The following is a 72,089-nucleotide window of genomic DNA, read 5'->3' on the forward strand; positions in this document are numbered from 1 at the left end:
CCCTCACCTACCAGTATGCCCACTGGTCTTCTGGCAGAGGCATGACTTCTTATCCCCAGATGGTACGCCCACCAGCATTCAGTGGTACAAAGCCTCAATGGTAGAGGTACTCTCGCCTACCAGCGCGTTCACTGGTCTCTTGGCAGAGACATGACTTCTCACCACAGACTTGCCTCTGCTGACCTCTACTAGGTCCCAATGGCCAAACAGTAGAGACAGAAAATTCCCAATTTACACAAAACAACAGAGTTTAAACAAAGTCTCTGTAAGATCAGAAAGTGAGAAACAAATCAAGCAAAGTATAATTGCACCTAAGAGCCGAGGTTTCCTTTCAGGTTTAAAAGTTTCAGAACATACTATATCCTCTACCACTTTCTACACACCTGCAACTTTTACAAACCTTCTATACACTTTTACTTGTTCAGAAATAACTGTAACTCACTTTCAATTCTTGTTTTTTATTCTCAGTGGGAAAGACCATACTCTCAGTATCTGGCAATTAAGTGTCCTTAGATTTGCAAGCACATAAATAAAGTAAAAGGAACATTGTTACTTTGCATTGGGAGTCACTGTCCTTTTCCAAAAAGAAAAATTTCAAATCTCCTTCTGGAGTGCAGGTCCAGCTTTCCCTTTCAGCATCAATCACAGCAGCAGGATTCAAGTCTTCCTCAAGCAGTGCCTGTTTTATCTGTGTGTGGTGGATCTAGGGCTTGATTCCCATCAGCTTTAGGGAGGTGTACATTGTCAACAGGACATCATAGGGACCGGTCCAGTGTTTGGCTAGCTTCTTTTTGGAACCTTGAGTCAGGAGAACAGCCAGAGGCTCCTCTTTCCAGGGGGAATCCAGTCAGGCTCCAGTGTAAATAGCCACCCATGCTGGAACTTGAAGAAACACCAAAGCAAGTGCAGCAGCAGTGGCAGCAGGCCACAGGCCATAACCATGTCCTGGCTATCATTTGAGGAAGCATGCCTCTTATTGACAGGCACCTTGCTCTTCTGCTTCCTGGCTGTGTGAACTTGGTCAAGTGATTCAGCCTCCTTAAGTTTAATTTCTGGATTTGTAAAATGGGAATGATAGCAGCATCTAGTTCCTATTATTGCTGTGAGGAGAAAATTAGCATTTTGCCTGGGTCATAAGGATACTCAATAACAATACTAATATTTATGCATTTATTCGTGCAAAAAGATCTTCAATCCACTTGGAACTGTGTTAGGTTATTTAATGGGGGAGTTGGGGTGAGTCAGAAGGAGGATGGGGACTGTGATATCCTTTCCCAGACTTCAGTCCCAGGCAGACAGTAAATGTTTTCTGTTAGGAAGTTATTACCTTCACTTCTCCCATCTCATGTCACCGGCCAGCTACACCGGGGCTCTGTGATCCGGTCCTCTAACACTGTCAAACATGATTGGGACAATGGTTGCTTCCTCTGCCTAGATCACCCTTCTTTCAGACACCCACATAGCTTGTTTTCTCACCTCCTTGGAGATTTTGTTCAAGTGTCACTTTAATGGCCACTTCCACAAAAGGTAACAAGCAGCAACTCCCCTCCAGACCATTCATGTTCACTACCACTCTGTGTTTTTTTTTGTTTTGGTTATTTATTCTCTGCAAACTCTACAAGGTCAGGGACTTAAAACTTGCAAGCCCCCTATAGTGTTTGGTGTACATATCTGTGGTACTTAGTGTTTGTTGAACAAATGCATGGGAAAGGGGTTAATGAAGCCTGGTTCTTAAAGAGTGAGCTCAGGGCGAAGGACATTTGGCGTGATCTGTAAGGAAAAGTTACTTTCATAGAAAGAATAAAGGGCCTCAAGGTGAGAAGCATAACTCGAGCTAAGTTAAAGAGGCAGGACACTGCTGGTTAAGAACAGTGGTTGCATCTCAAAACTTTGGAAACACCTGGAAAGACTCCCGGCAGCAGGCCTGCAAAGAGGATAGATAGCTTACAAGGGTCTCGGTCTCTCTCTCTCGGTCTCACGGTCTCTCTCTCTCTCTCTCTCTCTCTCTCTCTCTCTCTCTCTCTCTGTCTGTCTCTCTCGTCACCAGGCCCCGCCTCCTAGAATTGGGGCGGGGACGAAATGCGCAGGCGCAGTTGCACTCTGGCGGCACCCAGGCCTGTGGGTCCGGAGACCCTGTCTGGCAGTTTGAGTCGGCGGCAGCAGTAGCCGAGGCTGAGGTTCTACCCTTTCACTGCGGCCTGTCACCATTGCCCTGGAGCGGCTGCACGGAGGCAGAAATGCTGCTGCTGGACCCGGGCCTGCTCTGGCTAAGCCTGGTCCTGGGCTCCTGCGTTTTGGCGCAGGGCAACAATACCAAAGGTGATGCCTGTGCCTGTCCCTGTCCTGATTGTAGGACCCCCTTTTCCCCTCCCAGATCCCTTCCATTCTTCCCTCACTACCTCCATCCTTTCCTCCCTAGCTTCCTTCCTCATATTGTTCCTTTTTCATTTCTCCCACCAGTTCATCCTTACACCCATCCTTTCATCCCTCCCACCCACTGTATTTTCTTCCTTCCATCCACATTTCTGTCCCTCCCTAAATCCATCTTTCCTTTCCTCTGTACTTCCCTCCCTCTTTCTCTCTTGATCCCTTCCTCTTTCCCTCCCTCATTCAGGCCCGAGGCTATGGCTAAAGCCTCACCCTGCCACCTAAGACTGGGGCTTCTTCTGTTTACCCTCTCCCACCATCCCTGGCTTGGTTAGCTGGGTTGTCAGGGTGGAGGGTACAGCCTTGGCTCTTTCAGTACTCTAGCATCTACCGTGAGTGGAAGGTTCAGTGTCAGTGCAGGTCATCTCATTGAAGCCCCACCCTCCCATGCAGATACTCTGAATGTCCTTCTAATAATTGTGGATGACCTGCGCCTCTCCCTGGGCTGTTATGGGGACAAGCTCATAAAGTCCCCGAACATCGACCAACTGGCATCCCACAGTCTCCTCTTCCAGAATGCCTTTGCCCAGGTATGTCTGGAGTCCTTAGGTGTGGATGTGTGTCCTGTATGCTGAGGGGTGGGGGCTTGCCTCAGCAGTTGTTAGATGGCACTGATTGTGCTGAGCATCTCTATCAGAGAGAAGTGTCATCTGGAAAATGACATTGATATAACCTGGTTGTCCACTGACAAGGAAGACTGTGTTTTCAAGGGGTCCTCTCCTTAGGATGGTCCTGACCAGCTTCATTCTCCGAAGAATAGGTTGCCTGGGGCTGAGCAGGAAGGAGTACTGCAGAATGTCACCCTCAGACCTGCCAACTATCCTTGATAGTTGCCATGGCATCACTTCTTCCTGAACCCCTTCACGGGGCCACAGCCAGGACCATTACCCACTCTGTGCACCTGTGAGGGACAACCGTGTAGAAGGAGGACAAAATCATCTGCTGGTTTGAGGGGCTGAGTTCTTCCTCCCTCTTTCCTGGGAGACATTTTTGGTGACTGGGTAAGACCCAAATCCCGCTGTTTGGCTTTCAGATCTGCATGATTCAGCCAAGCTGTTTGCTAAGGACTCTGGAGGTTCTCTGATTACCATTTAGCTCCCAGACTATTTTTCTCTGATAGTGTTTCCCTCTGCTTCTTCTCCCTAACAGCAAGCAGTGTGTGCCCCAAGCCGAGTGTCGTTCCTCACCGGGAGGAGACCTGACACCACACGCCTATATGACTTCAATTCCTACTGGAGAGTACAGGCTGGAAACTTCTCCACCATCCCCCAGTACTTCAAGGAGAATGGCTATGTGACCATGTCGGTTGGAAAAGTCTTTCACCCTGGTACTGCTTGCTGTCCAAAGTCTGAGTTCTTTTTGTTTCATGCCCAAGCACAGGGGATCCTGTACTGGGGTTGGGGCTACCTCTGGAGAGGCTCTTGGGACTGGGTAGACACCTTATTATTCATTGCTTACTTTTTGCAAAGTCTTAACTTCTCAACCTGGCTTCATGTTCTCACCCAAAGTAAAAAGGGATAGAAGGAGTTTTTCTTACATTCAGAAGTTAGCCCTGGTACTGTTTGGTTCTGTCAGCTCATGGTGTAGAAGGGAGTGAACTGGGTGGGGAGGTGACAGTGTTGGGTGAGGTTCTAGCTCTATGCCTTTGTTCCCCAGGGTCCCTGTTAGTAAAGTTGGGAGTTTAAGGGTTACAATATCTGAGGATGTCCCATTTGGCCAGCTGTTGTTGCTGTCTTTCCCAAGAAAGGTGTTGCTGCTTAAGGTCTGTGAATTAGGTCAGTAAGAGCAGTGTAAGCTGGTATCCAGGACCTATAGGGTGTCAGGGGCTGTCAGTTTTGACTTTCAACATCCCCTGATGAACTGACTTTCTTTAATGCCAAAGTGAGAATGCTGAAGCACAGACTAACTCTGAGCCTTCTTTTTAACTTACAGAAGAATTGCATGATTACTTGACAAAAAGTTGGTAAAAAGGGAAAGTATAAACTAAATGTAAATCACTTGTAATCACAGCACCCTGCTGGGAGCTGTATTCGATGTCCACTATCTTCTGGGCACACTATTATTCTTATTGGAGATATTTCTGTACATATAATTTTGTGTTGTGATTTTTTTAAACAAAATTTTCCCCTTTAGTTACTCTTAATTGCAAAGTTTATTTTTTAAATGACAGTACAGAAGTCTAATATATACATGTACTGTACTTTAGTCCAAGTTGTTCTCAGGTCTTTGCTGTCTGTCACGCATTCAGCTGGGAAGAATATCTCTGGGGGCAGAGTGAACTGTTGATGGTAGTGCCACCAAGAATTTGGGCTCCTGGCTTCCAGTCCCAGCTCTGCCACTTCTTAGCTGTATAGTTGACCTTGAGCAAATAATTTACCCTCTGAGTCTCAGATTCCTTCTCTGGGAAGCTGGGATTGTAGCTGCCTTGATTACCTTCCAGCGGAGCACCTCAATGCTGGTAGTCCAAGAGTGTGAAAGTACATTGAAAACTCAAGCTCTGTATGGACCACATTGCTTATCATTAGGGGCTATAATTTGAACATTTTCAGTAGCTTTCTTTTTTCTCATTGCTTACATTGGCAGGACCAGCAGCCTTCTTATGGAACCCAGCTGACCAGTCTAGGTTGAAAGTAACTTATGGTTGGCCCAAAAGTGGTTGGGCTCACTTTTGAAGGTGAATCTGTCAAAAATCATGTTGTATAACCAAAAGCCCACCATTAAGAAAACTTTCTGTAATTAGTACTCATATTATAATAACCCCTGTCTCAGTGTAGCTGGAGGAAAAAGACAGTTTTGGGGAGAGAAAGAAATCCAGCAGGAGGGTGATCATGTTTCAAGAAGGTAAGCCAGACAAGGCCTGAATGGTATTGTTTGGCCTCCCATTGGATGGTTAGATTTTGGGATCAGGCTATAAGCACTGTGTGTTAGCCATAGAACAAAAACTTTGCCTGTAGTCCTTGTGGAAACATATTTTTCAATTGGGTCCTTTTTCTGTCAGGACAGAACCTGTCCAGGATGACAGCAGCTACCATTGATTGAATGTTAGGTATGTGCCACTTATTGTGCTGGCTTCTCCTTTAATCCTTTCAACACAATGCAAGGTAGATTTTTATCATAGTCATTATTTCCTGAGGAGGAAATTGAGGCTCACAGAGGTGAAGTGTCTTGCCCAAGACTACACAAATACTAAGGGGCAGTGCTGGGATTTGAATCCAAGTATGTCAGTGGCCTGTGCGGTATCCACTGGGCTTACTGTGCTGACGAGTCTTCCATCCACTGTCCCCCAGTGTGTCACTGCTGGTAATGCTCTTTCTCCCCTGACTGTTCTGACTGTACAACACTCTGCTCCTCCTGGCTTATCCCATAGGTAGAACTTCCCTTCAGACCCCTTACAAGCCTTGCTTACTCATTGCCAACCATCACTGGACCCACATCACCTCTGTGCCTTGGGCCTCCCACACTTAACACAGCACCTTTGCTCTCTATATAGCTGGCAGCCCCTCCTTGGTTTCACACATTATTATTTCGTCTTCCCAAATTGGATGTTAACTACTGAGCTTAGGAGTGGGTTTGTGCTTCATGAATGAGCACTGAACCTGGAGTTCTAAGGCATGGATTGAAGTCCACGCTCATTCAGCTGATATCTGGTTGGCACTGGGTAGAGCCCCAACCATCTCTGACCCTCCCCCTCCCCAGTTACCCATGATGGTGCCGATGCCTCTGCTATCTCCTTCTTAGGGCTGGTGAGAGGCTCCAGCAAGGGCTCTGCATGTCTGTGTTGCTCTAGCAGGCTGGCTGATCTCAGTCACTCACCCTTTTAGGTTTCTTCCTCAGAGCCTATCATGAACTGCTAGGGCTTAAAAGAGTGGGAGGTCAGATGCTTAATACTAAAATAGAAACCTAGAGAGAGTTGGCTTTAAAGGGGCTTCTTATCATATGGCCTAAGCTCTTGATTTTATAGATAAAATAACTGAGACCCAAAGAGGGGAGATGATTCTTCCCCAATTGTTTACAAAGTTTTAACTTTGGGTGGGGAGGGCATTGAAAGATGGTCCATAGTTTATTTAATGACTTTCTTCTTTTCCCCCTCAAGGAATATCTTCTAATCATAGTGATGATTCTCCATATAGCTGGTCTGTTCCACCTTATCATCCCTCCTCTGAAAAGTATGAAAATACTAAGGTAAGGATGTGGAAGGGATACAGTTCTCAAAAGGAACCCCTTTTCCCCTGTATAGTAATTTAAGTCGAACTATCATGTATACTATACCTTCTTCCAAGCCAGTTATCCATTGAGGTTTGTGGGTTTTTTTGGTGATCAGGACTTGGCAGACAAGTGTTGTGATCTTTGGCATTAGGTCCAATGGAAAGGTGACTTTGTTTTAGAACCTGGTGGGCATGTCTTGTTCTAGAACCTTATGTTCAAGTGTCTAAAACTCATTTAATAGTTCCTTAGTGCTCATTCTGGATAAGACTCGGTGATGAGGGTTGTAGGAGAATGCAGAGACATGGAAATGAGAAGAGAGACCTGTGCTCCAGGAACGTCAACCAAGGTCCTAAGAAAGGCATACCATCTGTCTGTCTGTGTCAGGCCTAATGGCTATGTTCAGGTGCTTTGTTAGGGGTTTTACAATTTTAGGGCAATATAGAACAAAAAGGAATATACAAAGAAACTTAAACTTAATCTTGGCATCCCCAGTGTTTAAATGAAACTAAAGCCCATAATTTAAGAAATTCAGAAGACCAGCTGCAGGAATGAGAAATGACATGCTCCTTACAGGTTTTTAGAGATATTATGTGGAGAAGGCTATAGACTTGTGGGGGATGGTGTGGTGCAGAGGAGTATTATAAATTCTTGATAACTTTCTATTGCAAAATACAGTGAAAGCTAAGGACTCTGACATTTGACTTGTGCCTTGGATATTAATAGAATGAGATTAGAAGACCCCATCTCAATCCCTCTATTCCCATCTTGCTACTTTTTAGTGACTTCTCAAATGCCAGACCACTGTTTCCCACCCTGCACATTTGTTCTCAAAATGGTGGATCTGACTACAAAATCCCCCGTGAATGCTGTGGGTCATGTAGAGGGGCGTAGGTACTGAGAGTCAGGTGCTGGGCTGTCCATTCCTGGGGCAGGGTGAACAAAGTAGCCTGTGGAAGGACATCATTCCTTGAGATGGAGCAGTAGTTGCTACTTCCTCTGGGTCTTTGTGAGGTAGAAATCATAGTCAAAACTGACTTTGGCCTTTGGCCACCATGGCCACTTTGGGAAATAAAGCAGTAGATTCCATTCTGTGCATGATGTAGTTGAAAATTTTGGATTTTCATGGACTGTCACCTTATCTAGTTGACTGAGACCCTGTCATTTACAATCCTTAATCTTTCTTTGAAATTGAAGACAGATTTTTCCTTTTGTTAAAAATTTTTTAGATATAATTTATATACCATAAAAAATCACACGTTAGAGTGTACAATTCAATGATTTTTAGTATAATCATAGAGTTGTGCAACCATTATTAGAATCAATTTAAGACCATTTTCATTATCCTCCAAAATAGCCTTGTATCCATTATTATTCACTCCCAATTTCCTCTCAACCCCCAGCCTGTGGTAACAACTGATCTGCTTTCTTTCTCTTTGGATTTTCCTATTCTGGATATTTTGTATAAATGGAATCATATAGTATATGGCCTTTTGTGTCTGGCTTCTTTCACTTAGCATAGTGTTTTTGAGGTTCTTGTCATAGCGTGGATTAGAGCTTCATTACTGTTTATAGTCAAATAGTATTCCATTGTATGATTGAATACATTTTATTTATCCATTCATCAGTTAATGGACATTTGTGTTGTTTCCACTTTTTGGCTGCTGTGAATAAAGCTGCTATAACATTCATGCACAAACTTTTTTAAAAATATATTTTATTGATTATACCATTACAGTTGTTCTATTCCCCCCCTTCATTCCCCTCCACCTGCACCCTCCCTCCCCCACCCTTCTCCCCCTCTTAGTTTATAACCACGTGTCTCAAGTTCTTTAGATTCTATATTTCCCCCACTATTCTCGCCCTCCCCCCTATCTATTTTCTACCTACCATCTATGCTATTTTCTGTGCCTTCTCCCCCCTTCTCCCCCTCCCACCCCCCTATTTCTAACCCTCCATGTGTTCTTCATTTCTATGGTTCCACTCCTGATCTAGCTGTCCTCTTGGTTTGCTTTTGTTTTAGGTGTGGTTGTTAATAACTGTGAGTTTGCTGTCCTTTCACTGTTAATATTTTTCATCATCTTTTTCTTATATAAGTCCCTTTAGCATTTCATATAATAAGGGCTTAGTTGACCTGTTCTAGCAAACTTTTCTATGGACTTAAGTTTTCAGTTCTCTTGGGAAGAATTGCTGGGTCAAGAGTTTGTGTGGACTTAGGATTTTACTTTTTGGTATACACCTAGGAGCAGAATTGCTGAGTTATATAATAATTCTATATGTAATTGTTTAAAGAACTGCCAGAGTGTTTTTCAAAGGAGCTGCATCATTTTACATTCCAACCAACAATGAATGTATGAGGATTCCAATTTCTCCACATCCTTGGCAACACTTGTTATTTTCCATTTAAAGAAATTATAGCCATCCGCCCTCAATTGGTGTGGCTCAGTGGATTGAGCATTGGCCTGCAAACCAAAGGGTCGCCAGTTTGATTCCCAGTCAGAGCACATGCCTTGGTTATGTGGGCCAGTTCCCAAGTAGGAGGCATGCAAGAAGCAACCACACATTGATGTTTCTCTTCTTCTCTTTCTCCCTCCCTTCCCCTTTCTAAAAATAAATAAGTAAAATCTTTTAAAAAATTATAGCCATCCTAGTGGGTATGAGTGATTATCTTATTGCAGTTTTGATGTCCATTTCCATGGTGACTAAAGATATTAAGCATCTTTATGTGTGCTTATTGACCATTTGTATGTTTTCTTTGAAGAAATCTCTATCTATTGAAGTCCTTTTCCCATTTTTTAATTGGCTCATTTTTATTGTTGAGTTGAAGATGGATTTTTTCATTATTAGTTTACTTGGGTTTCTTTTAATTATGACCTAGAGACAAGTTTATAGCAAGGAGGTAAGTGCTGGTTGATTTCTGTCTCCTCCCTGGAAAAGAAGAAACACTTCTCTGTTTTAGTTCTTACTTGCTGTGTGCCTGTCCTGAATGACTAATACTTAATGGGCTGCTGGTATGAATGTTAAATACATTGTGTGTGTAACATTCATGACTTCTGTTTCTTGCATTTAAAAAGCTGATGTTTTATGTTTTGTTTTGAAAGACATGCAGGGGGCCGGATGGAAAACTCCATGCCAACCTGATTTGCCCTGTGGATATGGCAGATATACCCGAGGGTACCTTGCCTGACAAGCAGAGCACCAAGCAAGCCATAAAATTGTTGGAAAAAATGAAAACATCTGCTAGTCCTTTCTTCCTGGCTGTTGGGTATCACAAGCCACACATACCCTTCAGATACCCCAAGGTGAAAAACTGGCTGAGGGATTATCCAATACGGCTATGACATCTGTATCATTTGTTAAAGGAGGGGTATTTCTGTAGTCAAGGTGACCACATCCTGCCATCACTGGTCATCAGAGATGCCTGATGATACTAGTATACTCAATAGTGTGAAGATGGGGTTCAGAGGTCAAGGCTAAGTAGTAGACTTAGGACATACAAGAATCTTAGAAGTGCTTGGCTTTCTAATTTCCCTCACTGGAAGATTTTATTTTCTTTGCTTGAACTCACTGAGTAAATGCTGGGTTGGTTGGTGAGATCATCACAGAGAAGTGAATCAGAGCTGTCAAAGCCTGCAGTAGGGGATGGTCCATGGGACACAGTTCCAGGGAATGTGAATCCCTCTTTAGTAACTGACTTTCCTATAGAGCCTCTTGGGTCAGACCTCTTACACACAGGGCACTGCATTTCTAGTTGGAGACTCAAATCCTATGCTTGCATGTATATCATTGAAAGATTATAATCTGTTTTTTTTCCAGCTTTTCCCTATCATGTTTTTCCTGGGCTTAAGCAGCCCATTCTTTTGACTTTGAAAAGAATATCCCTTAGTTGTGATGAAAGTTGAGACCAGAAGACATGTTCTTTGATGCTGCTGGTATCTTGCTTTGATTGGCCCAGGGGATCTCACTTTCCTAGCAGGAGCTGTCAGCCCCTCAATGAAGTGAGTCTCACTTCTGTTGTGCAAAAAAGAGGTTGCACAAGTTCTTCTTTGGAAGTCCTGCTTATAAGCTTGACCCTTGGCGGGGAACTTGGGTCTCTGGTGTGCTCCTACCATTCCCAGAACTCATGAGTGGCTCACTATACCTAAACCATTTATGCAAAATCCTGCCTTCCTGCTTGGAGTCTAGAAGTTTTATATGCACAAGCAAAACAGCCCCAGTTAAAACTCTGGGTGCAAAAGCTTTAATGAGCTCCCCTGGTAGCAACACTTCATACATGTCATCACACAACTCATTGTTGGCGGAATTTAAGCACATTCTGTGTGACTTAACCAGGAGAGGACTCTGGAAGCTTGTGCCTGGTTTTCCCCAGACTTCATTCATGTGGCTCTTCTCTTTGCTGAATATGTTTGATCTCCTTTTCCTGTAACCAGTCATAGCCATGAATGTGACTGTGTGCTGAGGCCCAGTGAATTGCCAAACCTGAGGGTTGTTTGGGGACTGACAACATCTCTCCATAACTTTAGGTCAAGATAGGAACAAGAAGGCATGATTTGTATGAGAGAAGAGAGGTGTCACTACTCTGTAGAAAACAAGTTGCATTATTTTACTACTATTGACATCTTGTGATAGTGACTTAATATCTGACTTTAAGGTGAAGGAAATACCTCAGCAATGTTAGTGAGCCACCATGTAAATGCATCGCAGGCTTAGAGAAAAGGTAATATAAATGCCAATAGACTCTAAGCCTTGTACCTTTGCCAAAAGAGTGACAACTTGTTGGCTTTGTGTGCTTTCTCCCAAGGAGTTTCAGAAGTTGTACCCCTTGGAAAACATCACCCTGGCTCCTGATCCCCAAGTCCCTGCTGGCCTCCCTCCTGTGGCCTATAACCCTTGGATGGACATGAGGCTGCGGGAAGACATCCAAGCTTTAAACCTAAGTGTTCCCTATGGCCCAATTCCTGTGGACTTTCAGGTACCAAGGACATATTTTTGGGAAATATTGGGCACTTATGGCATGATGTCACTGGTTATGCCACTTTACTCAATGGATACTACTCCATCCATCATGTCTTATGAAGAAACTTCTCTGTGTAAAGTATCTTGCAAAGTGCTGGGGTCAGGGTGGTCTGGAGGCATTTAGGACATGGGGAGTGCTGGATGGATAGAGTCTCCCAGTTAGTGTCTCCACTTCTAAAGAAAAGGGCATAATTAGATTTGGTGACTCTCTGGATGTGGGCACAGGGGTGGGGACGAGTCCTGGATGTTCACTACTAACTCATGGAGGATGCTATTTAATCTAGGTGACAGTTCATCAGTTACTGGGTGGTGGGCAACTCCTGTGCAGCCCAGAACACTCAGTTTTCTGGTACTTGCAGGTCCCATCTGAGGAAATGCAACACAGGCACAACCACTCTCAAGGGGTAACTTGGTGAGCAGGATCTTGGTGCAGATGGAGGGGGGCACCAACGTAGCCAGTTCTATCCAGCTGCAATGTGTGGTTTCCCTTTGCCATGATGTGGGGGTTGAAGCAGACATGGAGTTAAAGTCTTCACATTGACTCATCAGTTACCTTCTCTCTGGATAGCAGAAGACATGCTGACCAATGACATAATGACATTTCTGGAATATTCCACATTACCACGTGAATATTCCAATAGGCAGTCTACAGTAGAAGGAAGAGGGCTTTGCTTTAAAAATGTTATTCCTGGCCCTGGCTGGTGTTGTTCAGTGGATTGAGCGTGGGCCTGCGAACTAGAGGATCGTGGTTCAATTCCCATTAGGGCACATGCCTGGGTTGCAGGCCAGTTCCCAGCGGGGGACCCATGAGAGGCAACCATACATTGATGCTTCTCTCCTCTCCTTCCCTTCCTCTCTAAAAGATAAATAAATAAAATATTTAAAAAATATTATTCCTGGACCACATGCATCAGAGTCACCATGAGGGTTCATTAGAAGTTCAGAGTCCTGACCTCATTTATACTTAGGGAACTTGAAGCTGGAGGTGGAGGTCAAGAACCTGCATTTCCATAAAAAGCACAGGGCTGACACTTATGTACACAAAAGTTTGAGAACCACTGCTATAGGGTATAGTTCACAACAAAACATAATGTACAGGTATCTCTTGCTGCTCACACACAGTTTGTTCCTGAGTTTGGGTGGTGAGGGATGTGTTTCTCACTCACATCTGATTCCTGAGTTTCAGATGGCAGTGGTGAGAGTTTGGAAAGCAGTGGATTCATCAATTTCTTTGGTTCCTAATTTCCATTTGTAGGGATTCTGATAGTGAGGTTACTTGAATTATAAGTCTGAGGCAGAAATTGACATCTTGTTAGTGATGGTCACCTAAAATGACTCTTTAAAATGGGCTGTATGCCAGGAAGGATGCTCAGCATTTTATGTGTGTTCTTTATTTTGGTCTCCATGGGAACCTAATGAGGTGTCGACTATCTCTGCTGTCTAGGTGAGGAAATTAAAGACAGGGAGGTGTGGTGACTTGCTTCAGATCACACAGCTAGTGAGAAGTGAGTGTGTAATGTCAAAATCCCATGGTTTATTTTGTTGGTTCCAAACAGTCTGGGTTCAAATTTCTGTTTTACCCCATACCAGCTGCATGACCTCTGTCAAGTCATTTTACCTATTGCAACGTTAGGTCTCTTATCTGTAAAATAGAAACTAGATGAAGAAAAGTTTTCTCTGAGAACACCTACTTTGGAGGTATTCAGTGGGAACTATAGTGAACATGTGAAAGCATCTAGGACAGTGTCAGCTGCCTGGTGAGGGCTCCTTCAAATTTTTCTTGTCCTCCATCCATTGGTGATGTTGCTGCCCAGTTGCACACAAAGTTGAAAGCATGGCCCAGAGGACCTCCCTGGAATGCTCATGTGCTGGTCCCTGTCCCACATTCACTTGAAATGGGGGCCCTGCTCACTGTCCTCTTGCAGTTTTGGCGTTCTCTGCCCAAACCCCATCTCATTCCTTTCCTGAGGGTCTCAGTCCTGTTCCCTCTTTAGTCCCCAGCCTTTTAACTGAGCTTTGTGTGAACCAGACATCTCAGGGCTACACCTGGAAGTTTGTCATCTCCCAGGTCTGCTCCTCCTTTGTCACTTCCTGACCACCGTCTCTCTTTTTGCAACTCCCTTACTCCATGCCCTCATTTGCCACACAGAGCTCTCTTGGATTGCCAATATGTGGATTCCTACTTTCCCACAGTGACTAGGTCCTTTTGGACTTCACTCTTTCCTTAAATAGCCCATACCCTGTGGCAGGTCACTTATTTTTCTTCTCAGCGCCTCAGTCCTTGTCTATTTATCCCTGTCCTACCTGCAGTACCCCGATCATGGGATAGTTCAGCCACCACCTCTGCTCTAAAGTCTAAATCTTGAGGGAATCCATGCAGCCATGAGGCAAAGACACCCATGCCCAGCTTCCAGTCCCAGCAGTCCTGTGTGGTAAAGGCTCAGCTCCCTTCAACCCCTCAGGCCCCTCTGCCCCGCATTCTCCTCTGCCTGGTCTCTCAGTGATTATTGCACTTCCTGTTTTAAAAATGGAGGCTGGTGAACAGTCTGAGAGAGGGGAATGCACAAGACAGATGTGAGTACACATCTAGGCTGTGCTCCTTGCCAGCTCTGTGTCTCTAGGCAAGTTAATCAACTTCTCTGAGCTTCTGAGTTCTCCTGTGTAATATGGGAATAGTAATGCTCACTTAAAGGGTGTTTGAGAGGATTAGATGGTACCCAGCAGATGTGTGGAAAATAGTGCTATTAATAGTCTCCCTCACCAGTAGCCAGAATCATGTGTACATGTGTGCTGGACTAGTGGCCTTCTCCCTAGTCTTATAAGAAAAGCAGCAAGGACTTGACTTCTCCCCAACACCTTTCCCCTTTATTCCAACATCTACAAGCCATGTCTCCTTTCCTCATCAGCTTCTACAGCTGCTTGTATCCATCCCATCTTCAAAAATCCTGCCTCCCTTGCTCTTGCCTGTTAGTTCTCCCTTCCTATTTTTTCACCTGCTCTTCAAGGGATAATGAGTGAAACATGGTCTGTTCTGGCTGTGTCTGTGCCCTCACTGTCTGTCCATTCTTGGTATGCCTTTATGGAGCCTTCTGCCTCTGCAACCCACTAAAGAGTTCTGTCATCTGAGTCAGCACTAACTTTCTTGGCAAATAAAATCTATCTTGTGGATGTGACCTTCCCTGAGTTTCTGCTGCTTCCTCACTTGTTGACCAGTGCCACCCTTTCTGGAAATGTCCACATCCTGGTGTACTTCAGTTCTCATGGCAAACCACTTTTCCTGCATCTGCCATTCAGGAGTGCTGCAACCCAAGATCAGCCCCAGGGACCCCACTGTCTACTTTCTGCCCCTCCTCCCCAGCTAGGCTTAGGTGAACCATGCTGAACTAATCCTCCAGCCCTGGTTTCGCTTCTGATTTTCAGACATGTCTGTCCTTTTGTCTACAAGAGTCACTGCCCATGGTGACCTCAGGGCCATAGGCCCCAAATGGCCACACTCTTGCTCTTGCTTTTCTCCCTCCTTTTGTGCTACCCCATGCCACTGAGTCATGCCACCAGCTGAATAAGAAACCTAGTCACCCCTGGAGTCCTCATCTCCTTCCCCTTGTTGCCCCCTCCCCTTCCCCACTCCTATTTGGTTTCCCCAATTCTTCTCAACTCTGTATTTGCCTCTTGCTTCTTCACCATGTCTTTCTTGACCAGTATAGTGGGTCTTGGTGTTATTTGTTTAACAAATATCTGTTGAGATCTTCTTGTGTGCCCAATACTAATACAGTGTCATTTTTCCTTGAGTCCCTGGAATCTGCTCTGGGCTATTGCCTGAGGACTCATGTTGATCTGCAGCCCTGACCATATTGGCTCCTCACCCTGAACAGCTTCAGTGCCTTCCTTTGTCTCCAGAATACGACTTTCACTCCTTGGATGGACCCACCAGGTCTGGATCATTTGGCCCTGACTTGCCTTTTCAGCATCCTCCCTGACCTGCTTGGCCCTCTTGTTTCATTCTCCAGCCACAGCAGCCAGCTCACTGACCCCAAACACACTCTGCTCTGGTGACTTTGTCCCATCCTATCCTTTGCTGCTCCTGTTTACAGTATCTTACCCTAAATTGTCTGACTGCCAGCACCCCTTTCAAATGCTTACTCCTCTGTGAAGCCTTCCTTGATTTCCCAAAGCTGACTTCAGGGCTCATTCTCATGTCATACCTGGGCCCCACTAGTAACATGCATTTTCTAGTCTCCAAGCTGTTATCTTTATTGGGCAGGTGACTTGTTAAGAGTAAGGACCACATCTGCTCCTTTCCCTATCTCCAGGGGCCAGTATAGGAAGGAGGGCATATTCTTGAATAGGACACAGCCATCCTCACAGGTGTCTTTGATCCCCAGGAGGATTAAAGTTCCCCAAGTTACAGACTGAAGGCCTTTATCTAGTAGAAAGTTGAAGTAGGCTGGAGTTCAGCATAATCCTCCTAGAAGGTTGTTGGATGAATATCTGTCATCTTTACCTTGTAGAGAGAATGGGTGAGTCTCATGTTTGTTCTCAGCTGGCAGTAAGAAAAGAAGCCAGGTGGTCCAGCTAATAAGATGGTGGAAGCTGTGGCTGCTCTGATATGTCAGTGACCCCCTTATATCTCACACTTGTTGGGGGAGGGAGGTTCATCTTTTTCTTTAATATTTGTGAACAAGGTTGGGAGGGGAGACATTCCAGAAGGGGCCATGGCTGTTTTACATCAGTGCTTGGCTTGGCTGCTCCCAAAGTTCCTCTTGCTTGGGTTTAGAGACCATGGAGGGTGTGCTGCTCTCTTGTCCCTCAATTGCTCTCTTGTCAGCTGTGGATTTGTTAGGAATGAGACTCACATGACAGCTGGAGTCCATGAGGATAAGCAGTTGCTGTCTTCTGCTGGGTTAGACAGTGGTCAGAGAAAAGGGCCACACACTGATGTTGTTGTAAGTTAAATTGTGTCCCTCAAGAAGACATGTTGAAGTCCTAACACCCAGTAGCTCAGAATATGGCCTTATTTGGAACTAGGGTTGTTATAGATGTAACAGTTAAGATGAGGTTCTACTGAAGTAGGGTGGGCCCTGATTCAATTTGACTGGTGTCTTTATGAGAAGAGGAGAGAAGGGAAGGATTGCATGTGAAGACAGAGGCAGGATTGGAGCACTACAGCTGCAATGCAAGGTTTGCCAGGGGCTGCTGTTACCACCAGAAGCTGGGAGAGGCAAGACCCTCCCCTTGAAATATCAGAGAGAGAATGGCCCGGTGGACACCCTGATTTCAGACTTCTGGCCTCCACAACTAGGAGAGGACACATTTCTGTTGTTTTATGCCCCCTACTCTGTCATCCTTTGTTATAGCAACAGAATTGGATACAGCTTTATGGTATCTTTCACATGACTTCAACAGAGTTTAGAGGAATTGATAGATAAGTTTCTGTGTATGGTCTTCTTCTGGGACCTATAAAAATATGTAAAGGAGACAGAAAAGAACAGTAAGTAGGACATCCATCAGCTGTTCCCTAAATGAAAGCTCATCCTCTTAAGAAAGAATCTTACTTATAGGCCTGAAGATTTTGCTTTGACTGTGGGGAGATGGGATGTAGATGGTAAAGAAATGAACATCATGTTGTGGCTGAGAGAATCAAGGGCATCAGCAGATGAGTGGTGTTTTGGTGGGATGTTCAGGTAAACACTGTGTATGCTACAGCAACTTAAATCGCAGTCACTCTCATTATTATTATTTTTAATTTGTAGCGGAAAATACGCCAGAGCTACTTTGCCTCTGTTTCCTACTTGGATACACAGGTTGGCCACCTTTTGAGTGCTTTGGATGATTTTCATCTGGCCAACAGTACTATTGTTGCATTTACCTCAGATCATGGTAAGTGTTCTGAAATGTCCTGGTGTCTCTGAACTTTTTTTGGTGAAATGTGCTTTTGTAGATTGCCTTAAACATAGGCATGTTCTTTTTTTGGAATCAGTAGTGCCCTGAGTGTGGGGTTTGGGGAGGAATTTATGCTCTCCTTCTTAGTCCTAGGACCTCTCTTCATGTCTCTGTGGGTCAGAGGAGAACTTTTCCACCTTTGTCTACCTTCGTAGAACATGCCTCACTCCCTCAGGCAATCCCCACACCATTGTTCATATCCATGGGTTGTACATATAAGTTCTTTGGTTACTGCATTCCCTATACTGTACTTTACATCCCCATGGCTATTCTGTAACTACCTATTCATACCTTCTTAATCCCCTCACCTCTTCATCTGTTCCCCCACACCCCCTTCCCATCTGGCAACCATCAAAATGCTCTCCATATCCATGATACTGTTTCTGTTCTTGTTTGCTTAGATTCAATTTTTTTAAGATACAATTGTTGATAGATATTTATTTATTGCCATTTTATTGTTTATAGTTTTGATCTTTTTCCTAAGGAAGTTCCTTTAACATTTCATATAATAATGGTTTGGTAATGAAGAACTCCTTCGGTTTTTTATTGTCTGGGTGGCTCTTTATCTGCCCTTTGATTCTAAATTATATCTTTGCTGGGTAAAGCAATCTTGGCTGTAGGTCCCTGCTTTGCATGACTCTGAATATTTCTTGCCAATCCCTTCTAGCCTGTGAAATTTCTTTGGAGAAATCAGCTGACAGTCTTATAAGAACTCCCTTGTAGGTAACTAACTTCTTTTTCCTTGCTTCTTTTAATATTCTTTCTTTGTCTTTAACCTTTGGCATTTTAATTATGATTTGTGTTGGAGTGGGCCTCTTTGTACCCATCTTGTTTTGGATTCTCTGTGCTTCCTTGACTTGCATGTGTATTTCCTTCACCAAACTAGGGAAGTTTTCTTTATTTTTTCGAGTAGATTTCCAATTTCTTGCTTTTTCTCTTTTCCTTCTGGCACCCCTTTGATGAGAATATTGGACCTCTTGAAGTTATCCCAGAGGTAGCTTATACTATCCTCATTTTTTGGATTATTTTTTCTTCTTGTTATTCTGGTTAGTTGTTTTTTGCTTCCTTATGTTCCAAATCATTGACTTGATTCTTAGTTTCATCCACTGTACTGTTGTTTCCCTGCAAAATGTTATTTCAATTAGTGTATTCTTCATTTCTGACTGGGTCTTTTTTATGCTGCTGAAGTCCTCACTTAGTTCCTTGAGCAACCTTATAACCATTGTTTTGAACTGCGCATGTAATAGATTTCTTATCTCCATTTTATGCAGTTCTCTTCTTGGCATGTTGATTTGTTCTTTCATTTAGGCCATGTTTCATTATCTCATCATTTCAGTAGCCCCCATGTGTTTGTTTCAGTGTATTAGGTAGAGTTGCTGTGACTCCCTGTCTTGGTAGCATGGCCTAATGTAGTAGATGTCCTATAGGGTCCAGTGGCACAGCCTACCCTATCACCCAAGCTGGGTACTTGAGGTTTGCCTTTCATGTGGGCTGAGTACACCCTCCTCTTGTAGTTGATCCTTGATTGCTGTTGGCAGATCAATGGGAGGGATTTACCCATTCCAGTTAGCTACAAGGATTAGCTATGACCACTGACCACCAAACTCTGCCCCCCATGGAGAATCAGCTATGCAGGGCAGGGTGGTAGTACTCCAGTGTGGTCTGTAGCTGCCACTGGGTGTACAGGCTCTGGGATTTCCTGTTTGGTGCAGGCCAAGGTCCATCCCTATCTGGGACACCCTGCCTGAGCTATAAAGCCATCTGAGATGGCTGCTGCTTGTGCTGGCCTTGGAGATTCCTAAGCAAAGCCAACCTGTGAATCTAGGCTGGCTGGTGCTAGTGCCAGGCCTAGGGCCATTTAGCAAGGGATATGGGCCTGGGGGCTTACTGAGGCCAGCTGTTGCTTGCTTGATAGAATTTAGGAAGCTGTGAAGCATGAGCTAAATCTAGCCATTCATATGGAAATGTCATGGTTAACATTGTGGGTGGGCCCATAAGTTGGGTGGGGTGGAGTCTCAGAGTATCTCTAGGGTGGGGCAAACAGTGTTAACTAGGTTGATGGCGTCTCAGATAAAGCACCCACTTGCCAGCTCTGTGGTTCTGTTGGAAGAGGGCTCAGAAAAGGGACAATAACCTTTGCCTACTTTTCTGTCTGGGAGAAAGCTATCCCCCAACTCCTGCCTGGATGCCAGTCACTTCAGTGCCTTCTTTTATGCCACTGGTGCCTTTCAAGATGCTACCCCAGTGCTGGAGCTCAGAGGGAGTGGGTCTAAGTCTGTATGTGGGATCTTTAAGGAGAAGTGCTTAGGACTCCAGAAGTTTCTTTAATCCCCGCTTTTTGGGGGGTTCCCAGAAATTATGGGGACTTATCTTCCTGGCAGTGGAACCTTGGGCTGCGGGGCCTGGTGTGGGGCTGGGACTTCTTGCTTCCAAGATATCCCTCCCTAATATTTATGCACCACACATGGATGTGGGAACAACCTGTTCCATGTCTGTGTGCCTCCTTCCAGTCTGGATGGATGTGGTTTCTTTAATTCTGCTATTGTCAGACTTCCATTAAACTGGATTTCTGATGGTTTTGAGTGATGGTTGTTCTATATTTTAGTTGTAATTTTTAAAAAATATTTTATTTATTTATTTTTAGAGAGAGAGGAAGGGAGGGTGAAAGAGAGGGAGAGAAACCTAAAGGTGTCCTTGCATCTCATGTGCCTCCAACTGGGAACCTGGTTCGCATCCCAGACATGTGCCCTGACTGGGAATTGAACTGACAACACTTTGGTTCATAGGCTGGCTCTCAATCTACTGAGCCACACAAGCCAGGGTTTAGTTATAATTTTGATGTGGTTGTGTTAAGAGGCAAGCCATGTCTGTCTATGCCACTACCTTGACTGGAAGTTGTAACCACCATTTCTAACGTAGAGGGTTGGATGATTTTTTTTTTTTTGGTCTTAGGAGGATCCAGAACATTCCTGATTGAACTCAATAAGGCCTTCAGATCTGACTTCACCCTTCCACCCTAGCCCTGCTGTCTTTTTGGCCAAGAGCCTGGGTTCACAACTCTCATCTCTCCTAAGGCAGTTTCCAACTTTTTTCAAAAGTGGAAATATTTTTTAAAAATTATTTTTAATTTGAAAAATTTTAAATGTGCCTAAGAGAAGAAGATAAGCAACTTCCTGGTCTTGCTCTTCCTGGCCCCATATATTTATTCATGGAAGTCTGGTTTATTTCATCCTCCTCCACACCCCCACTACCAAATTGTTTTGAAGCAAATTTAAGGTTCATTTTTCTGAACAGTATCATACAATTATCATACCTAGCACTGTGAAGACAATTGTGTAGTATCATATAACGTAAAACACAACAATATTAGAACATAACATATACTCATTGTAAAAACAAAAAAGGGATATGGAGTGTAATATATAGGGCCAGGGTGCTCTGACCTTTTATTCCTTTTCCCCAGAGCTAACTGGCACTGATGGATCATGGGGTATCTGCCAGCATTTATGCATATGCCTGTGGCTGTGGGTTATGTGTGCATGTGTACATAATACACTAGTAACGAACAAGGTAGGGTTGATTGTGCTATGTGTACTGTTTTGTTCCCTGGTTTGTTTTTTATGACTTAATAATGTCATAGACAGTTTTCTGTGTCATTTCTCACAGACATACCTTATGCCTTGTAAAGACCTGTTTTTATTATTTATGGAAGTGTCATAATTTTCACTGTTTACCTAGTGACCTGCCATCCACTTCTGACTTCTCTGTCAGTGCCCAGTTTTTTCTTATAGTGCTAACACAGCCTACTGCACCCCATGAGGATAAGGCCCACTTGTAAGCTCTCTTTGCTTGGCAGCTGCTGTTGATTACAAATGGCTCCTCTCAAAGAGCTCTCCCTGGATTTCCTACATCTGGGATCTAAAACCTCAAATCTATACATAGCAGCTTTTGTGGCTTTGTTGTGTTGCAACACAAAATACTTAATGTATGATTTTTGTCTTTTATATTCTTTCATATCAAAAAGAGTACTCAAACTTAAAAAGATTGAAAATTTCCAACTTGGGGATTTCAAATTATCTTTTGCAAGGCATGTTTTTAGTCAGGGTTAAGTGTAGTTTTTAATCAAGGTTGAGGATTTGGAATCAGAAGTTATATTTTTTAGGTCTATGGTATGTCTTAAAAGTTGGACAAGCTGCCCTTGCCTTTTTTCTTAATTTAAGTGATTATGCCACAGTTTTACAGCTTATTTCTTGGTGGTACACCCTCTGAAAAAAGTGAAGACTAAAGTTGTGAAACTTGAGTCCAGCTAGGTAGGCACAGGATAAGGCAGTGGTGACACTACAGTTATTGGGGTCCCTGTCCAGTCAAGAACAAGCCCAGATAAGCAGGGGAAGTTGGTGTGTGGGTTGGGGAGAGCAGTGGTCCTTTGGAGCCCTACCTAAATGTGTATTGCTAGTTGTTTCCTAAAGGAAGATATTTTAGTTTGGGAATTTAATATTTTTTTCCTTTTAAATGTTTCCTCATTCAAGATAAGTAACTTCAAATAAAGTAGAATATAGGTGAAATCACCAATTTGTGCTAATTGTGGAGGAAAATTTCTTGTTGGTGAAGAGGTTTTTGCTTCCTCTGAGTTTTAATAACAGGAATTAAAATGATATCTAAAATGAATAAGTTGCAATATGATTATTTTATTTTCTATCATGCTGTGCTTTTTCTGAACCAGGGTGGTCTCTAGGTGAACATGGAGAATGGGCCAAATACAGCAATTTTGATGTCGCTACTCATGTGCCCCTGATGTTCTACGTTCCTGGAAGGACAGCTCTGCTCCCAGAGGCAGGCAAGAAGCTTTTCCCTTACATCGACCCTTTTGATCCTGCCTCAGAATTGATGGAGCCAGGTATACAATATCCTAAAGTTATATTGCTTGACAGTAATAGCTTCTTTAGTTTATATAAGTCACTGAACCAAATAATAGCCTAGGGGCTTACCCAGTCCACCTTCCTGCCCAATGTTGGTATTCCTATATGTATTTCTTGGGTACTTTCTTTTTCTTTTTTTAAAGCATTTTTTGTATGTAATTACTGTTCGAGTACAGTTTTCTGTCTTATACTGCCATCCCAGTGCCCCCCAGTACTCCCCAGCTCCCTCCCATTTCCACCCCCCTTAGTTTTTGTCCATGTGTCCTTTATACTTGTTCCTGTGAATCCTTCTTCCCCCTTTCCCCTGAAATTCATTCCCCTCTTCCTTCTGGTCCCTGTCTGTCTGTTCTGTATTTCAGTGTCTTTGGTTATATTTTGCTTGCTTGTTTGTTTTGTTATTTAGCTTCCCATTAAAGGTGATATCATATGGTATTTGTCTTTCAGCACCTGGCTTATTTCACTCAGCATAATGCTTTCCAGTTCCATCCATGCTGTTGCAAAGGATAGGAGCTCCTGCTTTCTTTCTGCTGCATAGAATTCCATTCTGTAAATGTACCATAGGTTTTGGATCCATTCATTTACTGATGGGCATCTAGGTTGCTTCCAACTCTTGGCTATTGTAAATTGTGCTGCTATGAACATTGGGGTGCGTAGGTTCTCTTGGATTGGAGTTTTAGGGTTCTTAGGATATACTCTTAACAGTGGAGTTGCTCGGTCAAAAGGCATATTCATTTTTAGTTTTTTTAGAAAATTCCATACTGTTTTTCATAATGGTTGTACCAGTCTGTAATCCCACCAACAGTGAACTAGGGTCCCCTTTTCCCCACAACCTCTCCAACATTTGTTGTTTGTTCCTTTGTTTATGATGGCCATTCTCACCAGTGAAAGTGATATCTCATTGTGGTTTTAATTTGCATCTCTCTGATAGCTAGTGATATTGAGCATCTTTTCATGTGTCTCTGGATCCTCTGTATGTCCTCCTTGGAGAAATGTCTGTTTAAGTCATTTGCCTATTTTTTAATTGGGTTGCTTGTCTTCTTAGAGTGGAGTCATGTGAGTTCTTTGTATGTTTTGGAGATTAAGCATTTGTCTGAAGTATTATTGGCGAATATGTTTTCCCATACAGTTGGTTCTCTTTTTATCTTAATACTATTTTTTTTAGCCATGCAGAAGCTTTTTATTTTGATGAGATCCCATTTGTTTATTCTTTCCTTTATGTCCCTTGCTGTAGGGGACATATCAGTAAAAATGTTGTTGCATGAAATATTTGAGATTTTCCTGCCAATGTTCTCCTCTAGGATTTTAATGGTGTTTAAAAGTATTTTTGTACACTAACAATGAAACAGCAGAAGCAGAAATCAAGAAAAGAATCCCATTCAATATAGCAAAAAGAAAAATAAAATATCTGGGAATAAATCTAACGAAGGAGGTTAAAGACCTGTATGCAGAAAACTACACAACACTGAAGAAAATAATCAAGGACGACACAAACAAATGGAAACATATACCGTGTTCATGGATTGGAAGAATTGACATCATCAAAATGTCTATACTACCCAAAGCAATATACAGATTCAATGCAATACCTATTAAAGTACCAATGGCATATTTCACAGACATACAAACACTTCAAAAATTTATATGGAATCATAAACGACCCCGAATAGCAGCTGCAATGTTAAGAAAGAAGAACAAAGTAGGAGGGATCACAATACCTGATATCAAACTGTATTACAAGGCCACTGTAATCAAAACAGCCTGGTACTGGCATAAAAACAGGCACATAGACCAATGGAACAGAGTAGAGAACCCAGAAATAAACCCAACTCTCTACAGTCAATTAATATTCGACAAAGGGGGCAGTAACATAAAATGGGGTAAAGATAGCCTCTTCAACAAATGGTGTTGGGAGAACTGGACAGCTACATGCAAAAAAAATGAAACTTGAGCACCAACTTACATCATACACCAAAATAAATTCAAGGTGTATAAAAGACTTAAATAAAATATAAGTCTTGGGTACTTTCCATGCTCTGGGTCAGGGAGGAGTAGCAGCACTAGAGCTGACAATTATGGCCCCTGTTCTTGCGGAGCCATGGATGGCAGGGATGGTTGGAGACAAAGGAGCAGGAGGCATTCCCATATTGGGAGGGCTCTCAAAGAGGAGACAGACAACAACGGCCTACTCCAGAGCTCATATGAAGCAGGTAGCAGACTCGGCCAGGGAAGGGGCTGTCCCTACCAACCCCCAGTGATGAGGAGAAGTCTATTACCTACATACTTCTGGCAGAGAGTTGGCCCTTTGTGAGAGAGACAGACATTTGCCATGTCTGATGAGAGTCAGCTCATCATTCTAGTAAACCACTAGATCTGTAACATTACCAGGTGATTCTCCTTCTGCCTTCCCTAACAGTGGAGGTCAAGTTAACTTTGACTTCCAGCTTCTAGTCCTTCCAAGTTTTGAAAACAACATAATATTCTCTTCTCTAGGCCAAAATCCTCAATTCTTTATCTGTTCCTTTAGCTGTTCTTCTCAAGATAGTGTGATACCCATGGTTATCCTGGTCTTTCAAAATGTTCCAGATGGAGAAAGCACTTCCAGAAATGTCCTTTGGGTGTGATCCCCTCCCAGCTGTAAGGGTGACCCATATGGTTTTGTTGTTAGTTTTCTCCTGACTTGATCTGCTTAGTGCAGAAATGAGCAGATCACTTTAGACATTTTTCAATATCTAGTGCTTTTTTTCCTATGAAGTCTGCTAAAGCAGGTTGCCCTCTTTCTGGATTTCTGCATTTAATCCATCTTTAACATCTACATTGTGTACTTTACGTTGATTCCTCTTTAAAATTTTCCTGGTATTGGACCATCATTCTGTCTTTCTGGATCTTTCCAAGTTTGTTTTCTACTGCCCAGTTTCATTTTCTGTACATTTAATTTTTATGTGCTGTATGCTCTGTCTTATTTCATGTCATTGATAAAAAGTGTTAAAAGTTTAAAAGCATGATTATAGCCCTTTTTTTACTTGGAGAAGTCTTCCGAGAGGCTGAGAATCTTTGAAAATTTTGTTCAGAAGTGTTCGGCCACTCATAAATTCATAAATTCATACACTGTCATCCAGTTTATTCTCAAATTTCTCTCTAGTCTATATCTCTTCTCTAAACTTGGAACTTGGGTTTCCAGCTGCCTGTCTACCTAGACAGTCTTACATGTCTAAAGCTGAACTTCTGACCTTTCACCTCAAGCCTTTCCTTTAATAGTCTCCCTGTTCTCAGGAAATTGTAGTAGTCTCCCAGGCCAAAAATTGTAGAGTCATTTGTACCCATCTTTCTCTTATATTCCATATGCAATATTCAGTGCATCAACAAGCCTGTCACTCTCCATTCAGAATCTGTCGATAACATTTCTCACCACTTCACTGCTGCCACTGTGGATCACAGTGCCACCATTTCTTGCTGGATTACTACAGCAGCTTGCAAAGGTCTCCTGAGTGTGCCCTTGATTCCCTAGAGTTTTTCTTCCTCACAGTAGCCAAAGTAATCATTTTAAAATCCAAGTCATGTTGTGTTATAGCCCTGCTCTGGAGCCTCCTATACTCCCCTGTCTTATTTTGAGTAAAGGTCCTTACCATGGCCAACAAGACCTGATGAGATATGGGTCCTCATTATCCTTCTTTTTTTAAAAAAGTTATTGTTTATTCTGTTAACAGTTGTCCAATTTTTCCCGTTATCCCTCTACTTCCCAGCCTACAACCCCAATACCTGCAGTCAATCTCTACACAGTTGTCCATGTCATGGGTCGTTCATACAAGTTCTTTGACTAATCCCTTCCCCTTCTTTCTACCATTCCCCCTTTCCCCTCTTTCCTCCAGCAACTCTCAGTATCTTCCATGTTTCCATGCCTCTGGTTCTGTTTTGCTCACTAATTTATTGTGTTGATTAAATTCCTTTTAGAAGTGAGATCATGTGGTATTTGTCTTTCACCGACTGGCTTATTTCACTCAGCACAATAGTGTCCAGTTTCATCCATGCTGTCACACAGGGTAGGAATTCCTTCTTCTTTTTTAAAATATTTTTATTAATTATGCTGTTATAATTGTCCCATTTCTTTTTCCCCTTAATTCCCCTCTGCCCTGCAGCCCCTCTCCCACCAGCATTCCTGTCTTAGTTCATGTCCATGGGTCATATATCTAAGTTCTTTGGCTTCTCCATTTCCTACACTTAACCTCCCCCCTGTGTATTTTTTGCCTACCATTTATGTTTCTCATTCCCTCTACCTTTTCTCACATTCTCCTCACCCCTACTCCCCACTGACAAGCCTCCATGTGATCTCCATTTCTCTGTTTCTGTTCCTGTTCTAGTTGTTTGCTTAGTTTGTTATTGTTTTTGTTTGATTTACCTTCAATTGTTGATACTTGTGAATTTGTTTTCATTTTACTGTTCATAGTTTTGGTCTTCATATTTTTCTTAGATAAGTCCCTTTAACATTTCATATAATAAGGGGTTGGTGATGGTGAACCCCTTTCACTTGACCTTATCTGGGAAACACTTTTTCTGCCCTTCCATTCTAAATGATAGCTTTGCTGGATAGAGTGATCTTGAGTGTAGGTCTTCGCCTTTCATGACTTTAAATACTCCTTTCCAGCCCCTTCTCGCCTGTAAGGTTTCTTTTGAGAAATCAGCTGATAGTCTCATGGGCACTCATTTCTAGGTAACTGTCTCCTTTTCTCTTGCTGCTTCTAGAATTCTCTCCTTATCTTTAATCTTGGGTAGTATAATTATGATGTGCCTTGGTATGTGCTTCCTTGGGTTCAACTTCTTTGGGACTCGCTGAACTTCCTGGACTTCCTGGAAGTCTATTTCCTTTGCTAGATCAGGGAAGTTCTTCTTCATTATGTTTTCAAGTAAGTTTTGAATTTCTTACTTTTCCTCTTCTCCTCTGGCACTCCTGTGATTCAGATGTTGGAATGTTTAAAGTTGTCCTGGAGGTTCCTATGCTTATCCTCATTTTTCTGAATTCTTTTTTTCTTCATTCTGTTTCAGCTGAATGTTTCTTTCTTCCTTCTGCTCCAAATCATTGATTTGAGTCCCAGTTTTCTTCCCTTCACTGTTGGTTCCCTCTACATGTTGCTTTATTTCACTTTGTAAAGTCTTCACGTCTTCCTCTATTTTGCACCCATACTCAAGAATTTCTGTTAGCATTCTGGTTACCAGTGTTTTGAACTCTGCATCTGATAGGTTGCCTATCTCTTCATCAATTAGTTCTGTTTTTGGAGTTTTGAACTTTTCTTTCACTTGGGCCATATTTCTGTGTATCAGCACATCTGTTACATTCTGATGGGTGGAGCCTTTGGTATTCACCAGGGCAGGGCAAACCACATAGGTGTGTTGTGGCACTGTATGTGGGGGAGAGGTCCTAGAGGGAACAATGTTGCGTGCTCAGCTGAGCTGGCTTTCAGTCACTTCCCCAGTATCCCACAAAGAACTTGGGCCATTCTAGTGCTGATTCCTGGGTGGGTGCTTTTGTGTATGTTCTAGGACACTGTGGTTCTCTCCAACAAACTGTGCTGTGAGGCTAGGAGTTTCTTCTGCCACTGTAATTCTCACAGGTTTTTACAGCCCAAGATTTTTAGGCTTTATATCCCTGTGCTGGAACCCTGGGTTGTCTGGTCTGTCTTGCTTCCCAGTTGTTCCCCCCAGTTATCCACACATGAATGTGTGACCGACTAGTGTGCCAAACACCTCACTCACCTGCAATTCACCTTCTCACCAGCTTTCCCTGCCACTGCCTTGTTGCACATCCTCTGTCCCAGCTGTCCATTTCCACCCCTCCTACCAGTCTGAATGAATATTTCTTCTTTAACTTCTTGGTTGTTGGACTTTGATACAGTTGGACTTTCTTTTTTAAAAATATGTTTTATTGATTATACCATTACAGTTGTTCTATTCCCTCCACCTTCATTCCCCTCCACCATGCACACCCCTCCACCATTCTCCCCCCTTAGTTTATAACTACGTGTCTCAAGTTCTTTAGATTCTATATTTCCCCCACTATTCTTGCCCTCCCCTCTATCAATTTTCTACCTACTGTCTATGCTATTTTCTGTACCTTCTCCCCCCTTCTCCTCCTCCCACTTCCCTGTTGCTAACCCTCCATGTGTTCATTTCTATGGTTCCACTCCTGATCTAGCTGTCCTCTTGGTTTGCTTTTGTTTTAGGTGTGGTTGTTAATAACTGTGAGTTTGCTGTCCTTTCACTGATAATATTTTTCAGCTTCTTTTTCTTAGATAAGTCCCTTTAACATTTCATATAATAAGGGCTTGGTGATGATGAACTCCTTGAATTTGATCTTATCTGAGAAGCACTTTATCTGTCCTTCCATTCTAAATGAAAGCTTTGCTGGATAAAGCAGTCTTGGCTGTAGGTCTTTGGATTTCATGACTTGGAATACTTCTTTCCAGCCCCTTCTTGTCTGCAAGGTCTCTTTTGAGAAATTCGCTGACAGTCTGATGGGTACTCCTTTGTAGGTGACTGTCCCCTTATCCCTTGATGCTTCTAGGATTCTGTCTTTCATTTTAATCTTGGCTAATGTAATTATGATGTGCCTTGGTGTGTTCCTTCTTGGGTCCAACTTCTTTGGGACTCTCTGAGCTTCCTGGATTTCCTGGAAGTCTATTTCCTTTGCCAGACTGGGGAAGTTCTCCTTTATTATTTGTTCAAATAAGTTTTCCACTCGTGGCTGTTTCTTTCCCCCTTCTGGTACCCCTATAATCCGGATGTTGGAACGTTTAAAGATGTCCTGGAGGTTCCTAAGCCTCTCCTCATTGTTTTGAATTCTCATTTCTTCATTCCTTTCTGGTTGGATGTTTCGTTCTTCCTTCTGGTCCATTCCATTGATTTGAGTTCCAGTTTCCTTTCCATCACTATTGGTTTCCTGTGCATCTCCCTTCATTTCAATTAGTTTAGCCTTCATATGTTCCTCTAATTTGTGACTATAATCAACCAGTTCTGTGAGCATCCTGATAAACAGTGTCTTGAACTGTGCTTCTGAGAGGCTGGCAATTTCTCGGTCGCTTAGAGTTACCAGCCCTGGGACTCTGAGTTTTTCTTGTGCCATCTTTTGGGCTGTTCGTGCCTGTTATGTAGCAGGATCGGAGCCCTAGGTGTTCACCAGAGCAGGTCAACTCAGTCGCTAGGTTGTGACACTGTATGTGGGGGCGGGGTCAAAGAGGAGCAATGGCGTCCCGACTGCCGCCTCCCGCTGCGGCCCCCACAGGTGCTGTAGCCGCCACCATCACCGGGGTCCACGCGTTTTGTCCCACTGCACGCGAGTGTGCCACCGCCGTCAGCCCTCCACCACTGGGTTCGCCGGCTGGGGCCTGTGCCATTCGTCTCACTGTGCGTTAATACGCGACTGCCATCAGTCTGCCCCACATCCTGACTGGGTCCGGGCTACTTGCGCGCCTAGGTCGGAGGATCTTTCCTGCCTGACCCCACTCCACTGCTGGCTCCGCCCCTCTTACCATCCCAGTTGAATGGTTCGTTGTTGTCAGACTTCCGTATAATTCAATTTTCTGGTTTTTGGCTGTGTCTTTGTTCTCCAAACCTTTGTTTTAATCATACTTGGTTGTGGGAGAAGGCACAGTGTTTCCACCTATGCCTCCATCTTGGCGGAAGTCCTCCCAGTTGGACTTTCTGGCAGTTCTGGTTATTTTTGTTTTTAATTTGTTGTTGTCCTTCTTTTGGTTTTGTGAGGAGGCAAAAGGTATCTACCTATGCCTCCCTCTTGGCCAGAAGTCCTCCTTCTCTCTTTCTGCTGCATACTATACCATTGTGTAAATGTATCGCAGTTTTCAATGCGTTCATTTACTGATGGGCACCTAGGCTGTTTCCAACATTGGCTATTGTTTATAGTGCTGTGATGAACATGGGGGTGCATAAGTTCCTTTGAATTGATGTTTCAGGATTCTTAGGGTATGTTCCCAGCAATAGAATCATTGGGTCAAAAGGCAGTTCCATTTTTAATTTTTTGAGGAAATACCACACTGTTTTCCACAGTGGTTGCACCAGTCTGCATTACCACAAATAGTACACTAGGGTTCCCTTCTCTGTACATCCTCACTAGCAGTGTTGATTGTTGATTTATTAATGATAGCTATTCTGACAGGTGTGACCTCATATATCACTGTAACTTTCATCTGCATCTCTCTAAAGGCTAGTGATGTTGAGCATCATTTTACATGTCTATGGGCCCTCTGTGTGTCCTCCATGGAGAAGTGTCTATTCAGATCCTTTGCAGTTTTTAATTGGATTGTTTGTCTTCCTGGTTTTGAGTCATTTGAGTTCTTTATGTATCTTGGAGATTCAACCCTTATCTGAAGTATCATTGGCAAATATGTTCTGTCATACAATGGATTCACTTTTTATTTTGATGACAGTTTTTTAGCCATGCAGAAGCTTTATAATTTTATGTAGGACTATTTATTTATTTTTTCCTTTATTTCTCTTGCTGTAGAAGATACATTGGCAAAAATATTCCTTTGTGGCCCTGGCTGGTGTAGCTCAGTGGATTGAGCGAGGGCCTGCGAACCACATGATCGCAGTTCGATTCCCAGTCAGGGTATATGCCTGGGTTGCAGGCCAGTTCCCAGTTCCTGGCAGGGGATGCACGAGAGGCAACCATACATTGATATTTCTCTCCCTCTCTCTTTCCCTTCTCCTCTAAAGATAAATTAAAAAAAATAAATAAAATTTAAAAAAATATTCCCTTGTGGCATATCTGAAGTTTTACCAACCTATGTTACAACTAGGAGTGTTATGGTATTATGACATACATTTAAGTCTATTATTCATTTTGAATTTATTCTGGTGTATTGTAAAATGTACCAGAATAGTACGATTTCATTTTTTTGGCATGTATCAGAGCACTTCACGCAACACCATTTATTGTAGAGATGATTTTTACTCCTTAGTATGCTCATGCTCCTTTGTCAAATATTAATTGACCATAGAAACATAGGTTTATTTCTGGACTCTTTTTTCTTTTCCATTCATCTATATGTATGTCCTTACACCAATATCAGACTTTTAAAAAAATTTTTATTTAACTCTTGTTCAAGTACAGTTTTCTTTCTTGTATTCCCAGCCCTGCCCCCCCAGTTCTCCCCACCTCCCTCCCATCTCCACCCCCCACCTTAGTTATTGTCCATGTGTCCTTTATACTTGTTCATGTGAGTCCTTCCCCTTTTCCCCTGTGATTCTCTCCCCTCTCCCCTCTGGACCCTGTCAGCATCTTCTATATTATAGTGTCTTTGGTTACATTTTGCTTGCTTGTTTGTTTTGTTGTTTAGAATCCTGTTAAAGATGATATCATATGGTATTTGTCTTTCACCACCTGGCTTATTTCACTCAGCATAATGCTTTCCAGTTCCATCCATCATGTTGCAAAGGATAGGAGCTCCTTCTTCCTTTCCACAGCATAGAATTCCATTGTGTAAATGTACCATAGTTTTTTGATCCAGTCATTGACCAATGGGCATCTCGGTTGCTTCCAACTCTTGGCTATCGTGAACATTGTGCTGCTGTGAACATTGGGGTGCATAGGTTCTTTTGGATTGGTGTTTCAGGGTTCTTAGGATATACTCCTAAGAGTGGAATTGCTGGGTCAAAAGGCACATTCATTTTTAGTTTTCTTAGAAAATTCCATACTGTTTTCCATAGTGGTTGTACCAGTCTGCAATCTCACCAACAGTGAACTAGGGTCCCCTTTTCCCCACAACCTCTCCAGCACTTGTTGTTTGTTTCTTTGTTTATGGTAGCCATTCTGACTGATGTTAAGTGGTATCTCATTGTGGTTTTGATTTGCATCTCTCTGATAGCTAGCGATATCGAGCATCTTTTCATGTGTCTCTGGATCCTCTGTATGTCCTCCTTGGAGAAATGTCTGTTTAAGTCCTTTGCCCATTTTTTAAATCGGGTTGCTTGTCTTCGTTGAGTGGAGTGGAGTGAGTTCTTTGTATATTTTGGAGATTACATCTTTGTCTGAGGTGTCATTGGCGAATATGTTTTCCTAAGCTGTTGCTTCTCTTTTTATCTTGATACTGTTTTCCTTAGCCATGCAGAAGCTTTTAATTTTGATGAGATCCCATTTGTTTATTTTTTCCTTATGTCCCTTGTTCTAGGGGACGTATCAGTAAAAATATTGCTGCGTGGAATATCTGAGAATTTCTTGCCAATGCTCTCCTCTAGGACATTAATGGTTTCCCGGCTTATATTTAAGTCTTTTATCCACCTTGAATTTATTTTGGTGTATGGTGTAAGTTGGTGCTTGAGTTTCATTTTTTTTCATGTAGCTGTCCAGTTCTCCCGACACTATTTGTTGAAAAGGCTCTCTTTACCACATTTTATGTTATTGCTCACTTTGTCAAATATTAATTGACTGTAGAGACCTGGGTTTATTTCTGGGCTCTCTATTCTGTTCCATTGGTCTATGTGCCTGTTTTTATGCCAGTATCAGGCTCTTTTGATTACAGTGGCCTTGTAATACAGTTTGATATCAGGTATTGTGATCCCTCCTACTTCGTTCTTCTTTCTCAAAATTTCAGCTGCTATTCGGGGTCTTTTATGGTTCCATATAAATTTTTGAAGTGTTTGTTCTATGTCTGTGAAATATGCCATTGGCACTTTAATAGGTATTAGATTGAATCTGTAAATTGGTTTGGGTAGTACGGACATTTTGATGATGTTAATTCTTCCAATCCATGAACATGGTATATGTTTCCATTTGTTTCTGTCTTCCTTGATTTCTTTCTTCAGTGTTGTGTAGTTTTTTGCATACAGGTCTTTAACCTCCTTCGTTAGGTTTATTCCCAGATATTTTATTTTTCTTTTTGCTATATCGAATGGGATTCTTTTCTTGATTTCTGCTTCTGCTCTTTCATTGTTGGTATACAAAAATGCCTTTCATTTCTGGATATTGACTTGTATCCCTCTGTTTTGCCAAATTCATCTATTAGTTTGAGCAGTTTTTTGGTAGAGGCTATAGGATTTTCCATGTACACTATCATGTCATCTGCAAACAATGATAGTTTTGTTTCCTCCTTTCCAATTTGGATGCCTTTTATTTCCTTTTCTTGTCTGATTGCTATGGCTAGAACTTCCAATAGTATATTAAATAGATGTGGTGAAAGTGGACAACCTTGTCTTGTTCCTGATCTTAGTGGAAAAGCTTTTAGTTTTTGGCCATTGAGTATGATGTTGGCTGTAGGTCTTTCATATATGTCCTTTATTATATTGAGGAATGCTCCCTCTATTCCCACTTTGTTGAGTACCTTTATCATAAATGGGTGTTGTACCTTATCAAAAGCTTTTTCCACATCTATTGATATGACCATGTTGTTTTTGTCCTTGCTTTTGTTTATGTGGTGTATTACATTTACTGATTTGCGGATATTGGACCATCCTTGCATCCCTGGGATGAATCCCACTTGGTCGTGGTGTATGATCTTTTTGATGTATTGTTGGATGCGATTTGCCAATATTTTATTGAGGATTTTAGCATCTATGTTCATCAGCGACGTTGGCCTAAAGTTTTCTTTATTCGTTGTGTCTCTATCTGATTTTTGAATTAGGATGATGCTTGCTTCGTAAAAAGAGTTGGGGAATTTTCCCTCCTTTTGGATTTTTTGGAATAGTCTGTGAAGAATCGGGGTTAGTTCTTCCTTAAAAGCTTTGTAGATTTCTCCTGTGAAACCATCTGGTCAAGGACTTTTGTATGATGGGAGTTTTTTGATTGCTTCTTCAATTTCATCTGCTGTTATTGGCCTGTTCAGGTTTTCTCCTTCTTTTTCATTGAGTTTTGGAAGATGATATTTTTATAGAAATTTGTCCATTTCACCTAGGTTTTCAAATTTCTTGGCATACAGCTCTGCATAGTAATTCCTTACAATCCCTTCTATTTCCGTGCTCTCAGTTGTAATCTCTCCTCTTTCATTTCTGGTTGTGTTTATTTGGGTCCTCTCTCTTTTCTTCTTGATGATCCTAGTTAAAGGTTATCTGTTTTGTTTATCTTTTCAAAAAGCCAACTCCTGGATTCATTGATCCTTAGAATTGTGCTTTTAGTCTCTATGTCATTTAAATCAAAATTCTGCTCTGATCTTGGTTATTTCCTTCCTTCTACTTGCTCTGGGCTGTCTTTGTTGTTGTTCCTCGAGTTTTCGGAGGTGTCGGATTAGGTAGTTTGTTTGAAATGTTTCTATTTTCTTTAGGTAAGCCTGTATTGGTATGAACTTCCCTCTCAGGACTGCCTTCACTGTGTCCCATAAGTTTTGGGTTGTTGTGAATTTATTTTCATTGCTTCCAGAAACTTTTTTATTTCTTCCCTGATTCCTATCTTGACTCATTCCTTGTTTAATAGCATACCATTCAGTCTCCATGCTTTTGGGTGTTTTTTGTTTTTTTCTTGTGGGGTTAGTTTCCAATTTCAGTCCCTTGTGATCAGAGAAAATGCTTGGTATGATTTCTATTTTCTTAAATTTGTTGAGTCTCGTTTTGTGCCCTACCATGTGGTCTATCTTGGAAAATGTTCCATGTGCATTTGAAAAGAACGTGTATTTAGCTTCTTTGGGTTGAAGGGCTCTATATATATCAATTAGGTCCATTTCATCTAGAGTGTCATGTAATGCTGCAATATCTTTGTTGATATTTTGTTTGGAAGATATGTCCATTTTTGACAGTTGGGTGTTAAAATCCCCTACTGTAATTGTGTTGCTGTCAATATCTTTCTTGAGGTCCTCTAGGATTTTCTTCATATATTTGGGTGCTCCTGAGTTGGGTGCATATATATTTACGATGTTGATGTCTTCTTGGTGGATTCTTCCTTTGAGTAATATGAAGTGACCTTCTGCGTCTCTCTTTATGGCCCTGTTTTTGAAGTCTATTTTGTCTGATACGAGAATTGCTATCCCGGCTTTTTTTCTTGTCCATTTGCTTGGAAAATTAGTTTCCATCCTTTCACTTTTAGTCTCTAATGGTCTTTTTCCTGAGGTGGGTCTCTTGTAGGCAGCATAGGTGTGGGTCACGCTTTCTTATCATTCAGCTATTCTTTGTCTTTTAATTGGTGCATTTAATCCATTGACATTTAAGGTTATTATTGAAAGGTACTCATTCATTGCCATTTATGTTCCTGTGTTCCTCTCTGTCTCTCTCTTTTCCTTGCTTTCCTTAAAGCAGCCCTTTTAGTAATTCTTGTAGAGCTGGTTTGGTTGAAGCGTATTCTTTTAGACTTCTTTTGTCTTGGAAGCTCTTTATTTGGCCTTCTTTGTTGATTGAGGGCCTTGCCGGGCACAGTAGTCTTGATTGTAGGCCTCTGTTTCTCATTACTTGAAATATTTCTTGCCATTCTCTTCTCGCTTGGAACGTTTACATTGAGAAGTCAGTAGCCAACCTTATTGGGACCCTGTTGTATGTTAGTTCCTTTTTCTCCCTTGCTGCCTTTTAGATTTTCTCTTTGTCTTGGAGGTTTGCCATTTTAATGATGATATGTCTTGCAGTAGGCCTCCTTGGTTTCCACCTGCTTGGGACCCTCTGCGATTCCTGGATCCGTGTGACTTTATCTCTCCTCAACTTAGGAAAATTTTCCGTTATTACTCTTTCAAGTAGGTTTTCTATCCCTTGTTCCTCTTCCTCTCCTTCTGGTATTCCTATTATTCGGATATTATTACGTTTCATGCTGTCTTGCATTTCTCTTAAATTCTCCTCATTTTTTCTGATTCTCTTTTCCCTTACTTGGTCTGTCTGGGAGATTCTTTCTATCCTGTCTTCGGTCTCACTTATGCGATCTTCCGCCATTCAATTCTATTCTTCATAGCTTCTACTGTGTTCTTCAGTTCAGAAATTGTATTCTTCATTTCCTCTTGGCCTTTACTGATGGTTTCTATTTCCTTTTTCATGTTGGTATAATTTGCGAATAGTTCATTGTAGCTCCCCTGTAGTTTCTGGTAGCTCGTTGTAAGCTCTTTGAGTTTCCTGATAACCAGTGTTTTGAATTCCACATCTGATAGTTGACTTGCCTGTATGTCATCTAACATTCTTTCTGAGGCTTCCTCCTTTTCTTTCATTTTGGGATTGTTTCTTTGTCTTCCCATTTTTTGTGATACTCCTCTTGTTGTCCTCAGCTTCTTAAATTGATGTGTTCTGGTTTCCTGGGTTTATGGTGTGAACTTCTGTGGTAGGATACCTGTGAAATTCAGTGCTGCAATCTCCTGCTTTTATCTTGGTGTCCTCCACTTCCACCTACTCCTTTCTTTATTGTGCGTGTGTGATCAGTTGAAGGGGGAGGCAAAATGGTTTATGATAGCTGAAGATTATTTTATTTTATTTACAGACACAGTCGGCAGAGAAGAAATAGACAATCTTTAGGCTATGTATAGAGTTAACCATGTTCTTCGACCCAGCTTGCCAATTTCAGGAAAGGATGGACATAAGTTAAGTCTCTTGTTGTGAAGGGGGGGCTTGTGAGTTGTATCTAGAAAGCAGTGTGCTTGTGGGTGGTCAGATTTGAGGTAAGGTGAGAGTATAGGTTAGTAACTAGGTGTAGCGTGTGAGTAAATAGAGTAATAGAATTCAGGAACCTGTAAGGTGGTCTAAGGTCTGAGAGATGTGTTTTGAAGTATTACCGTTGTATAGAAAAGCTCTTATTTACAATAATATTAGAGCAACACTCATGTGATAGACTCTATGTGATCTGTCTAAATGTGGGTTATAGATCTTGGGTAGTATGGCAAAGGAAAGCAAGTGAAGTATAGAAAATTAGCAATACACTGTGTTGGAAAGAGCAGTGGGAACCTGTCAGGTAGTACAAGATAACCAGCCAGGACTAAGAAACCTGTACAGAAAGAGGAGGGATACAGAGATATTCTTAAAATAAAAAAAAGAAGTAAGAATAATGCAAAAAAAATACACCTAACAGAAAACTAAGCAACACACAAACAAACAATCCAACACACACACACACAGACACATACACACACACACACACAAAAGTCAGGAGAAAAGAGGAATAAGCGGAAAATTTGGGAAGAATGGAAGGGCTAAAACTGGATGAAAAGAAAAAGAAATGAGGGACAGAGTACTGAAAGATAGAGCAACAACACAGTTTACAAGATATAAGACTACTTACAAAAGAAGTTGAGAGAGGAAAAAAAAGGGGGTAAGGGGAAAAGAACTGCCCACCACTCACATCTAAACAAAAACAAAAACAAGAACAACAACAAAAAATAGCACCCTTCCTTTGTCAGTTTCAAACTGTCCAAACCGGTTTTTCTGGTTGCTGCATCTCTGAGGGCAGGTGTGCTGGCGTGAGCGCGAGCAGGGTGCCTGATTGGGATGTGGGCACCCACACCCCTGGGAGGCTGCCTGTTTCCTTCTCAGTCCCGTGGGATGACCCAGGTGTTCCCACCCCTCCCCTGGATGGCTGCTGGGTGGTTGGGCTGTGAGGCAAGCTGCTGTGGCAGAGCACCTCAGTTCACTTTCCAATAGAGACTTCTCCACAAACCTGCCTCTCAGCCCAGCCCAATCCCAAAAGACCAGCAACGACAGTGTCCTTCTTAAATCCCCCCGGCTGGCAGGCTGGTGGGCTAGCGGGCTCGTGGGCTGGCGGACTGGCGACCACTGAGTCCGCAGTTGGCCCCCTTTACGTTAACTTAAGCCCACAGGTCTCTGCCCGGTATTAACCTGCTTGCCTAGATGGGGAGGGAGGGAGTCAGTTCTCTCCCACAGAGTCTGTTGCCGGCCCACCGGGTGCCGGGCCTCTGGAGTTCCCTCCGTCACAGGCGCCCCAGTCCTGGATTCAGACGAGGCTTCTGTTTCCCACTGATGGTGTGGACCCCGATTGTGTGCCAATTTTCAACCGTACTCACGCTCCACCAAAGGTCACCTGCCTTGGGCTCGCCCAGGCACAGCCCACAGCCTAGGAGGCCGCGGGTGCGCAGCCGCTTTTGTCCTCACTCGCCTTCTGGAGTCCTTGCCGACCTGCAGGTGTCTGGTTCCTCTGTCACACACCCTGGTCTCTTATTTTCATAAATGCTGGGGTATTCTTGGTTGATTATGCTGTTTCGGTAGACCTGCCCAGATTTTCTACCAGATGCATGGGAGCTGGGTTCCCTCCATGCTACTCTGTCGCCATCTTAACACTCCTCCCCCCTCAATATCAGACTATTTTAAAAATTATTTTATTGTACTTCTATTACACTTGTCTGTATTTACTCCCTACCACTCCCCCCTGCCCACCCCAGCTCCAGCCAAACCCTCCTCCATCCCTTGCTTCCAACCCCCTTGGTTTTGTCCATGTGTCCTTTATAGTTGTTCCTCAAAACCCTTCCCACCTTTCCCCCATTATCCCCTGCCACCTACCCTCTGTTTACTGTCAGTTCTTAATTTCAGTGTCTCTGGTTAAAGTTTGCTTGCTTTTTTCTTTTGTTGGTTAGATCAGTTAAAGGTGACATCATACAGTATTTGTCCCTCACTGCGTGTCTTATTTCACTTACCATAATGATTTCCAGTTCCATCCATGTAGGTGCAAAGGGGAGGAGCTCCTTCTTTCTCTCTGCTGTGTAGTATTCCATTATGTAAATGTACCATGTTATTTTGATTCATTCATTTACTGATGGGCACTTAGATTGCTTTCAGCACTTGGCTATTGTAAATTGGGCTTCTATGAACAGTGGGGTGCACAGGTTCTTTTGGATTGGTGATTCAGAGTTCTTAGGATATAATCCCAGCAGTGGAATTGCCAGATAAAAAGGGAGTTCCATTTTTAGTTTTCTGAGGAAATTACATACTGTTTTCAACAGTGTCAGCACCAAGAATGTACTAGGGTTCCCTTTTCTCCACAACCTCTACAACACTTGTTGTTTGTTGATTTGTTTATGATGGCCATTCTGACCAGTGGGAAGTGGTATCTTATAGTGGCTTTAACTTGCTTCCCTCTGATGGTCAATGATGCCTAGCATCTTTTAATATGTTACTGAGCCCTCTGTCCTCCTTGGAGAAGTGTCTTTTGAAGTCTTCATTAGCTCAATTTTTTAGTTAGCTTCTTTGTCTTCTTGGAGTGGAGTCATGTGAGTTCTATATATAGTTTGCACATCAAAACCCTTGTCCAAGATATCATTGGCAAATATGTTTTCCTATATAGTTGGCTTTCTTTTCATTTAAATGCTTTTTTCTTTAGCCATGCAGAAGCATTTTAATTTGATGACGTCCAATTTGTTTATTCTTTTCTTTATGTTCCTTGCTCTAGGAAACATATTGATGAAAATACTACTGTGTGGAATGTCTGAGGTTTTCCTGTAGGACTTTTATGCTGTCACAACTTAAATTTAAATCTTTTATCCACCTTGAATTTATTTTTGTGTATGGTGTAAGTTGGCGCTCGAATTTTATTTTTTGCAGGTAGCTGTCCAACTTTCACAACATCATTTGTTGAAGAGGCTAATTTTACCTCACTTTATGCTTCTGCCTGCTTCATTGAATATTAATCGGCCACAGAGAATTGGGTTTATTTCTGGGCTCTCTGTTCCATTGCTCTCTGTGTCCATTCTTATGCTAGTACCAAGCTGTTTTGATTACAGTGCCCTTGAAATATAGTTTGGTATCAGGTATTCTGATCCCTCCTACTTTTTTCTTTCTCAAAATTGCTGTAGCTGTTCAGGGTCATTTAAGGTACCATATAAATTTTTGAAGTGTTTGTTCTATATCTGTGAAATATGTCATTGGTATTTTAATAGGGATTGCATTGAATGTGTAAATTGTTTTGGGTAGTAAGGACATTTTGATGATGTTAATTCTTCCAATCCATGAACATGGTATATGTTTCCATTTGTTTGTGTCTTCCTTAATTTATTTCTTCACTGTTGTATAGTTTTCTGGGTACAAGTCTTTTACCTCCTTCATTGGGTTTATTTCTAGATACTTTATTTTTCTTGTTGCTATATCAAATGGGATTTTATTCCTGTTTTCTGCTTCTGGTGTTTCATTGTTGGTATACAAAAATGCCTTTGATTTCTGAATATTGACTTTGTATCCTGATGTTTTGCCAAATTCATTTATTAGGTTGGGCAGTTTTTTTGCCAAGTGTATAGGATTTTCTATGTACACTATCATGTCATCTGCAAACAATGACAGTTTTGTTTCCTCTTTTCTAAATTGGATGCCTTTTATTTCTTTTTCTTGTCTCATTGCTTTGGCTAGGACTTCCCGTAGTGCGTTGAATAGAAGTAGTTAAAATGGACATCCTTGCCTTGTTCCTGATCTTTGTAGAAAAGCTCTAAGTTTTTACCCATGAAGTATGATGTTGGCTGTAGGTTTCTCATATGTGGCCTTTATTATGTAATCATAAATGGATGCTGTATATTATCAAATTTTTTGCATGTATTGCTCTGATTATGTGATTTTTGTCTTTCATTTTGTTTATGTAATGTATTACCTTTATTGCCTTGTGAATATTTACCGTCTTTTCATCCCTATGGTGAATCCTACTTGATTATGTTGTATGATCTTTTTAATTTATTGCTGGATGCAGTTTGGCAATATTGTGTTTAGGATTTTAGCATCTATGTTCATCAGTGATATTGGCCTGAAGTATTCTCTCTTTTTTGTGTCTTTATCTGGTTTTGAGATTAGGATGATGCTGGCTTCATAAAAAGAGTTTGGGAGTTTTTCATCTTCTTGGATTTTTTGTAATAGTCTGTGAAGTGTAGAGGTTAGCTCTTCCTTAACTGCTTTGTAGAATTCTCCTCTGAAACCATCTTGTCTATGACTTTTTTGTGTCAGGAGTTCTTTGATTACTGCTTCAATTTACTATGCTGTTATTGGTCTGTTCAGGCTTTCAGCTTCTTCTTTATTCAGTTTTGGAAGATTATATTTTTCTAGAAATTTGTCCATTTCACCTAGGTTTTCAAATTTCTTGGCATATAGTTCTTCATAGTAATTTCTAACAATTCTTTGTATTTCTGTGATGTCAGTTGTACTCTCTCCTATTTCATTTCTGATTGTGTTTATTTGGGTCCTATCTCTTTTTATCTTGATGACTCTGCTCAAAGGCTTGTTGATTTTGCTTATTTTTTCCAAGAACCAGCTCCTGGATTTATTGATCCTTATAATTGTGCTTTAGTCTCTATGTCATTTAATTCTGCTCTGATATTGGCTGTTTCCTTCCTTCTACTTGCTCAGGGCTGTCTTTGTTTTTGTTCTTCAAGTTCTTCCAGGTGTAGGGTTAAGTTGTTTATTTGAAACTTTTCTGTCATGTTTAGGTAGGCCTGTATTGCTATGAACTTCCTTCTCAGGACTACCTTTGCTGTGTCCCACAAGTTTTCGACTATTGTGAGCTCATTTTCATTTGTCTTCAGAAACTTTTAGATTTCTTCCTTGATCTCATTCTTGACGCATTCATTGTTTAATAGTAATCTATTCAATTTCCATGAGTTTGAGTGTTTTTGAATTTTTTCCTTGAGGTTGCTTTGTAGTTTCAGTCCCTTGTGGTCAGTGAAAATGCTTGATATGATTTCAATTTTCATGAATTTGTTGAGGCTTTTTTTGTGTCCTGTCATGTGGTCTATCTTTGAAAATGTTCCATGTGCATGTAAAAAGCATGTGTATTTTGCTTCTTTGGGATGAAGGGCTCCGTATATATTGGTTAAGTCCATTTGATCTAGGGCATTGTTCAATGCCGCAATATCTTTGTTGATGTTTTATTTGGTAGATCCATTCATTTTTAACAGTGAGATATTGAAATCCCCTAGTATAATTGTGTTGCTGTCAATATAATTCTTGAAGTCCTCAAAAAATTTTTTATGTGTTTGGGTACTCCTATGTTTGGTACATATACATTATAATGTTTATGTCTTAGTGGATTCTTTTCTTGAGTATTATGAAGTGACCTTCTGGGTCTCTTATTATGAGCATGTTTTCAAGTCTGTTTTGTCTGATATGAACATTGCTACCCCATTTTTTTTTTATTTCCTGTCCATTTGCTGGGTATATTTGTTTCTAGCCCTTCACTTTCGGTCTGTGTAGGTCTTTTATTCTGAATTGGGTCTCTTGTAGGCAGCATATCTGTGGGTCATGCTTTCTTATCCATTCAGCTATTCTATGTCTTTTGATTAGAGCATTTCATCCATTTACATTTAGGGTTATTATTGATCAGTGCTTTTTTATTCAATTTTTTTCTTACCTGTGTTCCTCTCTCTCTCACTCTTCTTTTTCCGTTTTCTTAAAGCAGACCCTTTAGCTCCTCTTGCACAGCTGGTTTGGAGAATGTGTATTCTTTGAGGCTTCTTTGGTCTGGGAAGCTCCTTATTTGACCTCCCATCTTAGTTGAGTGTCTTGCTGTATAAAGTAGCCTTGGTTGCAGGCATCTGATTTTCATTACTTGGAATATTCTTGCCATTCTCTTCTAGCTTGGAGTATTTCCATTGAGAAGTCAGCTGCTAGCCTTATTGGGGCTCCCTTGTATATTACTTCCTGTTTCTCCCTTGCTGCCTTTAAGATTCTCTCTTTGTCTTGGAATGTTGCCATTTTAATTATGATGTGTCTTGAAGTGGGCCTCTTTGGGTTCCTCTTGATTGGGACTCTCTGTGTCCTGGATTTGTGTGACTTTTTCTCTCATTAAATTAGGGAAGTTTTCTATCATTACTTTTTCAAACAGGTTTTCTCTTCCTATTTCTTCTTTTTCTCTTTCTGGTGTCCCTGTTGTACAGATATTATTACATTTCATGTTGTCCTGCATTTCCCTTAACCCCTCTTTGTTCTTTCTGAGTCTGTGTTCCCTTGTTTGTTCTTTCTGGGTGTTTTTTCCTACCTTGTCCTCCAGCTCACTCATCTGGTCCTCTGCTTCATCTAGCCTGCTTTTGATTCCTTCTACTATGTTCTTCAGTTCACAGATTGTATTGTTCATTTCCTCTTGGCTGCTGTTTTTTTAAAAAATATTTTATTTATCTTTAGAGAGGAAGGGAAGGAGAGAAGGAGAGAAATATCAGTGTATGGTTGCCTCTCGTAAGTCCCCTGTTGGGAACTGGCCTGCAACCCAGGCATGTGCCCTGACTGGGAATTGAACCATGATCGTCTGGCTCACAGGCCTGCGCTCAATCCACTGAGCTATACCAGCCAGGGCTTGGCTGCTGTTGATAGTTTCTATTTTTTTTCATGTTGATACAGTTTGCAGTGAGTTCATTATAGTTTCCCTGTAGTTTCTGGTAATTCATTGTGAATTCATTGAGCTTCCTGGTAACTATTGCTTTGAACTCAATATCTGATAGTTGAGTTGCCTCTGTTTCACTTAGCATTCTTTCTGAGGCTTCCTCCTTTCCTTTCGTTTGGGGTGTTTGTTTTTCTTCTGATTGTTTGTGAGACTCTACTTGTTAGCTTCTGCTTCTTTTTGTGATCTGCTCTGACTCTCTGGTTTATGGTTTCAACTTCTATGGCAGAAGATCTGTGAGATTCAGTGGTGTAGTCTCCTTGATCTTCTGAGGTTGCTGGTCTTGGGCTGTTCTTTATGTTGGCTCTCTGTATGTCTTTGTATTTTGATTGTTGGTGTGTCTTTCCTTGGTGGGTCCTTCCCTCCAGCTGGTTAACTGAGGGTCACTCCATCCACCATAACTTGTATTGTGTTGTGCAGGTGTGGACAGGTTGTGTTGAAGCTGATTCTTCTGTGTGTGTAAGATTTTGAGGCTTCTCTCTTACTCTTGTTCAGTTGTTTGTTGTGGGTAATTTCTTCACCATTTGCTTGTTTTTCTAGATTGGTCCTAGATGAGGTTAGTGTGGCTTCCACTCCCTCCTTCACCTTCTTCTGTTGTTATCTGTTGGCGTCTCCTTTGTTGTTGTTGGGTTTCCTCTTCCAGAAAGTATATTGGTGTTCAAAGCTCCCTCCTACTCTGGGAACATAATCTTTCCTGTCATCACCCGGTCCCAGGTAGGCAGAGTGTGTGTGAGGCTTTCTGCGGGAGTGAGCCCCATTATCTTTCTAACATCATCTTTTTACAAGTGTCCAGGCCAACTGTCTTGTGCAATGGCTGCAAGTCAGGAATTGTCTGATTGCTTCCTCATGACTAGATTTGGGGTAAATATTTTAAACACATGTACTACTTGTGGGTTTGTGTGCTCCCATTGTATCATATCAGAGGCACTTTCTGGCTACCTGTGCCATTATTAGTGATGCCAGCTTTGATCACCTGTTTAAGGTGGTCATGTCGGCCATGTCTTGCCATTGTAATGGGAACCTGCAGAATGTTACTATGAGACTTGAAATATCATGTTCTTTAACAGACTTCTACCCAATGGTTTGGACCTCCATTGATGATCCTTGCTTGAATCAATTATAAACTGGTGGTTCCAAAGTTTCAATAGTTTTTAAAAGTGCCAGGGGGCTGAGGGCACCTTCATTTTGCATCATGCTATTGAGTGAGGTGCTGAGTTGGCATTGTTTCTAAAGTTCTTATGCTAAAACTAAATGTTGTAAAAGAAAACTGTGGAGCCCTGATTGGCTCATTTATTCATTTTGCCTGGCTGTGGCAGGATTCTGTAATGTAACCCATTCTGCTGGTTCTTTTCCTCCTCAGGCCAGCAAGCTGTGGACCTTGTGGAACTTGTCTCTCTCTTCCCCACACTCACGGGCCTCGCAGGATTGCATGTTCCACCTCGTTGCCCCATTCCCTCATTTCATGTGAAGCTGTGCCGAGAAGGCCAGAGCCTTCTGAAGCATTTTCGATTTAGTGATTTGGAAAAGGATCTGACACTCCATGATAATCCCCATGAGTCCATTGCCTACAGCCAGTACCCTCGGCCTGCAGACTATCCTCAGTGGGATTCTGACAAGCCGAGTTTAAAAGATATAAAAGTCATGGGCTATTCTATACGCACAATAGACTATAGATATACTGTGTGGGTTGGCTTTAATCCCCATGACTTTCTGGCTAACTTTTCTGATGTCCATGGAGGAGAACTGTATTTTGTAGATTCTGATCCTTTGCAGGATCATAATATGTATAATGACTCCCAAGGTGGAGACCTTCTTCAATCACTGATACCTTGAGTTGTGCCAACCACAAAGGGATTATGTATGTATGTGTGTGTGTATGTGTGTGTGTGCGTGCTCCCTTACGGCAGGTAACAAAAGGAATTAGAGCTGGTTAGTTCATGATTACTCTTAAAATCGGAAGAAATCCAAGGGATATGCAATCAAAATGCACATCAACAATTTGGCAAAAGAATATACTGCAGCCAAATATTTTGATGTGGTCTTTATTAGTTTCTAATTGATAATTGAACTGGGGCTGGGCTGAACCTTTTCTTTCCTTTTTTTAAAGAGTCATAGCTTATTTATTGAATGAATAAATACAGATTAGTAAACTATAATTGTCATACCTTTAGATATCAGACCATAATAACCAAACATAACACTATATTTAAGACTTTAATTAGTTGTGGAGTTTAGTGCATTTCAAAAAGTAAGTATATATCAAATTAAGTTTGACACTGAGATTCTGTTCTTTTGTTTGTCATTTTATTATTTGTCTTATTTAGCCCAATATATTAAAAGTATTATGTCAATATGTAATGTAGATTTCTTTTTAAAATAAATAATAATGCTAGATGCCAAGGCCTTAAACTTTTACTTTTAATTTTTGTTTCTAAGATCACAAAATTGAAAGTCTAAAGATAAATATATGAAGTAATTAATGTGGAATTTCTACATGAAAAAATAATGTTCAGTAAACTAGAGTCATAACATGAATGAGAAATTCAGTTACTTTTTTATAGATTTTTTCACTCAAATAATAATTTGTTAGCAAATAATATGACCCTTGAACCTAAAGGCCATGTATTAAAAGACATCATTGTTTACAATGGAAAACATTTAAAGACATAATTGTATGCATGTGTCAAGTCACTCACAACTTTATTAGTGTTCTCTTTCAGGGGTGTTTGGTTGCAGACATCCATTTATTCAGGAAGCAAGAAATACCTAATTAATTACTGATCAAAGACAACATTAATTTTATTAAATTTAAAATTATTTTGGGAATTTTGAAAACTCCATTAGTGTAATATCAGGTCATTTCTAACCCCCCAGAATGTAGTTCTGAAAATGAAAGTGACCGGAAAGGCAGATGGTGGTGATAAACTTAGCCTATGTCATCTTTAAAAGGATGGAATATTCACAACTCATTTACAATAGGCTGCAGCTGATCAAATTATCAGTAGTCATCAGAAGAGTCAATCAATTTCCAAATAAACATCAAATATAGTTTTGTATCAAAATAAAACTTCTGGTTTTAGTAGTTCTCTCTGTGCAAATGCTTCATTGGCGAAACAAAATACAGCAAATTACCATATGATATCACTGTTAACAGGAATCTAAACAACAAAACAAACAAGCAAGCAAAATATGACCAAACACACTCAAATACAGAATAGGCTGACAGGGACCAGAGGGGAAAGGGGAGAGAATCACAGGGGAAAAGGGGATGGACTCACATGAACAAGTATAAAGGACACAAAGGAGGTGGGGAGCACTGGGAGGGCAGGGCTGGGAATATAAGACAGAAAACTGTACTTGAACAAGAATTAAATAAAATAAAAAATAAAAATAAAAATAAAAAGACACATGGACAATAACTAAGGTGGGGGACAGAAATGGGGGGGAGGTGGGGAGCACTGGGGGGGCAGGGCTGGGTATATAAGACAGAAAACTGTACTTGAACAAGAATTAAATAAAAATTTAAAAAATACAGCAAATTAGGTTACATTACTGCAGTATATTAAATAGTAACCATAGTTTTTTGATCCATTCATTTACTGACGGGCACCTAGGTTGCTTCCAACTCTTGGCTATTGTAAATTGTGCTGCTATGAACATTGGGGTGCAAATAAGCCAGGTGTTGAAGGACAAATACCATATGATCTCACCTCTAACAGGAAGCTAAACAACAAAGCAAACAAGCAAGCAAAATATAACCAAACACACTGAAATAGAGAACAGGCTGACAGTGACCAGAGGGGAGAGGGGAGGGAATTTCAGGGGAAATAAGGGAGGGATTTAGAGGAACCTATATAAAGGATACATGGACAACAACTGAGAAGGGTGGAAATGGGAGGGAGGGGGGAGGATGGGGGGTGGGATGGGATGGGAGTAATAGACAGAAAACTATACTTGAAAAATAATTAAATAAAAAAATTGAAAAAAAATAAATGGTAACCAAAAAGGCAAGATATTACATTAAAATATTACTTCAAATTTATAAAATTTGAAAAGTTTTTTATGCTAAGTAACTTACAATAGAGGTATGTATAGTACCACAATGACCTTCAAAGTGACTAAGTGACTCAGTGTTCTGACAACAACAATTTCTACTTCAGGAGTGAAGGCCTTATTCATCTCCCCCCAATCCTGCAGCTTCTTTCTCCTGTGGAAGCCTCAGCTTACCTGTAGACGGCTTCCCTCAGTCTTTTCTTTATCCTTCTTCATCCTCCTTATGGCTTTTATCACTTCCACTAAGATTTTTACAATCCACGCTGTAAATTTCTCATGACATATTTTCAGTATATTTAGCTTTATCTCCTACTCCATACTTATAGTAAGTTTGAACACAGTGATTTACTCCACATTCATTTGTTGCTCTCATTGTCTATAATACATACACATCATCATTTTCTCACTTTATTTCTTGAAGCACAGTTTCATTATCAGAAATTCCCAAACTCTGCTCTTGCTGAAGTCATAAGCTGAACTATGCCAGAAGAGAGTGAAGTGACATGCACATCGGATGTGCATCTGCCATTTTGTCAGTAATGTATCTGAATTACCAAAGCTACATCTGAGTCTGGGTCAACATGGGGTACTTTTACATGTCGATCTGTCTTTGCTGGAAGTGCTTCTGACCTATCTTTGCTACATGAGGACATAGCCTCAGAATGCTTCAGCTCTCCTTAGTTTATAGTTTTTCTTGGCCTCCCTTTGAAAATCTCTTTTTTTTAGCAGCAAAGGCTGCATTTCACATTCAGTGGTATGCTCTTCTAAAATCATCTTATGAGTTTTTTTGTCATTGTTGTTTTTGTTACCGAACCCAATTTAGAGCCACTTCTTGTTTCCTTCTGCATGTCTTCAACACACATTGGAATAAACAGCTACTTCTGGTTTTCAGATATTAAACCTGATTATGTTCCTTCGTTTAGATAAACCACATCTTTGTTGTTTCATGTAACCTTTATTTCATCCCACTGAGCTGGACATCTTTTATTATTTGTTCTCCAGATACTATTTGTAGAAAAATCCATTTTACTTGACCAGGGCTCCTTTTTCAGTTCAGCTGAAACCAGAACAAGTATTCTCAGAAATTTTCAATGGTCCTAATTCAGTGGCTCACAAATATGAGGGCACACCAGAGAACTTCCTGAAGGGCTTGTTAAAATCCAGTGTGCTGGGCCCTGCCCATAAAGGTTCTGATTCAATGTGTCTGGGTGAGGCCACTAGGCACATATATGACTATTTAATTTTAAATTATTTAAATGAAATAAACATTTCAAAAGCAGAATCTCAATTGCACTCGCCACATTTCAAGTGCTCGATAGCACTTGTGGTGCTATCGAGTTTCAGAACATGTGGTTGGTTAGTGGCTACCATGTTGGACAACACATATGTAGAACCTTTTTGTCGTGACAGAAATATGATTGAATGGAACTGCACTAGATTAACTGAATTTGAGCTGTATCTCTCTGGTTGTTGGCAAGTTCCTCCTGTGGATTGATTCCCTACCCTATGTTTGCCTGCAAGCATGTCCAGATGTGAGTGAAGCATGTTTGTTTAAACATAGCATAGGCAGTTTACTCTGGCAATTGGCCTTTTTCTCTATTCCCATGGCTATCACTGAAGCCCTTCTTACCTCTTTCCCAAGTAGTTTACCTGCCTTTCCTCTTTCCTCCCTCATCCCTAAAGAATCCGAATGTCTTCCTGAAATCTCTCTTTGATCCTGTCCTTTGAGAACACCATTAGTGCCTATTACTGGGTCTATACAGACCTCCCCTAGCAGTCAGAGTCTTCCCTGACTCCACAAAGACCTTTTCCTTGGCTGGCCAGTTTGCATACTGGTCCCTCACTGTCCTTTGCCAATCTCTGCCTCCTCATTCACCCCTAGATTTTCCTTCTTCCCTTCACCATATATTCATGATCACTCTTCACACCCTGCTCCCAGGCTTCGACCTCCAAAAGGCTAAGAATTTGTGACTCTCTAGACTATATAATAGGAGGAAATTAACATTATTAAACAATCTTGTGGTCCCCTTACTTAAATAAAGGTATTTTTTCTTGATCATAAAATTGTATTAATTATAGAAAAACTGGAAAACAGAAATATAGTAAAAGGTAGGAAAATACATCCAGTATTTTACTCTAAGATAGTCCGTCAGTTAATATCTTGTGTTTTGGGGGGATGTAAATTTTTACATGGTTGTGATCATACTATGTGCTCTATTGTATAGTTTTGCATTCTTGTTTTTTTTTCACTGAAGTATTATATGTGGTTATTACACACTTTTGCAAAAATGCTTTATGCTGGTAAGAATATATTTTATTGTGTAGTTTTTATCAATTTACATAACCATCCAATCATTTGAAGTTTAGGTTATTTCCAAATTTGTAGTGTAAATAATGCTGTGATGAATAACTTTTTGAATAAAATGTTTTTGTGTATTTCAAATTACTCCATTAGGGTAGTCTCTCAGTGCCAAATTGTCAAAAGTTTCTTTATTTTGTTCTCTTCCCCATGCTCATTATACCTTAGGGTAGTAAAACTAAAAGTAAAGCAAATAAGCATATAAATAAAAACCATAAAACCAACAAAAAAACCCAAAACTCACCCCTAATGATTGATGAAAATGATATCCTGTTTTATCTTCTAATTCTTTGCTCACTAGTGACTTTGATTGTATTCTCTCTGTACAATTATTGGGCATCTATATTTCCAGGCTGTGAATTTGCCTTTTAATTTTGGTTATGGGTTACAGTTTTCAAATAATTAAACAAATTGCTCTTTTCCTGTGTATTTTTTCCTGTCTTTTTCTGTTAAACCTGAAGACCTCTCTCAATCTGGAGATTGAATGAATATTTATATTATTTTGCTTGTTTGTGGTTTGGTTTTATACTTGATTTATCCTGTCTCTCCACCTCATTATCAAACTAACAAACATGCTTATTGTGGAGTATTGTGATGATGAAAAGAAGCCCACTGTCCAGAATATAGCCACTGTTGTGTGTATTTCTTTCTGTTCTTTTTCTACATACATGAGTACAGATATGGACAGTTTTATCTTTACATAGCTGAAATCTACTACAAACAGTCCTCTATACTGCTGTTTTTAAATCTAAAATAACATTAGAGTGTTTTTTTATGTCATTGATGGTTCTTGGTTAGCAGTTGTAATGACTGTACCACCCTCCCCACATTAATGTTTCATTATCAAATTTATGTAGGCGCTTTTGAAAACTGTGGTAAAATACACATAGCATAAAATTTATCATCTTAAACATTATTAAATGTGCACTTTGATAGCATTACGTGCACTTACATTGTTGTGTTGCTGTCATCTTCATCCATCCACAGAACTCTATCCCTCTTGCAAAACTGAAACTTTATTCTCATTAAATACTAACTTCCCATTTTTCCCCTCCCTCTAACACTTGGCTCCCACCATTCTATTTTCTGTCCCCATGAATTTGATTACCCTAGGAACCTCATATAAGTGAAATCATACAGTATTTGTCTTTTTGTGTCTGGCTTATTTCACTTAGAATAATATTGTTAAAGTTATCCATGTTGTAGCATATTGCAGAATTTCCTTTCTTTTAAAGACTGATTCATATTAAAGACTGATTGTATTGATAGACTACATTTTATTTATCAATTCATCCCCTGATGGACACTTGCTTTGTTTCTGCCTTTTGGCTTTTGGAAATAATGCTGCTATGATTATGGCTATACAGCTAGCTATCTGTTTGAGTCTCTGCTTTTGATTCTTTTGGGTATATACCCAGCCTATATTTATCTTTAATTACTTAAAAATGTTGGGTTGTGTGCTAAATGATGGACAAGGCAACTCTGAGGGAGCATCACCCAAGTTGCAGAGGCCAGGATATCTCTGAATGATGACAAGGGCTGGCTCTTCCCCCTTCTAGGGCCAACCTCACTGATGCCTGCCAGATTCCTACCTTACCATGTGAAGGGCTTTAGGTATAAATTCACACATGGGACTCAGTCCCTTCTCATTGTCCAAGTCCAAGCTGTATGTTATAGCTCCTCTGAAGAGTCTGTTGAATTCTGGCCTCGGATCCAGTGTTGAACTAGAATGCAGCTGCCCTCTTTGGCCTCCATCCATCTTGTCTTTTGGTCTTAGGTCTTTTGGCCTTTTTTTTGGTTGAGATTGCTGTCAGTGTAGTCCCTCCTCATCCCAATGCACTTGGTGTCCCCTTGACATTCCCTGAGCAGTCTCTCCTCTCCTCAGGAGAACTTAAAGATGAGAGGGCTGTCACTAATTGGTGGTCTTGGATTGCCCATAGTGTTGCCATGATGGGTAAGGATACTCCCTACCCTGAGGACTTGCCTTCCCCATGCTACTGAAACCCCTTATGGCATCCCTGCCCATTTGCTCACCAGATGGGGTAGGGCCACTTTTCTGTTGAGTGTCAGCTGAAATATAAGAAATCTAATGTTGTGGAGAGCCCACCTTCAAGGGCTTTTCTTTGTGATAGAGTTTTCTGGCTGTTGTTTCATGTACTACTCAAGATCAGTGGCAGCCAATGGTGCTAGTCACTGAAAGACACCCTTGTTTGACTATGGATTCCTAGGCCTCTGATGGGGGCAAATCTGGGCTGGAGAAAACAAATATGGCTTGGACTGGCTCTCGGTGAGATATCGGGAAACCACTTACAGGTACCCACACAAAATCATGTGGCAAAGCTCAGGAAAGAAGAGCAGAGTCCCACTACCAGGAGGGAACAAAGGCTCAAGGTATTTGGTATCTACTAGAAAACCAGAGTTAGGATCTGGGCAAAGAGAGGAGCCAACACCAGGAGAAGACTGGTTTTGCTTTTTTCTGTCTACAAAAGTCAAGGGCCGTTGATTTACGTGGGTAAGATGGTTTGGAGCAAGGATTGGAGCTGATGTTTACACAGCCTTTGCCCTAATTTATCATCATTTTGGGTGTGTTTTGGAAATAAACTTTAGCAGGTGATTTATATTCAAAACTCATCATTTTTGTAACAGGTTTTATGAATTCATCTCTTCTATGCTATTAAAAAGGTACCCTTGTATTTGTGTTAATGGCAGCATGAGTTATTGTATGATTAAATAACATTAAATTTGCCATTATCATTGTGTGTTCTATTCTTGCTGCTGTTTTGCAACTGCTTGATGCTTCCTTAAAATAAATGAAGCCATTTAATAAATCTCATTACTGTGGTACAGGTTTGTCCCTTTATAGTATCCAATCTGTTCCTACCTATGGGAGGACAGGGCAGGTGTGGTGTAGGTTTTGAGAAGGAGTTAAATTCTTTCTTGATGGTAGGGGGTACATTGCTCTTGGGTGTAGAAGTGCCTTTCTGGACAGTGATATTTCTCCTAGATTACCCTGAAATTAGAAACTCCCCAGAAAGAAGAAAGTAGTGGGGTGATAAATCAGATGGGCCTCTGTTTAGGAAAACCAGATATGCAATAGCAACCACTTAAAAGGGGGCAGACTTGTCTTCTTGAAGGAAATGCGTGAGTTCCTGGGGTCCCAACTGGAAAAATTCCTACTTAGTGATTTGAATTAAATGTGCTCTGATGAGCCTTGACTTATCTTTTTCCACATTTCCTTATGGATGGCTTTGAGTGAAGACATCATAAATTACCAAATGGATCAGGATGGGCTGGAAGGATTGGGTGAATCAAAGCGGATGAAATATATCCAATATTTTTATTTGCTGGCTTATTTATTGTGACTAGATAATATATGCATGTACAAAGTTTGAAAGAAACACACATGTCAACAATACAAGTCATTTTCTCTTCCTTTCTGTCCCCAGTGACTCTACTGTCCTCAGAGAAATGGAAAGTTGCCAGTTCCATGTGAATTGGTAAAGTTTGAGAAAGATAAATATAGGCCAAACAAGTGGGCCCAAGAACCAAGATATTAGGGAGGGGTGACCCAAGAGAGCAATGTCATACATGCAAACCTTTAGCATTTTAGTCAATGCTTAGTATGGGGACATGGTGTGATACAGCTGCCAGGAAGTGAAAGGAATGGCATGCTACATAAATGGGTATTCAGGAGGAGTGAGGTGGTGAGCTGTTCTTCCCACATGGCCAGCCAGCATCTGGAGGATTGTGTTTAGCCAAGGACTCAGAGTTGTCATAGAAATGTGGACAAACAGGAGATCCAACATGGCATGTGAGGAACAATCTAAGGAGGAATGTTTAACTTGTGAGAAAAAAAAAGACAGGGGAACATATGGTGGAGGGTGATGGGGGGCAGAGCATGGTACTGTCTTGAAATATCTGCAGAATCATCATAGGCAAGAGAGATTGAACGTGTCCTCTAATGGCCCCAAGGGACAAACCAGTACTAGAGGCTGCAGGAAACAGATGGCAGTTCAGTGAAAGGTTGAATTTTAATAGCAGCTCATAGTTTGAAGAGTCTGTTCGTAGTTTTGGTGAGCTGTCTACCTGAAGTATATAATACCTAGGAAGGTGTTTCTGAACAGGGGTGATTCTACTCTCAGGGGACATTTGGCAATGTCTGGACTAATTTTTGGTTGTCACAACTGAGGGCAGTGCTGCTGATATTGAGTGGGGAGAGGCCAGGGGGGAAGGAAGCATGCACGGGAAAGCCTCCACTGCAAAAACAATCTGGCCCCAAATGGCACTATTTCCAAGGTTGAGAAACTGACACAGGCAATCATTTGCCAGAGCAGGCTATCCACTAAAACCCCTTTTGTCTCTGAGACTTTTATGATTTGGAGAATACACACTCAATTATTAAAATAATGTGCTGACTATATAAAATGAGTGGCCCTTTGCATATTGCCTTAAAAAATCTTTAAAGAGGACAAGGAGCATTCAAATAAAGATGAAGATTTTAAAACAACAAAAAAAGTTTTTATAGTAGTAGTTGTTTGGATTTTTCATTTCTCCCTGTCCAGAGAGATTCTCCCATCTCAGTTTTCTCTCTGATAGAAGGGGACTTATGTATGCTGGGTAATTTCTTTTAAAAATAATATTGGATTCCTCCCTTATTGCAACAGTATTTATGTATTTATCACAGAAAAATTAGAAAAATATTCTAAAGCAAAGACAATAACTTAACACCACTCTTAACCTGATACAGCTTTTCCAATGCATAATATAGTAAATAATTTTACATTCTATCTGTTATTCTACATCCTTTTTTACAATCTGCTTTTATGCTGAATGATTTCTAAGGGGCTTTCCAATTCCAACTTCCTATGACCTGCAAATATGAAGCATTTGCATGTGAGCATGTGATGCTATTTCCTGGAGGACAAAATGGGAAACCTGAGAGTTTCCTTCCTTTCCCCTGCCGGGTTATAAATGTGAATACTTCTATAAAGTTTGACACCAAGACTGCTGCTCTTTCTAGCCTTGACCTTCATGACTCTGCTGGCTGCAGGGCCTGAGGAGCCCTAAAACCCTACAGGGCATAGACATGCACCAAAAGACCATGTGGATTTCAACTTCTTTAGTATATTCCAAATCTATCCACACATCTATCTCTACACATACCTTTCCATGCCACCATCCCCTATCATTTGGACACCTGACCATTTCCTAAGTGGTCTTTTACTCCTGCTTCATAGTATTCCAGTTCACACAGTTCTGCAGATGATCTTAGCAAAATGCAAATCTGATAGTGTCACTGACCACTGCTTGTACCTCCCCACCCCCAAATATAGTGTTCAATGGCTTCCCGTTGACATGAAAACAAGCAGAAAACACTTTAACCTGGACTTTGCACATACACTTTGACTTGGCCCCTACTGACCTTCTTGTCCTGACTCCTGTCTTCAGGGCCAGCTTGACTCTCCCTTCCCAAGATTATACTTTCCTAATGCCTGTGACTAGGTCAGATTGCAACATACCCATACCACTTTTTCTTAGCCCTCAGCTACGTTGTAGTTTCACACTCATTTATTTAATTGCTTCGTTGGCAGGTATTTCACCCCAATAAGCTCCCTGGGGCATAGAGTGTCTATTTTTGCACTATTGTCTCCCAGCGTGTAGCACATCGGAACTCCCACAACTAATATTAGTGGAATGAGTGAGTACTTGTGTATTAAGGTAACTCTAAAGGATTAAATTGTAGAAATGGAATTTCCAGGTCAAAGGCATGAATAGAGGACATTTGTCATGATTTTGGCCACTGGCATCATACATGTCTTCCTCTGCTGGGGAAATTCCCCATGCTATTATTTTGGGTGGGAAGCAGAACCTACTTGCCATTGTAGAGGCACAAAATACCAGATAGCCAGTTTTCCTATGGCTCCCTTGTGGCTAGAGAGCAGATATGTGACCCTGACCCAACTAAACAGATACCCTCTTCCCAATCTGTGAGACAGGAACCATGGTGACTCCATCTTTGTTGTAGAAACCAGTGGTGGAAGGCATAGCACATAGGCTCTGCAGCAACAGTGGGTGAGCAGTGGCCACCAGTGTCTGGTAGTAGCAATGGCAGTGTCAGTACCAGACTGTTTTGGGGGTGTGATTTCAGCTGCGGTTGTATACCGTCTGTCTCTACCCGGGTCTGAGGCTGCAGTGTTCCCTGGGACTCTGAGTTAATAGCCTTAAAAAAAGTACAAACCCTTTTCTGCTTAAATTAACTAGATTCAGTCAAGCAACTAGGGCTCCTGACTAAGGTAGTCTGTACATTGGACAATCTGGAAGCTGGTGCCAAACTGGCCTCCAAAGAGTTTGCACAAATTGACAATCCCGTAAGTAGGGCACCCAGCATTTGTGTTTATATCTGTGTTTTGTTGCTTTGCAATGACCTAATTCTAAGGAAAGAGGCATTTCTTATTTATTGTCTATGCTAAGCCTCTAATCCAGTGCCTGGCATGTTTTATATACTTATATGTTTACTCAGTACATGAACAAAAAATAATTTTTAAAAAAGTTTAAGGAAGACCAAAATAGAACCAAAGACTGAAATTTGGGAGGATGCCTATGCATTTCCTCATTCCATAAAGGGAGCTGAAGCCTAGAGGAGGGAAGCCACTCAATCAAGGATTTACAGCTTGCAAAGTGGCAGCAGGCCTTAGACCTAACTTCACTAAGTCAATTCTGTGGCCACCTCAAAGTCTACAGCTTGGGTAACTTTCCTCTTCTTGGGTCTACCCACCCAGGAGGTAGGTTTCAGCTGCAATGATGAGCAAATAGGCCATGGAGCAGCCAGAAAATCAACTTGTGAAAGGAGAAATTGCCGTGACCATCCACTTGGAAAATTGCCTTTGTATGTAACTGGAAGGCACAAATGCATGTGTGCATGTATGTATGTATGTATGTATGTAAAGATTAAATTTGAGCCCCTCTACAGCCATATTTTCCATTTCCTTTCATTCTTTAAAAAATTATTTACTTATTTTAAGGGGGGGGAAGAGAAGGAGAAACAGAAGGAGAGAAACATCAGTGTGTGTTTATCTCTCACATGCCATGTACTGGGGACCTGGTGCACAACCCAGGCATGTGCCCTGACTGGGAATCAAACCAATAACCCTTTTGTTTTCAGGCCAGTACTCAATCCACTGAGCCACACCAGCCAGGGAAATTTCCCTTCATTCTTTGTATTGCTTTCAAATCAAAGGGAAGCAATGAGAGAGAACCTCTTCCCCTGAGCTACATATATGAAAATGAAGAAGGTTATGGGAGTCATATGTTTTCAATAATGGATCCATGTTGCCTCCCTTTGTTGGAAATAAAGGGAGATGGCTGCTAAGTTGTAGGGAAGAGGTAATGGATGGTGGTGGGGGAATCCTAACTCAGTGCTTTTACCTTTCCCACATCCTACAACTATCTATGTAAGCATAACCAACTGGTAGAAAAATCAGTCCTGAGCCCAACCATCTCATTTTATTATAGGGGTTTTAAAAACTTTTTCACCACCACAGCTTGATAGTTTAAAATATTTATAGAGCTGAGTCTGTTTTAAAGAGAACATCTATAAAATTGGGTCAGCAGGTATGTTACATGTTGGCAAGTAAGTTGAAATAGAGCCCTGGTCTGGTCGGAACTTCACAACAGCAGGGAAAGCTTTATTTCCACGTAGGGCACTTGGACTTGTGCCTTTGGACTTCGATCCTTCCACACCGTCCAGGCCAGCGTTTCTGCACTTAATGGGCTGGCTGTAGACGGTGGGGGTGGGGGGTGGGGGTGGGGGGTGGGGGCAGGCTGAGACAGCTTGCAGTTTCAGGAGAGGCCTGTAGAGGCCGCTGTGGTACCAAGAACAGGCGACCAACCGGTGGAGGGGACATCATCTAGGAGTAATGACTGTCACAAACACCGACTCTTCTCGAATTCTAGTCCACAATTTTAAAGACACTTATGAATTAATAAGAATAAAAGATTCAGCGGATGAAACGCAGGTACTGGATCCCCTGGGGTTGTTTACTAACTTCTTTTCTAACTCAGTTTCCCCTCTCTAGGTCTGGGTCTCTTTCTCATCTCTCCTAATGCAGGCTTTACATATGGTGAGGAAAATCATCCAAAAATGAAGAAGTGTTGTAGCTGCACCCTGTAGTACTTATTCCTTTTGCAAAACAGGATGTTACACTTTATTCTCCATTAACAAGTACTGGCAACAGGTGCCAGGCACCAAGTGGGCTGCTATAATGGGGCTGTGAAGTAAAATCTGGATGTCCAGATAAATAATGAATTTCAGATGAACAATGATTAATTGGTTACTATAAGTATTGATTTGTTGCTTCCTGGAATTTCCAATTTAACTGGATGTCCTGCATTTTGATTTGTAAACTCTGGCCATCCTACATGAGGAGTGATTCTGGTCAGGTAGCAGTGAGCTTCCCTGAGGGAACTCAGAGACTCCAGTTGTTCAGGGCTGAAGCCAGGCACACAGTTCTAATGCCATGTTGATGGCAATGTGTTCAGACAGAGAACAAATGGGCTCTCAGATTTGTCTAGTGGTAAGAGGTCTCAGAGAAAGGAGTTTTCTCACTGAGAAGTGGCAACTAGAGGTACTCTAATTGTCTTTGGTTATCACCCTCCCCCTAACACCTGCACAGGTAAACAAACTTCAGAAGACTTGATTTCCAAACTCACTGAGTTCACCCAGTGGTAACCTGTGTCATGGCTGTGGGAGAACCTGTGCACACATGCTGTACTGATGAAGGCCCTGCCCCTGGTGTGGTCACCATAGGACCCACAGTGGAACTGGGGCTACAGGTGGGACCAGAAGGAGATTTAACTCTGGGTAGCCAGTGAAGGAGGTGAAATGAGCAAAGGGCATTTTAAATGTGGGACTCCTGAATTCCCAGAAGTCCAACACCTAAATGTTCACCTCTTCTGACTCTTCACAAAGCTCTCCCATGTGGTTGGCGATCTAAGTAATGGCTCAATCAGGTCATTATTTGTGATGCAGTGGGGACATGCAGCCCTGGAATTTCCATTTTCTTGTTTAATAAATAAAACAGCTCTCCTGTAGAGTCCCCAGTCTCTGGTACCCTCATGTTGGTCTACTTGGGTCTCCAGGAGGTGCAGAAGAAATCCTGGGAGGCGGATCTGGAAGAGCCCACACAGAATGAGGTTGATCCAATTCTGTTACCTGAGGGCTGGATGACCTTATGCAAACCACTTCCCCTCTCTGGGCCTGTTTGCTCAGGAGAATGGGTACTCTCAATGAGTGGGTGCAGACAACATGCTACATCCTGGCAGGATCTAGCATTAGCCCATGTATCTTGTTTTTCCAAACTCTATGAGGTCAGGGAGAAGGTGGGACCCACTTGAAAGTGATCAATCTGCACATCCCAGGCCACCATTGATGGATTAGAAACATTTAAGATAGAAGGGGGCCTCTGGTTAGGGGATTCTTCTGCAAAAAACCCCCAGCTATTTAACAGAGTTATTACTGTGCAGGTATCAAAGTCTGTGGCAATTATTTGACACATTTATTCATTGTCTGCCTAGGCTGCGAGCACCTGGTGGGTAGGGAATATGTTCCCACCTCTGCCCTGATCCTGACCCTGACCGTTACCTATGGGGTGACCTGGGGCAAATCCCCCTGGTCCTGGATCTCCCCATCTAGGACCTATCCTTCCTTGCTGTCATACTCTAGAGTCTGTTGAAAGGCCAGCTTTTCTCTGCATGGGAGCTATGTTCAATATACAATCATAAATTTATTTTCTAGTTATTTCTAGAACTAGACTTGAATGAGTTTAAATTCAAACCTAACTCATATACACATTTCCAGAGTTTCCTGGGCTGATGAGGTCCCAGACTGACATGGTATTAGGCCAGATTCTAGTTTGAAGTTCACTTCCAGGGTAGGGGCGGGGGACCAGGACTACAGGAGGCTACCTGACAGAAGTAGGTGAGAACAGGGGGTTACTGTGCAGGTCATCACTGCCAGAGGCTGGTCCCTGATATGGGTAACTGGATCTGCCCTGGCACTCACACATACAGAAGGCTAGAAGAGCACAATTTCTTCAAAGTTTCCTGGAATGTAGGAAATGTCACCTGCATTTCCCTGCCCAGCCAGTCTTTAGACCTGCCACATTTCTCTCACATTACCTGGCTTCATAGCACCCTCCACTTTCTGAACTTACGTTCTTGGTAACAAATCATCATACATTTCCACCACTAGAATATTTCCACCACTAGAACAAGGAAAGTTGTGGTATCTTATTTACCACTACATTCTCAGAACATAGAACAGAGCCTCACAAGTGTTTGCAAAGTACTTGTTGCTTCACTTTTTGATCACTGTTTGAAAGCTTGTGAGAGAAACTATAGCAGATGAAATGGGCCCTGACTTTGGAGTGTGAATTTTTATTATACCTGGGATTAGCTGTGTGGCCTTAGGTAAGTGCATTAACCTCTCTAACCTTTAATCAGTCTTTTTTGGGGTGTAAAGGAGATAATGAATCCTGCCTCACGGGGTTGCTTTTAGGATTTGATTAGACCAAGTGAACTGTCCAGCTGTGTAAACCCAAAGTATCAGAGTGGTTATGCTACTGCAATATTGCCCTGCATTTGGGCAGCCCTTGCCCTTGGGGGTCAGTGGGGATGTTGACATTAGAACCCTAGTCTCCTAATCCCTGGTTCAGATGGCTTTAGGTTCCTTGTTCATGGCCTCATCAAAGTGACCTTGGAAGATTATGTACTCACATAGAAGAAAAGCTCACCTATTTTCCCACTGGGATTTGGGAGCCTTGGACTTTCTACTTCCTAGCATCCTCACTTCCCCAGCTGGCCCATGCAGTTAACTTCTGGTAGAAAGGCAGGTCAAAGATGCGGGTGAGGGCAGAGAGGCTGGGTCTTATTTGCTCTGTGGAAGGCTCTGGAAATCTCTGTCATGGTTTCTTACCTAACCTGCAGCCTAGAGCTCTTTTCTTTCCTATCTTGTCTCTTGATGTGCTACAGCTGTGTACACTGCAGACCCCCTGACCCCAGCCAACATGGGAGAGGGCCCAGCTATTTCCATGGCTGAAAGCAGACTGACTTGTCTCAGGCTCATTCCTGCAGGAACTGCCCAGACCAATGTCAACAAATTTGTATCCCCAGGTAGTGGGAGGATTCTTGTGCAAGCTCTCTTTGCTATTAAACTGCTAGGGTTTCACATCTCTGCTAAATTTATCTTGCAAATCCACTTTTCCAAATCCATGGCCTTAGATTCCATAATAAGTGAAATTACAGTATCCATAAGCACTTTGACAGATATCTGAATAAGCTCTAGGCTCATGTATGGGGACTTGAGAATAACAGGACCAGCTTTGTGACTCTTGTTTTATTCTTCTCATAGCTCCTCAGAGACTGCTGGAATGAGAGACTTTGAAGTAACTCATTATGGTCTTATAATAACTCATTAGAGGTGTTCATTTAGTCATGTGTGTTCCTTTTCTCAGTCTGTCAACACAAAGTACCACCAACTCCTGGCCAGGCCTATGCTGGACTCAGTTGTGGATAGGCCTCTGATCTGGCCTCTGAGAGTGACACTAAGTGCGATCCCCAGTCCCTTGTGTGGGAAGGGTGGTCTCTGCAGCATCTGTCATAAAATGGAGTATGTTTGAATCAGCACTGAGTGGTGAAGGGGTCAGGGTGGAGTAGGGCTAAAAGGCACACCTGACTCTAACTTCAAGGAACTGATAAGGCAAGCAAAAGGGGGAAAATAAGGTAGGCCCTACCAGCCACTGCCAAAGTCATGGTGATGTGTTTCTTAAAGGTTCTGGATATAGTACAGAACAGGGATGACAAACAAGTTTTTTCTTGCATACCAGGCCCTGTTTACTGCAAAAGGCTGCCTAGAGTATGCTTTCAGAACGTTTCTGAGGATGTGACAAGGCCAAGAGGAAAAGATTGATTCATAATGTCTGCCATGGATGCAGGAGGAGGAGTGATAAGCATGTGTTTGCCAAATCTTCATAGGTGGAAACCACACTAGTGAGGAGCTAAGGCTTTTAGTCTGAGTTCTACAGCTAAGTAGCTTTGTGACTTCAGCAAGTCACTTAGCTATGTATTTGTCTGTTTCTATCTACCTATTTATACATATACATACAAATATATATTACAAATATATACATATTTCAGTACTAGTTGACTTCAGAACTCATCAAACCCTGTACTCATCACATTTTGACATCAAAAAATGTTTCAGCATTCAGTGCTTGCTCAGGACTCATTTTACTTTCTAGAACTTACATGAATCATGCTGTTATCCCACAACAGAAAATGCTTCATCTCCCATCACTTGTTGGTTTCAGCACTTGTCACATGTTCCAGAACAACTTAACAATGAATACCAAGGTACTGCTGTATATTCCTTCTTCTCTGGAGGGCATCAGTCTTTTTCTTGTAGGGCCTTCAACTGAGTGGATAAGACCCACCTACACATGGAGGGATATCTGCTTTACTCACACTTTACTGATTTAAATGTTAATCACATCTAAAAATACCTTCATAGAACATATAGACTAGTGTTTGACCAAATAACTGGGGCGTCACAGACTAGGCAATTGACACAAAATTAACCATCACAGTGGTGACCTTAGGAAACATCTGTAAGAGAATGAAGAAATGATACAGGGAACGAAAGCAGCTTTAAGAAGGGTATGTTATCCTATACCGTGTTCATGGATTGGAAGAATTAACATCATCAAAATGTCCATACTACCCAAAGCAATTTACAGATTTAATGCAATACCTATTAAAGTACCAATGGCATATTTCACAGACATAGAACAAACACTTCAAAAATTTATGTGGAACCATAAAAGACCCTGAATAGCAGCTGCAATGTTAAGAAAGAAGAAAAAGTAGGAGGGATCACAATACCTGATATCAAACTGTATTACAAGGCCACTGTAATCAAAACAGCCTGGTACTGGCATAAAAACAGGCACATAGACCAATGGAACAGAACAGAGCCCAGAAATAAACCCAATTCTCTACAGTCAATTAATATTCAACAAAGGGGGCAGTAACACAAAATGGGGTAAGGATAGCCTCTTCAACAAATGGTGTTGGAAGAACTGGACAGCTACGGGCAAAAAAAAAAAATGAAACTTGAGCACCAACTTACACCATACACAAGAATAAATTCAAGGTGGATAAAAGATTTAAATATAAGCCATGACACCATTAAAGACCTAGAGGAGAACATTGGCAGGAAAATACCAGCTATTTCACACAGCAACATTTTTACTGATATGTCCCCTAGAGCAAGGAATATAAAGGAAAGAATAAACAAATGGGATCTCATCAAAATAAAAAGCTTCTGCACTGCTAAAGAAAACAGCCTTAAAATAAAAAGACAACCAACTGTATGGAAAAACATATTTGCCAATGATACCTCAGACAAAGGTTTAATCTCCAAAATATACAAAGAACTCACACGACTTCACTCTAAGAAGACAACTAACCCAATTAAAAAATGGGGAAAGAACTTGAACAGACACCTCTCCAAGGAGGACATACAGAGGATCCAGAGACACATGAAGAGATGCTCAATATCGCTTGCTATCAGAGAGATGCAAATTAAAACCACAATGAGATACCACTTTACACCGGTGAGAATGGCTATCATAAACAAAGCAATAAACAACAAATGTTGGAGAGGGTGTGGGGAAAAGGGGACTGGTCCAATCTTGGTGGGATTGCAGACTGGTACAACCATTACGGAAAACAGTATGGAATTTTCTCAGAAAACTAAAATTGGACTTGCCTTTTGACCCAGCAATTCCACTGCTAGGATTGTATCCTAAGAACTATAAAACACCAATCCCAAAGAACCTATGCACCCCAATGTTCATAGCAGCACAATTTACAATAGCCAAGAGTTGGAAGCAACCTAGGTGCTCATCAGTAAATGAATGTATCAAAAAACTATGATACATATACACAATGTAATTTTATGCTGCAGAAAGAAATAAGGAGCTCCTACCTTTTGCAACATCATGGATGGAACTGGAAAGCATTATGCTGAGTGAAATAAGCCAGGTGTTGAAGGACAAATACCATATGATCTCACCTTTAACAGGAAGCTAAACAAGAAAACAAATAAGCAAGCAAAATATAACCAAAGACACTGAAATAGAGAACAGGCTGACAATGACCAGAGGGGAAAGGGGAGGAAATTTCAGGGGAAATAGGGGAGAGATTTAGAGGAACAGATATAAAGGATACATGGACAAGTAAGAAGGGTGGAAATGGGAGGGAGGGGGAGCACAGGGGGGTGGGTTAGGATGGGAGTAATGGACCGGAAACTGTACTTGAAAAATAATTAAATAAATTTCAAAAGAGACACAGTTATAAAAACCAAAAAAAAAAAAAAGAGAGAGAGAGAGAGAAGGATATGTTATCCATATAAGTTGCTGTGGACAGCAGAAGCTTACTTCTTCTGGGGATCTATGGATAGCAGAGTAGAACACATGACCCCAAGTTGTACTGACCAAAGGTTGAAGGAGCTGGGTCATTCATACAATAACTTTCTTCAGTCATTGATTCAGAGTTCCTTTCATTGTAGGGACTAATTTCTCATCCTTCAGGGCTGCCACTTGGGGAGATTGGTCAGACATATGTGGTCAGAAACAACACTCGGGCAAAGAGATTTAGGTCCTCGCAGTTGGAAGTTGGGCCAGGAAGCATGAAAATGGTGAGGGCTAAGGGACAGTGTTGGGGCACAGAAAATGTGTACAAAATCAGAAAAAATACTGCATTCTCAATCTCCCTCTTTGAGAGTTTCTAAGAGTAAAATGAAAAAAATGTATATGGAAGTACCGATAGTCTTTATAAATGAGTAATAATTATTATAGCTCATTTTTATAATTAAAAAGTTAGAACTTTTAATTAAATACCCTGTTTGTTGACTATTCCATTTAATCAAGATTGTACTGACAGATGCCATGTCAGGCTAACCTCTACATATCTTTCCAGTCTCAGTGAGAATATTATATTTTCCAGGAGGCCTTCAATGCCCCTCTGGATAGGTCAGGTAACATATTATACTAAAAAATCCCTGTTCTTTTTCTTTAGAATATTTACTTCTCAACTCCCTGAAGGAAACAACCATCTTTTTTTACTATTGATAGCCCAGTACCTAGCACAGTATGTGAAATATTTAACCAAAAGTTAAGATGTTGCAGAAGAGCTTTATTGAAATTTATAACAAATTGATGAATGCTATGAAATAAATTCATGTGACCCAAACTGAGATCAGAAAATATCTTTGGGAGAGAGGTCCAAGTTGGATGCAGAGTAGCTGGAAGCTCTGTCCACTTGCTCCCAGCCCCTGACCAGTCTTGCAGATAAACTACAGAGCAATCAACTTGAAAATCCAGTTGAGTATGTGTGAGAGTGTGGGTGAGTGTGTGTGGGGTTGAGTGTGTAAGTGTCTGTTTGTGTGGGTGCTCAGAGTCAGGTGGTCTGGGCTCTCCAGGCAGAGTGGTGGCTGCTGCTGCTGCCCAGCCTGGCATTTCTGGCTGCAAAGGTTTGGAGCATGAGCTATTTTGTGAAATTTACAAAATCCTCCTCAGGAAGAAGCCACTGGAATGGCCAGGCCTTGGCTCCCAGCCTTGTTTCTGAGCCCTCCCTACCTGGATGGCTATGCACCCAGGCATAAGGAAGGTTATAATCAATACAAGAGTAGAACTAAATGACATAGAGACCAAAAAAAAAAAAACAAAACAGTTCAAAGAATCAATAAAACCAGGACATGATTCATGAAAAAATAAACAAAAATGAAAACCATAAATAACGTCTGACACTAAAGAGGAGAAATAACAACTGGTACCACAGAAATACAAAGGACTGTAAGAAACTATTGCAGTCAACTATATTCCAAGAGATTAGACAACCTTGGCAAATTGGATACATTTCTGGACATACAATCTTTCAAAACTGAATCAGGAAGAAGAAGAAAACCTGAATAGACTGACAACAACTAGGTAAACTGAAGCAGGAATAAAAAATCTACCAGCACACAAAAATCCTGGATAGGATGGCTTCACAGGAGAATTTTACCAAACATTCAAAGAACTAATACATGTTCTTCTCAAATTAGTCCAAAATATTCATGAAGAGAGAAGCCTCTTACTTCTTTTTCACATCCACTATTATCCTAATCCCCAAACCAGGTGAAGACACAACAAAAAAAGAAAACTACAGGCCAATACAGCTGATGAACATAGATCCTAAAATCATCAGCCAAAAAAAAAAAAAAAAAGGAAAACTTCATCCAGCAATATATTAAAATCATACACCATGAACAAGTGGGATTCATCCCAGGGATTCAAGGATGGAACATTATTTTGAAATCAATAAATATGATACATACATCAACAAAATAAAGAAAAAGTTACATGATTTCATAAATAGATGCAGAAAAAGCATTTGATAAAATCCAGCACCCATTTATGACAAAACACTAATCAAAGTGGAAATAGAGGGAGGATACCACAAAATAATAAAGGCCATATACTAGAAACCTACAGGCAACATCATAATCACTGGGGAAAAAAAAACCTAACAGCTTTTCCCCTAAGATGAGGCACAAGACAAGGGTGTCCATTTTTACCTCTTATACCCAACATAGTGCTGGAAGTTCTAGCCACAGTGACCAGACAAGGAAAAACAAATAGAAGGCATCCAAATCAGAAATGAGAAACTAAATATCTCATTATTTGCAGACAACATGATAATGTACATAGAAAACCTTATAGGCTCTTCCAAAGCACTACTTGATGTAATAAGTGACTTAGACAAAGTAGCGGGATAGAAGGGCAATATTCAGAAATTGGTGGTATTTTCTACACCAAAAATGAACTATCAGAAAGAAACTTAGAAAAAAACATCCCATTTACTATAGCAATAACAACAACAAAAAATAAAATACATAATAATAAATTTAACTAAGGAAGTAAAAGACCTGTACTTGGAAAACTATACAATGCTAAAGAAAGAAACTGAGAAAGATACAAATAAATGGAAGCATATACTGAGTTCATGGATTTGAAGAATTAACATCATTAAGATGTCCACACTATTCAAAACTAACTGTAGATTCAGTGAAATTCCTATTAAAATACCAATGGCATACTTCACAGATCTTGAACAAATATTTCAAAAATTCACCAAATTCCCAAAAGTGTATAATGTGCATTTTTTGTCCAATTTTTTTTAGGGAAACATAAGGATGTGCATTATATATGCATATAAGGATTCTATATTATGGGTATAATAATGGGCAAATAATCCCTTGAATAATGCACACAAAACATGGGTGTACATTATACACAACAAAATACAATATATAGAACAACAATAAAAACAAAAAAAAACCCTCAAATAGCCTCAGCAATCTTGAAAAAAAAAAGAACAAAGTTAGCAGAATCACAGTACCTCATACCAAACTATACTACAGGGTCAATGTAATCAAAACAGTCTGGTATTGGCATAAGAAGAGACACATAGAACCAATGGAACAGAATACAGAACCCAGAAATAAACCCAACTCTCTACAGTCAATTAATATTTGACAAAGGGGGAAGTAACATAAAATGGGGTAAAGATAGCCTCTTCAAAAAAAATGGTGTTGGGAGAACTGGACAGCTACATGCAAAAAAAAGTGAAACTCGATCACCAACTTACACCATACACCAAAATAAATTCAAGGTGGATAAAAGACTTAAATATAAGCTGTGACACCATTAAAGTCCTAGAGGAGAACGGTGGCAGGAAAATATAAGATATTTCACGCAGCAACATTTTTACTGATATGTCCCCTAGAGCAAGAAATATAAAGGAAAGAATAAACAAATGGGATCTCATCAAAATAAAAAGATTCTGCGCAGCTAAAGAAAACAGCATTAAAATAAAAAGACAACCAACTGTATGGAAAAACATATATGCCAATGATACCTCAGACAAAGGTTTAATCTCCAAAATATACAAAGAACTCACACGACTTCACTCTAAGAAGACAACTAATCCAATTAAAAAATGGGGAAAGAACTTGAACAGACACTTCTGCAAGGAGGACATACAGAGGATCCAGAGACACATGAAGAGATGCTCAATATCGCTTGCTATCAGAGAGATGCAAATTAAAACCACAATGAGATACCACTTTACACCGGTGAGAATGGCTATCATAAACAAAGCAATAAACAACAAATGTTGGAGAGGGTGTGGGGAAAAGGGGACTGGTCCAATCTTGGTGGGATTGCAGACTGGTACAACCATTACGGAAAACAGTATGGAATTTTCTCAGAAAACTAAAATTGGACTTGCCTTTTGACCCAGCAATTCCACTGCTAGGATTGTATCCTAAGAACTATAAAACACCAATCCCAAAGAACCTATGCACCCCAATGTTCATAGCAGCACAATTTACAATAGCCAAGAGTTGGAAGCAACCTAGGTGCTCATCAGTAAATGAATGTATCAAAAAACTATGATACATATACACAATGTAATTTTATGCTGCAGAAAGAAATAAGGAGCTCCTACCTTTTGCAACATCATGGATGGAACTGGAAAGCATTATGCTGAGTGAAATAAGCCAGGTGTTGAAGGACAAATACCATATGATCTCGCCTTTAACAGGAAGCTAAACAACAAAACAATGAAGCAAGCAAAATATAACCAAAGACCCTGAAATAGAGAACAGGCTGACAGTGACCAAAGGGGAGAGGGGAGAGAATTTCAGGGGAAATAGGGGAGGGATTTAGAGGAACCTATATAAAGGATACATGGACAACAACTGAGAAGGGTGGAAATGGGAGGGAGGGGGGAGCACAGGGGTGGGGTGGGATGGGAGTAATAGACAGAAAACTGTACTTGAAAAATAATTAAATAAAAAACATTGGAAAAAAAGAAGAACAAAGGAATAGAATAGAGAGTCCAGAAATAAACTCAAATCTTCACAGTTAATTAACAATGGAGTAAATATACTCTCTTCAATAAATGGTGCTTGGCCCTGACTGGTCTAGCTCAGTGGATTGAGCATGGTCCTGCGAACCAAAGGGTTGCTGGTTTGGTTCCCAGTCAGGGCACATGCCTGGATTGCAGGCCAGGTCTCCATTTGGGGACACGTGAGGGGCAAGCACACATTGATGTTTTTCTCCTTCTCTTTCTCCTTCCTTTCCCCTCTAATAATAAAGTCTTTAAAAAAATAAATGGTGCTTGGAGAATTGGACTGTTACATGCAAAAAAATGAAACCAGATCACCAACTCACACCATACACCAGAATAAACTTAAAATGGATAAAAGACTTAAATATAATTTGGGATACCATAAAAGTACTACTGCAAAACGTAGACAATAAAATTTCAGATATCCCACATAGCAGTATTTTTCCTGATGTAGTTCCTAGGGTAAGGTAAATAAAGAAAAAATAAACAAATGTATCACATCAAATTAAAAAGCTTCTGCACGGGTAAAGAAAACATCATCAAAATGAAAGGGGAACCAACTGTGTAGAACATATTTGCCAGCAATACATTGGACAAAATTTTAATCTCCAAAATAGATAAAGAACTCATATGACTAAACACCAGGAAGACAAACAATTTAATTAAAAAATGGGCAAAGGGCTTGAATAGACACTTCTCCAAGGAGGACATACAGAGGGCCCATAGACATATAAAAGATGCTAAATATCACTGGCCACAAGAGAGATGGCAATTAAAGCCACAATGAGATATCACCTCACACCTGCCAAAATGGCTATCATTAATAAATCAACAAACATCAAGTGCTGTCAAGGCTGTGGAGAAAAGGAAACCTAGTGTGCTAATGGTGGGGATGCAGACTGGTGCTGACACTGTGGAAAGCAGTATGGAATTTCCTTAAAAAATTAAAAATGGAATTGCCATTTGACTCAGCATCTCCCCTGCTGGGAATGTACCTCAAGTATCCTGAAACACTAATTCAAAATAATTTATGCACCACTAGGTTCATAGCAGCACTATTTGTAAGAGGCAAGGTTTGGAAACAGCTTAAGTGCCCATCAGTAGATGAGTGTGTAAAAAAAAATGGTACATTTACAGAATGGAATACTATGCAGCAGAAAAAAAGAATTCCTGCCTTTTGGAACAGTATGGATGGAACTGGAGACTATTATGCTAAGTGAAATAAGTCAGTAGGTGAAAGAAATATCACATAACCTCACTTACAAGAGGAATGTAATGAACCGAATAAAATAATGAGCAAAATAGAACCAGAAACATAGAATCAGGGAATAGACTGACAGCTCTAAGAGGAGTGGGGCAATGTTGGGACTGATTGAAAGAAGGGGAAGGGGTCAGTCAGAGGGCTTACATGAAGGACCCATGGATAATGGTGTGGGGATTAACTATGGAAGTGGGGGCGGCAGACTGGGTGGCAAAGAGAGAAAATGTGGGACAACTGTAATAGCATGAACAATAAAACATCAACAATGAAAAAATAAAATATTTTAGGGAATCTGCTTTAACAAAGAAACAACTATACTTATGAACAAGGAAAATGTTGATAAATAAATGGGTGCTCATACAGTGCTTGAGGAAAATTACTCTGAACATTATGCACTTGCTCTTCAATCTTCCACAGAAAGTGAGATGGTCATATATCTGATAAAGGGTTAGCGTCTAAAATATATAAGTAACTCATACAACTCCATAGCAAAACAACAAATAACCTGACTAAAGATGGGCAATGACATGGACATGAATAGACAATTTACCAAAGTCATGCAAATGGTCAATAGGTATATGAAAAGGTGCTCAACATTACTAATCATCAAGGAAATGTAAATCAAAGCCACAATAAAAAAAAATTTTATTCGAATGACTATTTTCAAAAAAACAAAAACCAAAGATACCAAGGGCTGGTGAGAATGAGCGGAAAAAGAAAACATTTTATACTGTTAATGTGCATGTAAAGCTGTACAACCACTATTGAAAGCATCATGGACGTTACTCAAAAAATTAAAAATAGAACTACTATATGATTCAGCAACCCTACTTCTTCTTTTTTAATTTTAATTTTTATTTAATTTTTGTTCAAGTACAGTTTTCTGTCTTATATTCCCAGCCCTGCCTCCCCAGTGCTCCCCACCTCCCTCCTATTTCCGCCCCCCCACCTTAGTTATTGTCCATGTGTCCTTTATACTTGTTCATGTGAGTCCATCCCCTTTTCCCCTATGATTCTCTCCCCTCTCCCCTCTGGACCCTGTCAGCCTGTTCTGTATTTGAGAGTCATTGGTCATATTTTGCTTGCTTGTTTGTTTTGTTGTTTAGATTCCTGTTAAAGGTGATATCATATGGTATTTGTCTTTCACCACCTGGCTTATTTCGCTCAGCATAATGCTTTCCAGTTCCATCCATGATGTGGCAAAGGGTAGGATTTCCTTCTTCCTTTCTGCAGCATAGAATCCATTGTGTAAATGTACCATAGCTTTTTGATCCAGTCATTTACTGATGGGCATCTAGGTCGCTTCCAACTCTTGGCTATTGTAAATTGTGCTGCTATGAACATCGGGGTGCATAGGTTCTTTTGAATTGGTGTTTCAGGGTTCTTAGGATATACTCCTAATAGTGGAATTGATGGGTCAAAAGGCACGTTCATTTTTAGTTTTCTTAGAAAATTCCATACTATTTTCCATAGTGGTTGTACCAGTCTACAATCTCACCAACAGTGAACTAGGGTCTCCCTTTCCCCACAACCTCTCCAGCACTTGTTGTTTGTTTCTTTATTTATGATAGCCATTCTGTTCTGAGTATATATATATATATATATATATATATATATATATATATAGGAAGTAAAATCACTATCTTAAATGCA

General features: G+C 41.0%; 1 protein-coding gene across 2 annotated transcripts; it reads left to right on the forward strand.

Annotated features, from left to right (window-relative positions):
• The first annotated feature begins 2,098 nt into the window (after positions 1-2,098).
• IDS (iduronate 2-sulfatase) lies at positions 2,099-46,087 on the forward strand. 2 transcript variants are annotated; one of them, XM_037059262.1, is made up of 9 exons: positions 2,099-2,319; positions 2,821-2,957; positions 3,577-3,754; positions 6,521-6,609; positions 9,732-9,932; positions 11,432-11,602; positions 17,397-17,523; positions 22,310-22,483; positions 45,110-46,087. In XM_037059262.1, exons 1-9 carry the CDS (start codon positions 2,238-2,240, stop codon positions 45,580-45,582), a joined length of 1,632 nt encoding a protein of 543 aa, XP_036915157.1. In that variant the 5' UTR covers positions 2,099-2,237; the 3' UTR covers positions 45,583-46,087. The 2 variants fall into 2 exon arrangements, with proteins under 2 accessions (XP_036915157.1, XP_036915156.1); XM_037059261.1 differs by having other exon boundaries at positions 2,162-2,319; positions 22,310-22,423.
• The last annotated feature ends 26,002 nt before the right edge of the window (positions 46,088-72,089 follow it).

Source organism: Sturnira hondurensis, unplaced genomic scaffold (genome assembly GCF_014824575.4).
Source record: "Sturnira hondurensis isolate 20B ecotype Veracruz unplaced genomic scaffold, ASM1482457v3 Scaffold0010600, whole genome shotgun sequence".
Lineage (NCBI taxonomy): Eukaryota > Metazoa > Chordata > Mammalia > Chiroptera > Phyllostomidae > Sturnira > Sturnira hondurensis.

Excerpts from the sequence above, each read along its gene's own strand:
- IDS (XM_037059262.1), top strand. The coding sequence starts at position 2,238 with ATGCTGCTGCTGGACCCGGGCCTGCTCTGGCTAAGCCTGGTCCTGGGC. Across the intron at positions 11,603-17,396 it reads CAATTCCTGTGGACTTTCAG|CGGAAAATACGCCAGAGCTA; the intron begins GTACCAAGGACA and ends TTTAATTTGTAG. Across the intron at positions 17,524-22,309 it reads TGCATTTACCTCAGATCATG|GGTGGTCTCTAGGTGAACAT; the intron begins GTAAGTGTTCTG and ends TTTCTGAACCAG.